Raw genomic sequence first — 72,089 nt, forward strand, 5'->3', positions numbered from 1 at the left:
TTCCCTCTCCCTTAGTTTGCTTTATTTGTGCAGGTCTAGGGCAGAGAGCTATGCCTCATTTATGAAGGATATTCACAATAGCATAATTACTAACTAGAGATATTTCCCAATGATGCAGAAATATTCCTGGGGATTTAGTCTGTACTTCACTAGGGCGTGCAGAAGAGGGGAGTCCCTTCCCCTGCCTGTACCAGACTAGAAACTATCCAAAGAACTGAGAAGGGGGTCTTGCCCTTGGTAGTACTCCTAAGGGGAGGAGGAGGAGGAGTTCCCTGCTTGTGATGGTTTCTAGGTTCTACTTTGCACCTGGGTGGAGATGGTAGGTGTACTGAAGGAACATGTCTGAGAAGGTGGCCTGCTGATTTCTCAGCTTTGCTGCAAACCTCCTAAGCAAGCTGCTCTGGTAGACTTCACAAGAGATGACTGGATTCTGACATCTCAAAATTATTGCTGCGTAATTTTAAGCACACCTGTTCATCACTCAAGTTTGGCCTTGTGTAACTGATTTCATTAACACTTTCTGATAAACCTCATTGGAAGTATTCTGGAATAGCTAGTTGCTAGGATGAGTTGAATAGAGTTACCAAACATGATTCATACATAGGATTTCTGTGCCCAAATGATAAACCTGCAGTTAGTACTGAAAGAGAAACAGCCTTTGCTTGGTTTATTTTGGCTAATGCTGATCAGTAACTCTGGGTAGTTTGATTTTGTTAAATAGTACAATCAAAACACTCCCAAATCTGGGGGGGTCAATGTTATAGATAATACAAGCAATGCAGCTCAGGCCTGACTTCAGCATAATCAGAATTCTTATGGGGAAGAGTTTTGTGCCATAGAATGTGGTGTCATATGTTCTTCATATAGGGAAAGTAACCATAATCCTAAATATTGTTCTGAGTTAATATCCCTAAAAATCATAGGATATGTCTTAAAAAATCTCTGGCTTCAGAAAGGAAAGCTACAGATGAAAAGTCCAGGTTCACTGATAAGGAGAAAATAATTATTTGGAAGGCTGCCAGTAAATTTAAAAGCCTGAATCATACAATATCATTTTGATGAAGAAAGTACCTGTTTCAGTTTTCGAGAAATAGTCCCAGGTTAGCCAGTGCTGAAGCAGAGCTGCATAGACCTGGTCAATTAGTTGTTCCCAAAGAAAAGGGCAACAATCAAATATTCTGCTGTACATTAAGCTGTCCTGCTTGACACATGGTGAACTTTGATGGTAGTTTCTCATGGTACACGATACATCTGGGTATACAATCCTTGTTTCTGAACACTGTTCTGGATATGCTGCTAAAATGTTCATTGAAATGTATTCTTCAAGCAGGAGGAACACAAATAAGGCAATGCCATTCAAGCTCTGAATATTTTTGTATTAAAATTATTCTTCAGAAACCTGATATGCAATCAGGAGGAACATAAATAAGGCAATACCATTCAAGCTCTGAATATTTTTATATTTAGAATTATTCTTCAGATAGCTAATATGCAATCAAATGCTCCAGAAAACATGAAAGTGTCTGCTTAGTTATTCAGGAAAAGGATACTACTAAAGAATATAACTGTATAATTCTTTTTATTTTATTTTTTTGCCTTGAAGCTTCTATGATAATTAAGTATATTTCAGAGCAGTGGGATGTTTTTTCCTACTTTAGTATTTTGCCAATTAATTCTGAAATACAATCAAACTACATGAGAATATTGCTAGTAAAATACCTGCTAGTTGTCATTGTAACTGTAACATTGTCACAGAAGCATAACTCCTTCTTATGGATAAAAAGCCAAAAATATTAATTAGGAAATAAACCTTCAACTTAATCATCAGCTTATTCATTAATGACCTGGATGAGGGGATGGAGTGCCTCCTCAACAAGTTTGCTGATGATACCGAGCTGGGAGGAGTGGCTGATACACCAGAGGGCTGTGCTGCCATTCAGAGAGACCTGGACAGGTGGGAGAGCTGGGCAGAGAAGAACCTCATGAGGTTCAACAAGGGCAAGTGCAGAGGAGTCCTGCACCTAGGGAGGAATAACCCTAGGCACCAGTACAAGCTGGGGGCTGACCTTCTGGAGAGCAGCTCTGCAGAGAAGGACCTGGGAGTGCTGGTGGACAACAAGTTGACCATGAGCCAGCAATGTGCCCTTGTGGCCAAGAAGGCCAATGGTCTCCTGGGGTGCATTAGGAAGAGTGTTGCCAGCAGGTTGAGGGAGGTGATCCTGCCCCTCTACTCAGCCCTGGGGCAGCCTCATCTGGAGTACTTGTGTCCAGTTCTGGGATCCCCAGTACAAGAGAGACATGGATCTACTGGAGAGAGTCCAGCGTAGGGCTACAAAGGTGGTAGAGGACTTGAGCATCTCTCTCATGAGGAAAGACCACGAGAGCTGGGCCTATTTAGCTTGGAGAAGAGAAGACTGAGGGAGGATGTTATCAATGTCTATAAGTACCTGAAGGAAGGGTGTCAAGGGGACAGGGACAAACTCTTTTCAGTTGTCCCATGTGACAGGACAAGAGGCAACACGCAAAAACTGAACCACAGGAAGTTCCGCTTAAATATGAGGAAAAACTTCTTAACTGTGAGAGTGACAGAGCCCTGGAACAGGTTGCCCAGAGAGGTTGTGGAGTCTCCTTCTCTGGAAATATTCAAAACCTGCCTGGATGCAATCCTGTTTAACATGCTGTAGGTGACCCTGCTTGAGCAGGGAGGTTGGACTAGATGATCTCCAGAGGTCCCTTCCAACCTTACTGATTCTGTGATTCTATGAAAACTTTTGTAGAGGGCTGAAGAAATTTTTGATATTTATTGAAGGAACCTTGTTAGTGGTTTGCCACTGACTGAAAAAAATGTTTCCTCTAGACTGTGAACATTCCACACTGGGCAAACACAGTGGTCTCGTTGAAGAGTTAGCAAGGTATCAGTGTTTGCCATATGCTTGACTGCACAGGTCCGTGGCCACAAAATGTAGACCTGGCAATGAAAGAAAAGTTTAAGTAAATATTTTGCAGCACAATGTGACATTTTCATAGCAGCAGCGCCAGATAATAGATAAAAACCTATTTTTATTTCATGTTAGGCCAACGAATGAGTTCTAATAGCCTGAAAATATAAATACGTGTATGTATTATCAAGGAATTTTTTATACTGGTTAGTATATAATTATTCAAACCTATGATACATTTACTGTTATGTACAGACTGCATTAGCATTTTTGTTTGGACAAGAAGTGTGCTTTTGAAGAGTATCTCAGCTCCCACTTACCACACTTTTGTTTACATGACAGAGAGATCTCAGAGCATATGAAGTGGATTCATTTTGGATAAAACTAAACTGAAATATGTGCTCCAACAGTGTATGTAATATACTTCAGATGCTAGTGCATATCCAGTCCATGGGATCAGATTATAGACAATCTAAAGCACCCTGTCAAAACGTGTATAATGTTTCACTGTGCAGAGCTGCTTATAATGTGCTGTGCTACTTACTAAGGTAGACATAGCATGAGCATGTGAAATTGCAGTTCAGGAGACCAGATCAAACTTTTCTTATCAGTGCAGGGCTACCCCCACTCACAATTTCAGATCTGATATGTCCTGTTCTTTGGGAAAGTCCAGCTGCAATATTCAGCTGGCAGGAGTAACTGTAGTCATCCAAACACCCAAGTACTCCCATGAAATGTGGATTAGACTCCTATTTTCATTACTTAAACTCACTTCCTTTTAGGAATGTGTTATCATGCAAAGGTGTTTACCCTTTTTTCTTTTTTTTTTCTTTCCAGAGCCATAGAACAAAACACAATGAGATTGTGTACTCACAGATTTCCATTTTCCCCAGATATTACTGTGACTTCTTCAGCTCCCATACAGCCTTTATGTAAATGACCTGGATATTTTTTCCAGAGAAACTCAACTTCTGAAATATTCCCAGAAATTTCTGTATCAATATAGTTCAAATATGTGTTGCCTGGTTTGAAAGTTCCCCTGCCAAAGGAAAAGCACAAAAGCGGTGCTCTGTGTCCTTTAAAAATGAGGGAAAATGTTGGTACCTAAAACAGTTTAGGCAAAAAGGGATGAGGGGTGGGATGCCATGAGAGTAGAAGTTCTGAACACCATTCTTATAATTTTGTTGCATTATTCAAAATCTCATGTAGATCCAAGTCCTTCTGCTCAGGCAGGACCTTTACAGTACGCTTTAACAGGATCACCTCTTAAATCCAGAAATATCAAGTTCTATCCTCTCTGCTGAATTGTTATTGAAGTCATGTTACAATGTGATAATGCCTTTGGATCTTAAATTTTCCTGTGTAAAATGCATCAAATATTTATTTGGACAATATTGTAATAGGAACAGCTCTCCTGGCTCAGACAAAACATCCCTGTAGTCCAGTTCTTGCTCAGAGCCTGGGTTAAAGAAAAGGTGTGGGAAAACTAAGTCTAGATAATGTTTATAGCAACATTTTCCCCAAATGCTCTTGCTTCCTCCAACAATCTGAGGATCTGGAATGTCATGATCCAGAGATAGTATCTATGTATTTGTCAGTCTTTGATGGATTTCAACTTACTCATCAATGACATGAGTGAAGGGACAGAGTGCCTCCTCAGCAAGTTTTCTGATGGTATCAAAATGGGAGGAGTAGCTGATACACTGGAAGGCTGTGCTGCTATTCAGAGACCCGGACAGGCTGGAGAGTTGGGTGGAGAGGAACCTCACAAAGTTTGACAAAGGCAAGTGCAGGGTCCTGCACCTAGGGAGGAATAAGCCCCCTGCACCAGTACAGGTTGGGGACTGACCTACTGGGAAGCAGCTTTGCAGAGAAGGACCTGGGAGTGCTGGTGGACAACAAGTTGACCATGAGCCAGCAATGTGCCCTTGTGGCCAAGAAGGCCAATGGTCTCCTGGGGTGCATTAGGAAGAGTGTTGCCAGCAGGTTGAGGGAGGTGGTGCTGCCTCTCTACTCAGCCCTTGTGAGGCCTCATCTAGAGTACTTGTGTCCAGTTCTGGGATCCCCAGTACAAGAGAGACATGGATCTACTGGAGAGAGTCCAGCATGGGGCTACAAAGGTGGTAGAGGACTCAAGCACCTCTCTCATGAGGAAAGAGCAGGGCCTGTTCAGCCTGGAGGAGAGAAGACTGAGGGGGATCTTATCAATGTCTACAAAGACCTTCAGGAAGGGTGTCAAAAGGATGGGGCCAGACTCTTTTCAGCTGCCAAGAGATAAAACAAGAGGCAATGGGCACAAATTGAAACACAGGAAATTCTGCCTGAAGGTGAGGAAAAACTTCTTAACTGTGAGAGTGACAGAGCCCTGGAACAGGTTGCCCAGAGAGGTTGTGGAGTCTCCTTCTCTGGAAATACTCAAAACCCACCTGGACTCAATCCTGTGCAAGGTGCTCTAGGTGACCCTGCTTGAGCAGGGGTTTTGGACTAGCTGATCTCTATAGGTCCCTTCCAACCTCAATCATTCTGTGATTCTGTGAGTCTCTGAGTCTCTTCTGTGAACTTGTCCAGTCTCTTCTCAAGCCCATGCAACTTTTAGCAGTTGAAGTTTCCTGGGGTAAGAGGTTCCACAGCTTAGATAGCTGTTGTGTGAAAAAAAAAGCTCTTCTGTGTGCTTTGAAAACACAGGAAGCATTGCTGAAGCACTTGCCAGGCTAATTCCTGAAATCTTAGTGGGCAGTGAAATACATCTTTCTCTTTGAAATTGCAAACTCAGGAACTAGCTGGAGGCTGGATGGAAATGTAGTAGCAGTGTGCAGTAGTAATAACCTGCACTTAACATGATGTAGATCAACCAAAAGTCTTGAAATACTCAACAGACAAGTAATTAAACTTTACAACAGTCCTGTCATGTGGGCAAGTACTGTAATCCTTATGTGAGAGAAAAATAATCTGAGTGAGTGATAAATAGGAAGATCATGCATGCAACATTTGAATATACATAAGAAAGACATTGGACTAAAAGTTGATTGCAATTCTCTCCTTTGACCTCAGTGAGAATAAGTAGGTTATAACACCTTATAGATTTGTAATAATTTCAAATATGAAATGATATACAACTTAAGTGGGCATGGGAGAATTCTAACAGGAGTATAAGAAAAGGAAGCCAGCTGATCTCTTAAGGGTACTGCTAATGGTTTTTAGGTTAGAGAAAGAGCTTATGAATAGTATAATTCCTAGCAAATCAGTGCTGGCTGCTCTGTATTCACACAGCCTTTGCCATGGATTATGCAAGATTTAAACATCTAGAGCATTTTTAGCTGTCTTTTCTCTGGCAAATTTAAGGGAAGATTGAAAAACATACGTATCATGCCTTTTTCCTTAATCATTATGGATTAGGAAGGAATGTCCTGTTGATGTTTTGACTGATTTCTTCCTTCGAATCAGTGTTGCAATCTTCACTGAAGCGATCAAGGTTGTGTTGAGGCTATCACATCTTTCCCAGCATGATTGATCCTGAATACTAGGAAGGAATTCTGAGGAGTAATTGTCATTTTTTCCCCTTTGCTTGAAATCTGTGGGCCAGTTGCCATCTAGGAAAACTGCTTAAAGCAACATAGTGTCTGTAGTAGTCACTACTGAGCAGAGGGAACACTATTCCTGCTATGCAGGAACGTTATTCTGGATACCACTTCAGAAATGAGTTTTCAACCTATCAATCCAAAGACTATGCATGTTAGTATCTAAGAAGCAGATAGTTAATCAGAGGGGATCTACAAAGGCATGCAGATGTGCTAGTTGTTTAACTTTCTGTGCCTTTCAAGATGATAACACTAGATTAGTTAGTACAGTCTTCATCTGTGTTGGCAACAGATTTATTCTAGTTTATATCCCTGCCTTCTGTGGAATCTGTGCTCATTACAGTTGAATGCATATTACAGTATGAAATTAACACATAAATTACCTGTAGTTGTATCACTGTATTTGCAACCAAATGTATTTCTGGTATAGACCGGTGAGAGGGTAATGTCCCAACACAGATAAAGTTGGTTTTACAATACTTAGACTGTACTCTTGACAACAATGAATTTATTAGATGTAAATTCATATTTACTGGGAAAGGCCAGGTTAAGTGGACAGGAATTTCAGATCCCAGTGCAATTCTTAAGCAAGGTGCAACTTTCTTACTTGCTGTTTCATATTCCCTAGAGGAGGGGTGATTTTAAATGATTGTACATCATAGAACTCTTTTCTGTCTTCTCAAGGAAGATCACCAAATGACGTATTTGAACCAAGAAGTAGCCTGTTCTCAGGTCACAAGCCTCTTTGTTCTTGCCCTCTAGGCTATGCTAATTGTCATCCTCAGAAAAGAAAATGCAGAGCAAGAAAATTCAGCAAGCATATTTTAGCTTCAATCTGTAGCATGAGGAACTTTGATCACTTATCAGCTACTTTAACTACCAGGGTAAATCACAGGTAAGGTCAAATAAAATGAGATGTAAAAATAGCATGCATGCATTCAAAATAATAATGTTGTTAGAGTCATTTTTTTCAACTGTCATGTTAAACTTACTTGTCGATTGTGTATTTTCTCCTGATCCCGTTAGTTCCAGTCAAGGCTACATCTATATTTCCCTTCATGGTTTCTGTTGCAGCCACTCTGACGCGTATCTCTTTTCGCCAGCCTTTCAAAACAAAATGAAATAAATTATGGGTGTGCAGAGATTTCTTTCCTAATGGTAAAGTGTTTCATATGTTTCAGTGTTTTTCAGGGGGAGGAGAGGATTGTACAAATGAGCACATGAGCAAACAAAATGTCACTCTCTCTATTAAGGCAAATGTTAGTTCTACAGGGCTTTCTGATAATACCAATTAGCTTGACACTGGTCTAAATCATAGATCCAGCCTTTGCCAGCCTGCTGGCTATGCTGAGAATTAAATCTGCAGAGGTCAATACTATACTTTGCTCTTCCACTTGGCCTCAGTATTAACTTCATAATTTCTTACACTTAAAAGCAATTTGGAGGGCCTCATGGGTAGCATGTTAGCTCTGAATTATGAAGTGATGTCCACGGACCTACTGTGTTGTTAAAGGTGTATTAAACAAAGTTGGCAACATTTCAAGAATGGTCCTGATCTACAGTGTTCAAGGTTTTTTTTAATACCTGTTAACTGCTCAGAAGAGCCTGTCTTGTCTTTCCAAACCAGATGCAGGGCCTAATATGCAGTAGTAAATATTATTTTCAAATAACAGGGTTTGGAAAGATTTTACACTGGCTTTAATTTGGGCTATTAAAGGGAGAGTCTCTTCACCTACTTCAAAAAATTATATTTGGTTTTAGGTTATAGTTTATATAAGCTCAACAGTTTTTAGATATTGAAATCAGTGTATTCATTCAGATTGAGGAAATGGTTAATTTCTCTGCGTTCAAATTCATTTTGTTTTCGTTTTTGATGATGTGATTCATCAAAATGTGATTTTTTTTCTTAATTTTGTTTTCATATTCTAGTATTTAGTGAATAAGGTCCTCAAAGACCCTATCTCATTTATGGCGCTTGAAGTTCCTCATCTATGATGAATAATAGCTTATTTATGAATTTTCTAATTTCCCAGTTCTGTGGCTGCTTCACAATTAAAACGATAGATCCTTATGACTCCCTGTCATTTTGACTTGATGAGCTTTGCAAAAATACCCTGAAATCATCTAGTTTTATACATTTTTTCAATGACAGTAATTAACTTTTTACTTTGAAAGTTTGTGCTTTCAGCATAATCTCTTCCTACCTACAGCATTACTGAATTTTCAAAGTCATTGCCTATTGCATATTAACAAAATTTAGGAGAGCTTTTAACTTAAAAGAGGTCACCATCAGTTGATCTGTTTCTGTAATTATCTTAGCATTTCCTGGATAATGTTGGTAATGCATATTCCTAACATACACGAAACTCCAAATTTTATACTGAGCTCTGCTCACTAACTGTAGTGGATTTCTGTAGCTGAGTGAGATATTTGTTTGTATAGAATTCATTGTTACTTTAGAAATGAGCATTATTTACATCACCCAAAATGAGCACTTACGAGAGTATGGAGGGAGGGGCCCTGTATTTAAAAAAACCTTTTGCTGTTCTTTCTCAGTTTTATGTGAAAACTTATCAGCATAATGACCCATCAGTGGGCATCCTTCCTCGGGACATGGGAAGCAGGCTCCCTGGAGGAATAAAAAGCTGTTACAAAAGGCTATCTATTTTAATACCAATTCTAAAGTATCAAAAATTAGGGTATATTTCAGCTATTTTTCCCAGCTAAAATGTATCTTTTTGAAAAGGTACCTGTTTCTGAGTTCAGGTCATATATTCAATATTTCTTGGCGTAGTGGAAAAAGGAGCTGAGATAGTCAGTCTGTTTAATTCAGGAAGTTGAAAATCAGAAAAATCATGTTGAAAACCTAACTCAGTTCCTTAAACCCTGATGTGTACTGTGCATTACTTCCTATTCTGTAAAATACAGATAGTATATTTCTCTTTCATGGGGCCCATTGAAAGGTTAAGTTTGTTAATTTTTATAGGGTGCGTAACCATGTTAAGTTTAGGAATATTTAAGCTTGTAGCCTCATATTGGAATATGTTTTGTCTCCTATTTAGCCTTTATACCCATGCGGAATTTCAAAGAAATTAATCTAACTGTAGATTGAACATTGGGATCAAGACCTTGATGTCCATTAGAAAAAGAAAAGGAATGTGTAAATCTTCAGAGCAAGTGATTTTTTTTTTCAGTTAAAAAAAACAGCCTTAATTTTCAGATTTTTGAATTTTGATATTTGGGAGGTACTGTTTTAAGAAGTGATATTTGTGGATCTTTGGCTGTTTGGGCACTAGATGAATAAAAGGCTAAATGATCGTCATCACTTATTTATTCTGCAACTGACAAAATCTTTTTCCTCTCAAAAGTAAATTGCACAGAGTTCTGGTTTTAATTCAAGTCCTGAGTTACATCAAACTTTCGAGGTATGTTGCAGCATTGCTGCAAGGAATAACAACATTTCAAAAGTGTTGTAATCATTCCTTTTGAAAGTAGTTGGAAATGAATCTCAAGTATTTCCTCCTTGTCTAGTCTCCAATTGCATTGCCAGAATCTGTCTACTAAAAGCCCAGTTACATCAGGCAAGAAATACCAGGAAGTTGAATTGTCTGCTTTCTTGTGATACCTAGGGGTTTTGTGCATGTAAACACTGCTGTGCTATATAAATATTTGTCTTCCCTCATCTAAATACTGTGGTTTTTTATTGTTTGTACAAATGTTTAAACACTTATGAAATCCAGAGACTGTGCTCTGTGACAGCTCTTGATGTTCCACAAGGGTTATCAGGCACTGGTTTAAATGGTCTTCCTTTAGCCAGGGTGTCCCTTACTGCTGACCTACGCAAAATGTGAGCCCAGCCATTGTCTCATATTCACCTCTTAACTCTTCATCTCCCTCTTTATACCTCCTTTTAGTGTGTATACTTGCTGTCCTCAGGTTCTCCTCGATTTTCTTTTGGTTTTGTTGCATTTCTTTTTTGCCCTGTGCTGGGCTATGATCTGGATAAGGATAGTGAGTGGGTCTGCATAGCCATCGCATGACCTGGAGTGTAGAAACTATCCCAGGATGTTTTAATTGAAAAGTGCTATAACCTTCTTAGAGCCCCTCAGCTAAATATGCACCTGATACTTACTGATACAAAATCTTGGTATGTTTCACACTGATACCCAACAAATCCATTTGGAATGATAATACTTTCAGCATAATACTGGAGACTTCTTTTATGTCCACATCCAAAAGACCTGTATTCTGGGGAACAGCCCAGGCAAGAAAGATTAAAGCTATATGTAGCCATAAAGTCCACCTTAAAAAAAAACATATGAGTCTTTTTTGCTCAAAGCATTTGTTTATACAGTGAAGTCTCAGATTAAAAAAATAGTAAAATTAAAAAGACTTTTAAAGTGCAAACTATTTTTTTTATGGCAAAACGTATCCCTGCAGCTACATACACATTTTAGATGAGAGAAAGCTAGGCTCGGATCTGCCAAGTGTTTCACGGTGCTCATACAGAAGCTCAAAGGGTAGAGATGCAGAACTCATGCAGCTCCCAGTCCTAGTAAGTGTACTTCACTGCTTTTAGTTTAGCATGAGAACAGAGAAGGACTTTGCAGAATTTCCCTTTGATATTTTAAAGACTGGAATAATTCATAGGTACAGCATTTGCAAAGCATATAATAGTTGCCATGAAGTAGTTGTCATTTGCTTAGCATTATTACAACATGGTATTTTGTAAAACCATAATTTCCACTCATTTCTGGAATTCAAGATAATCGTAGTAATTGTTGTAACTTCAGTGGCTTTCACTGTTTTTAAGCTGTAGAAAATCTACAGTCATTTGACATTGGTGATGTTGTGAAATGCTCTAAACAGCAAGATGTTTGGCAGTTTGTCCTTGATTTTGTCAGAATTATTTGAAACAAGTATATTTTCCTTTCAGAGTGAAATTTATAAGCACTCAGTGCTGGGAAGAAGAATGTGCTTTTGAGACTTTATTTACAGGTCCTTTGCTACAGCTATTGTCTTCAGTGTCTCTGAAGACTCTCTTTTATCAAAGCACAATGTACTGAAGTTAGACTGTGTAAAAATAGGCTGTTTTACTTCAGTGTGAAAAAGAAGCCTCATCCAATTAGAGTGAAGTCCTGGAGGCACTGAAGTAATTGTGAGCTGGCAGACTGTAGTGAAATCAGGATTTCATCCACTGTCAATATTTATGCATCTTAAAGTAAGACCTGGGTATACTTAAAGTAAGTGGGTATTGAACGGTTGATATATATTGCTCTTTACATAAGAACAAAAAAAAGTCTTTGAAAGATATTTTTGTCTCTGTTTCTTTAAAGTGATATGGATCGTCCTGGGTATGCTTACTTTATAGTTCCTTCTTCTAATCCAACTGAGAAGGGTCTTTGCTTTTAACTTTAAAAATCTCAGCTTTCATGATTGGCTTACCTTGTACTAGTGCTAAAGTCACTTAACATCTATATAACAGTATCATAATCCTCCTTTTCCTACCATATCAAAAGCCACAGGGAGAAGTTACTAAGTAGTATTTCTAAAGCACTTTATACATAAAAGCATAAATATTATCAGACAGAAGAAATATGCACAAAGTAAGGTTTAAAAGAGAGGCAGGAGTTAAGGTTGTTACTACTTTTAGGAACTGCATGAACACTCCCCTCCATCTGCCCCTGTTCACTAGAGTCTGCTTTGTTATTAAGTTCCCAAATCACTTCTAAAATTAGCAAAGGAAAAGACAGGTCATTTTTGAAAGCTAGCTACTTAACTATAGATAGAAATTTCAAAACATTTAACTATGAATAACAGACATTTCTGTAGGTTAGGACCAGAAGACAGGATTTTGTGGATCTATTGTACTGGATCCCATGAGAATTATAATTAATTGTTTGTCATTCTTTGAAGAATATGAGGAACTATCAGTGCGGTAGTCATTTTATTATATTCTATATTTTTGACCTTGCGCTGTTCTCTTTGAGGACACTAAAGCTGTTGATGGCATGGATGAGTATGTCTAGCCCCAGTAACATTGGGACTGAGGTCTTCCTAGGGAAAAGGGAAATTCAGATTTAAAATTCTAATTTGGAGAATACACTTGAATGAAATTCTACCAGTCCTTCATGCATGGAATTCCCACTGAAATCAGTTAGTTAGCATAGTGGAAGACTCTCAAAAACAGGTTGTGATAAAGAAATCTGTATGTTTTAACTGAAGTTCTCATCTGTATACAAGGAAAGCAGAGGGTCTTTCACAGGCAGTATTTCATATTTGATCATTTCTCCTTACTCCAAATCTGTATATAAGGAAGATTTAGATCCAGCAAGCTTTATCTCCACCTAGTCTGTATTTTAAACTAACTTGTAGGGAGGTGTTATTCCTTTAAAATATATTTACCTCTCATAAGATCATTGATATTCCGAGTTGCAGGAGGTGCACGAAGTTCCTTGCATCCTGGCATTTTCTTCCCACCATTTGGGTAAAAATCCAGGTGACCACAAGGCCGAAGAATCCCTGGAGCTGAAATATGTAAAATGTTTCAAGGCTGATTACTTTCTGAAAGGCCATGGCAAAGTTCAGTGTAGATGTTGTTTCCCTATGCAAAACTTACCAAAGTCGAAAAACAGATGACCAGCATGAGTGTGAATTATATCAACAAATTTTGCATCTGAAGGATCCAGCCTATCCATTGTTGATGTATGCTGGAAAAGAGGTCCAGCTGGATCCAAACCTAAATAAAATGGAGATGCAGCTGATTGTGTAAACAACATGGTATCTGTATCTCATCACATTTGATGTGCATACAGTGTATGTCATTGTATTTTCACTGATACTCCATGTATAAAATTCCATTTAGTGCTCCCAATGTAATGTTGATCTGGATGTATGAAAGACAGCAAAACATGCAGGATTTTAATAGAAGGTGGCTGGAGGCTTTGCAGCATATTAGAACACTGGTGAGAAAATGTTTGGCTTATTTTGGGGGAAAAGTGTCAGAAGAAGTGCAGGAAGGGTTGCACATTAGTGAAAGGTATGAAGCCTAGAATTTTCATTTGGTCAAAAATCTATTTTTAGTTGCAAAAAAGTTTGGTTGAAAATTTTAGTTATTCAGTGTCAGTCGGCTCTTCTTGAGACCAAATCACTAGCATTCAGATCCTGCTTCCCTAAATTATTTATTTCACTACACATAGCTCAGTCAAATGTGTATATAGCTCAAAGTGTATATAGCTCAGTCAAAGCAATGTACATGCAAATAGAAGAACTGACTGTAGGAGAAAGGGAAGTAGAAAATACTGAGACGTTAAAAAAGTGATGCATGGACTTATTGTGATGCTGCATCTCTCTGTATAGCTATGGAGCTAATGACTGTCTTCTTTCTAAGGGTGTCCAGGGCTATTTATTGTCTTATCTTAACATATCAGATATATGTTTTAATTTTTAATTTCAGATTTCCAATCTTCTGAACTGCAGAAAAGTCATGATAGAGTAGATTTTAAAAGAAAAAAAATAGTAATAAGGTGCAAATGTTTATAAATCTTTTACTCCACATATAATACAGTGTTTTGCTCTTGTTCTTTAATATTACTGAAAAGCATAAGTAGTGTGCTCTCTGAGATATATTGTGACCTTCGCAAAGTGACCTATATTTAGCCACAGAAGGGACAATGAAGCTATTCTGACTCTGTTCCAGTCACTATTCATGGCCCTCAGAAAGGCTAAACATGTAAGATGTGTAGCATGTGGTGGGAAGTGGCTTCATTTATGTGTAGTCATTCATACCAGCCATATACTGCTACATAGGGCAACTCCTGCGCAGTGCAGTTTGTATTGTGGGTTTATTAGGCAGAAGTGGTTCTTCAGCTCCTTTACATTGGTTCCTCCTGCTATGAAAGTGTTAAGTTTTATCAGTTGAAATAGCTTCAGTACCTGTTATTCTTCCAATGCCAGGTTTCCTTCTCCCTGCCTCCCCTGCAACATGTGCTCCAAGACTATGGCCAATTAAATGAATCTTGGCAGGAGAGTAGCCATAGTCTTTCTGTGAAGATATATGGAAGGGAGGGGGAAGCATGTTAAATTGGTGATACAAGCCTGAGGCACTGTATCAAGGCCTCATGCTCTACTAGGTCATGACTGCTACCAAGTCCTGTGTATCCTGGTCTGAGCAGGTGAGCAGGTGATGGAGGGGAGAGAAACTTTCCTGACTGGAATGTTAATGCCATGGGAGGGGGGCTCTGTACCTATGTGTGGAAGTGGAGAAGTAGTTCACAGCTCTTCCCTTTCTATCTGATATTTTCCCTCCAGAAGGCAGTAACATCTGTCAAGAGTAGATCCTTATGCCTCAGCAAGATGGAAAAGGAATAAAAGTGAATCCCTGCATGTAGTTCCTCTAAATTGTACTGACCACAGGGCTACCGTAAGACATGGCGGTAGTAGTTTACATCAGTATCATTAAAATAGTATTGTCCCCATCAGAGTGGAAACAGGTGAATTATCCTGCTACCTCTTCATACTGAGCCAATTTCCCTCAGTCCTGAGTCCTGAGCCTGGCTCTCTGGTCTTGACAGTGGTCTATGCCAGAAAAGTTTTCAGATTTTGTCTGTGGTATACCCTCTGTGTAAATAAAGTTTCCATTATGCTAAGGAGAGTTGTTAATCTTTGCCTTCCACCATATAGGTAATGCAAAATGCAGAGGATTGTGAGTGCTGCTCGTGGTGCTGGGCTCAGCTGTGCTTCTGTGGGGGAAGCCTGACACCAGGCGGCCACAGGAGAATCGCTTCCCTCTGCCCTGCTCCAGCTTTAGCAGGAGGACTGTGTGTGAGACCCGCAGAGGGATGTTTTATTTCTACTAGCCCTCTTTGACATTCCTTTATTTGCCTTGCAGATTTTGTTAGATAGTCTCCAATCTGTTTTACCTTGTAAAAGCCCACTATGAGCAAAACTTTCAGAAACTATGACCTGTTAGCTTTTAGCGACCTGCTTATCTGTGGTCTGACACTGAGATAGGCACTTCAGTTCCTGCAGGATTAGGGACCTTTCCTAATGTTATCAGCTGTGTCATCTGACTATTTTGCACCAAGTGTAAAAGTGCCACCTTTGTATGTCCTTTGTCATACGGACTATACACCAGTGTTCGTGTCCCACAGATACTTTTACCTCAAGAAGGTTCACAAAATACGTCAGCTCAGCCCCCACAGTGCGGACGTTGTTAACTGCTTCAGTGTACAAACCACTGGAACCACTTGTCCAGTCAGTCAAGATGCAGTTCACATCTTCGACGTGAAACATGACCTGGTGGGTGTGAAAATGGGAAAAGAGAAGAAAACATGTGTGAATTACAACTGTTCTAGGTCATATACAAATAATTCATTTTGCTAAAATAGAGGGTCTCACTTTAGTTATCACAGGTTTGATTTTTGTATCCCACCTGTGGAACTGACAAACTACTTCTGTCAGAATTCTCTTCTGAGCTCCACTCCTGCTCTCCTGCTCCCATCTCTGGACACAGATAATAGTCAGAAAGTCTGTTGAATAGGCTATTATGGAGTAGTCTATGGAGTAGTTATCTTTGTCAGTGAGGTTGAACCCAAGTGGTGAATAGTGGGGATAAACCGAGGATAGGTGTATATAACATGAACAGGAGTTGGCCAATGATCATTTCTAAAGGAAAATTACCCTGATTCTTTTTTTTAGTAGTGTGTTTTCCTAATAGTCTCCTAGAAACTCAAACCTTGCCATATACAACTGCTTTGTCTGTTTATGTGACTAGTAAAGATACATCTTTACTATATTTATTCCTACTAATACTGTAGAATCAACACAAGAAGGCAGAATGGAGGTAGTGGTTTGGACACTCATATTAAGACACACAATAGCTTGTTTCAGTTGTGTTTTCCAGCCCATATATCTTGGTTGACTTTAGGGAATCAAGTTTTAATCTCAGTACCACAGTTAGAAAAAGAGGATAGTACCTCCAACTTTTATTCGCCAACCTTTGTTCTCCAAAAATAATATGCTTGGGTCATCTGAAAGGATTCACAAATTTGTGTTAATGTGGTTGAATTGTTCAGACCCCAAATACATACTTTCAAAATAAAATATTCCATTTAGCCACTTAGGGCAGGGTATATTTTGATTTTTCATTTTGAAACAATTTCAGTACTTCAATAGAAGTGTAACCAATCACCTAAAAAAAATTGTTTTTATTATATCAAATACCTTATTCAATCTGAAATGTTTAGTTTGACCTTTTCTTGAGTTGGAAAAGTGACTTTTGTCTTTATTTTTGTGAAGGAATTGAAAAAAATCAATTAATTATAGCTTTCACTGTGAAGATGAATTCAGCAAAGGGTAGTTAGCAGAAGGGTGAAGTACACTATACTTGTACCGAAGAACAGGATGGCAGTCATCTGAACTTGCTTCTGAGATTTTTTCCTTCTATATTCCCAGAATTAACAGGAAAACAGAGGTGTAAATTTTAGGTGGGAATTATAAGCTGATTAAGGGAGATGGAAGGAGATCTGAAATTTCAAATGCAATTGGAATGATTGTTAAATTGTCACACCATACCCTGCACATATCTGCTATCCAGGGTAAATCTGCTCCAGCAAGGTAGCCATGTATAATGAAGCGAGTTTTCCTGTGTATTTGAAAATTTGAAGCTTTGATAGTTGAAGGATTTGTAGCAGAAATCTTCTGTGTCAAAAAAAAAAAAAAAAACAAAAACAAAAACAATGTGAATGCTCTGTACTAGTGAATATTTTTATACAGGGACAGAGTATCCCAATAGTGGGAGCATAGTTCTGGACTCTGAAGAAATTTGTCTTGTTCCTGACTCTTAAGCTGTTTGACTGGGTGATATCAGTTAATCATTTCAACACATGATTCACTTCCTCTGTTTATTAATTGAACTGATGATTTTGGCATTCTTGGCACAATGCTTTGAGATTTGCTGATATGACATACCACATAATTATGAGGATTTATCAGAATTAGCCATAGAAATACAAAAATACTATCTACAGATTACTGTGCAGATGACTTTGAATTTTTCTTTTTCTTTTCCATTTTACTTTCTTTTAATTGTAGACAAGATGTTTATCTCTAAGCTTATTTATATTTATTCTTAAAGATAGTTCAAACAGCATGAAAAAACCACTAGACTTATAAGATCAGAGACTCCGGTATTGTTGTTTCTATTGAGAGGGACTTTTGCTTTAAAAAGTTCTGAATACTTTCTTGTTTTAAAACTTAGGCTGTTATTTACTTTTTGTTATGGTTTGCTAAGCATAAAAAATTCAGTATGCCAAAAGGGAATGTAGTGTAATAATTAACACATATCTCACCTACTGTGGAAATTTGATTAAAATTAAAAGACACAACAAACATCACAGGCTGCCTCAGTTAAAGATGTTCAGCTGATTATGACTTTTTCGGAGGTAACTCATAAAAAGGAGAAATCATTTAAAATTGCCACTATTTCTGCCTGCCATTTATATATACAAAAAAACCTTTGAAGCCTTTTACATATATCGTAAGCAAACAACAACAAATCTCAAACCTCTTGTTTTCCTTATCATTACATTACTTTATTTTTCCTTGCTCTTTTTCCAAGTAAAACTCACACTCTCTGATGGGTTATTTCTGTCACCAGAGTAATCCACAATGTTGTGGAATGTGCTATGAATGAGCTCAGTCCAGACACCTCCAGCTTCTCAAGGTCAGGTGTATATTTTGATGCAAACTTTTCCCAGTGCTTGCTGATCTTTAAAGGAAAAGGCTGAGACACTGCTCATGTCTTTTGATATATTCTCATTTATTCCCACCTGCGCGGTGCTGCAAACTCCTTTCATCTACTCCTTTGTGCTCTGTTACAATCCATAGTTTCCTCTCACTACCACTAATTTGCAGGTGTTGCAGATACCCTCTCCCTTTTTCTTTTTCCTTCCATGTAGCTCCAGTCTGCTGTGTCTACACCACTTAAGCAGAGCTGGCTCTAGAGCTACACCCCAGTCGGCTTGCTGTGACTGCCTGATGCATCTCCATGAAGAGCTAGCTTGGCTCTGATCTCTTCAAGAGAAGCCTCCAGGCCCTCTCTATGCTGTACCTTACCATGGCTTTTTCTTTAGTTTCTAGTCTCCATTTTCTTTCAGTCCCACTCTTGAAAAAAAGTATTTAATATTTGTGTCTTTTCTTTCTCTATCCATCCCCCTTTCATTCTCTTTTTGAGTTATTATTTCCTTCCTTTTCCACATATGGTTTCATTCTCTCCTGTGCTTTTTTCCTTAGGATCTGCTTTTCCTTTCTAAGCTTTCTTTAATTTTTCCTCCCATTATCCATTCCTTCTCTGTTGAACATTATTTCTCTTCTAATCTTCCTCCTTACTATCTTTCTGCTGTTAGGGCTAACTGTTTTCAGCACGCAAGCAGAGCTTCTGAGAGCAACGATATGTAGTTCAGAGGACCTAGTGATCGTGTGTGTGAACTACAACCTTAAGTCTTGTGTTTTGGCCTGGAAATGTTTTTTAGGCTGGAGACATAGAAGAATCAAAACTGCTATCTTTCCTATTCAGTGTCTTCCCTGGCTCTAGCACTATAATCGTATAACTGAAATGGAATTTGAGCCATTTGCTTATGGAGAAGTGTATGAAATGTATCCAAAATACCTCAGATGAATTAGAAGGCCATAATTAATATGTTGTAAATATACCTGGTCTGTAAGACAGCTGAAATGAAGAAAAGTGAGATAAAAGAAAATTGGCATGTACTGTTCATTGAGTGTATAAGATAGGCTTGAGGCCTTTTCTGAGACTTGTGAGAAAAAAAATCAAAGAAAAAAAACCAAGCTGTATTATTTCTTGAATGCATAGTGTACTGTCAGTGTTTAAAACAAAGCAGTTTCTTACTTGATATTTCATGATGTTGTCTCTAGTGTATAGCAGGAAATTGGTATTCACAGCTCCTAGAGAGCTAGGCAAGCCTGCCAGTAGTCTTTCTGGAGTCCCAGACCAAGGTGGATTATCTGTAAAGCATCCAAGCCTTTTGTAGCAGACTTGCTTTCCTGGGGAACACAGAGAAAAAAGTTAGTACTTTGGAAATTAATGTAGCTTAGGCTGCCCCAACTTTATAAGGAAATTTTAAATCAGTTGATTCAAATTAGAATGGCGCCTAAGTTCACTTTCTAAAGGGGTTCAGTTGGGCGTTTGTGGCTGCCCCCAATAATCCAAGTCAATGGAAAGGAAATGGAAACCAAACTATGAATGTACAAGGCATGAGGTAGCATCCCACTGAATATAGCAGGGACCTGGAATTAAAGACTGCTGTTCCTGATGAACTGTAGAGGTCTGTTTGGTGAACAGAGCAGAATGCAAGATTTATTTTGTAAAACATATTGTTAATGCAGCTGTTGGAAAAAGACAGTGAAGTCTTGGCCCTGTATGTATCCTGGGAACAAATCAGATTATTGCTGTTGGCTCAGAGAAGTCTTTCAAATTAGAGCTAATGTTTCTGGAGTTATCTAAATTGTTATTTCTCATGCAATAATTCATGAAGGAAAGAAAACACAGCATTAGAATATGTACCTGTGATGTCTCTACATCTTACATTAAACATTTCCCTTATCCTTTTATCATCATAAGATTTTAATAGAAGCAATAAAGTGGAATTTTAGTGGAAGCCTAGAGACTATCGAAGTGTGGTCTGTGACTGACAGACTAGTTTCTCAGTTTCTACTGTGGCTTTAATACAACAGTGATGCAAGTATGGATACTGCCATTAAAATGTCATCTTTACCTACCATTATAGCACTGTAGTTGTGAAACTCCTCATAATTTTTATTGCTATTAAAAAATACTGAAAACAATGAGAAAATGTTGTAATCAAGTGGTCATTTTTAATGCAACTAATCATGGCTTACCTTATTCATAACTCTATAAAAAGGCAGGGGTAGTGTGATATACACTAGAAACACATTTAGGCCAAGGGAGATTTTTAGGCATTATTTTAGGCATATTTTCGGCATTATGGAGCTTTAGTTTAAAACTACACAAGTGATTCAATTATTTTCAAAGGGCATTTCCACTGATGCCAGCGAACTTTGGGATTGTGTTTGTTTCCCTGTGTTGTCTCTGTGTGTCTGTCTCTGTTGATCTCTTCTTTCCTATCTACGAAGCCAGGATCGCTTTCTTATTCTCTGTGTAGCGCTGTGAAGAACAAGTGCCTAGTCTGGCACTACAAAAGTTGTACCTATATTTTTAGTATCAATAGCTAATGTTTAGTAGCAATATTTATTTGGTGGGTAGGGAGAACAGTTCTGGGAGAATTTTACTGCCAATCCCTATATAGCAATACTTTGCTAGTTCCCATTCTGTTCACTATGTACAGAAACCTTTACAGAAATAAAGAGTAGGGGGTTAAATATGACAAACACATTACAGAACTCATTAATCATAATGAAAAAAATCATTTCCAAAGCATGACCATTTTCTAAAATATAGCTATTCTGGCATAAGCTGCACACAACTTTTACTGTTCATTGTCTTTGTCTTTATATGTGTCTTACCTCCGGCTGCATCAAGAAGAGAAAGAGCAGTAATCCATACTGTAAACATCTAAAGCAAAGAAGAACACAATTCCAATTTAATTAAAAATAGAATATGGAATTCAACTAAGAGTTGCCTCAATCCATTAACAAAAATTATATCTTATTGATTGTAGCATAATTCAGACATTTTATGAGTGAAATCCTAAAGAATCAGTATTTCTTTAAAGATTTCAAGGAAATACCTTTGGAATTCTTTTTGTTTGCAATGGAGATTTTGAGTACGTAGGATATCCTCTGAGCATCTCTTAAAGATTGTCTTCCTTGCCTTGACGCACAAAGCTTTTTTTTTATTATTTAGCACTGCAATTTATGGGCAAACAAATGTGATTTTAGTGAATTGCAATAGCATTTTTTTTCAGAATTGAAGTTTCTTTTACTATTTAATAGAAAAGTTACTCAGATTTGCTATTCAGTGATTGTATTTTAAAGAATGAAGGCGCACACTTAGTTTATATTTCTAAATAATATAGATAACCAAGAAAACTCATTTTGATCTTCATGATCAGCCGTGTATGTTTATCAGCCCTGATCTGCTTGATCACTCAATCACCAGCTAATCTGTTAGCATCAGAATTAATGGAATCACTCATGTACTTCGAGGTAAATGTGCTGAGATGTTTCATTAGGTTTGAATCCCAAGCAATAGTTGAGCTTGTTCAGATGCCTGCTGTGATGCAACTTAGTTCTGACCATACTATACAAATTAACAAATGCACTATTCCAAATGCTTTTCCAAGGTAAGTATGTAGGTCAAATTCAAGGCTATTTTACCAGCCTATAGAGATACTGTTTTTAAGATGTTTCATGCATTCTTGAACATACTGAATTTGAGTTATGGATTGATCTAAACCCATAAAATATGGATTTATATCTGCGGATTTGCTGTTATGTTTCAAATTTAGAACAAGGAATTAAGTGAATTTAATCAGCTTTCTAGAACAAAAACTCAATATACACTTTCTTAGTTTTTAAAGTCTTGGTGGGTGAGCCTTGCAATTGGGAGCAAAATATACATTTTCATTAGTTATGCAGTACAATTTTATTATAGAGAGAAATTTTATGTAAATTGTGGGCCAGTCTTTGGCTCTCAGCTGTATACCTTGATTTCACTGACTACAGTAGAACAGGTACACAAACAACAAAGAGGCAAAATTAGTCTTGTATTCCCCAAATCCTGGACAAAAATAGTGTACAGTAATCAAAAATGTTTAGTTTTAATAATTTCAGAAAAAGGCCACTGAGAGATCCTAGGCAGGGAAATAATTTGATTTGAAATGAAGATTAGAAAATGGCAAATTTTACAGGCGATTAGCAGAGAAAGAAGAACAGGTATAATAACACGAAGTCTACCTATGGTCTTCTCATTCGTTTTCTTCTGTGAAAGAAGTAAGGAATGTCTTCTAAGTGTAGTCTTGTTACTAGTAAATTTATTATTAAACTAAAGGAAAGATGAAAAATCAATCAGGTGCCATTAGTCAGTGACATAATATAAATGCAGGCTGGTTTTATGACCTAGTTATCAAACATTATGCTTAGGTAGATGTGCAGAACATAACGTGCAGAAGGGAAAAAAGGACACAGCTGCTCTGCTGTAGGAGCTGATAGAACTTTCTTAGAAAATTCCAATATCCGGTCCTAATTCTCTAATAAGTGCTGCACAGGCACAATCCTGCACTCTCCACCACAATCCTCTGAAGTCCATAATGTGCTATTTGAATGAAAAAGTTCCATGTGGAACTCACTGTAGGTTCAAATACATCCCACGTCCAGCTCATCATCTCAAGCCACTCACTAACACGTTATCATAATGCACCTTATTTGAGTTCCTTAGGTGTTCTTGGCTCCTATGTATCCCACTTTACCTTGGCAAGGCTCAAAGAAGGTCCTCTCAGTCCATCTCTCAGTTGACTGTGGTAGGTCTGAAAGCTTTGCAGAAGCCCAGTCAGGAGTTTGGTATGAAGCAGGAGGACAGTGTACCTGCCCTCTGGATCCAAAAAGACACTCTACTTGCAGCCGCTGCTCAATTAATAGGTTCCCAACAGCATCTGACTCTCTTGGCTAGTGCCAAAAGAGGTCTCATTGTGCTAGGAATGCTTCATCTAAGATTACATAAACCAGTTCAAACCAGTTTTTGTAGGACTCCACCTAATCTTTAATGAAAATTTTCAAATAGGATGTTATTGTCATTCCTCACTAAAAAGTGCTGGGAAGTGTGATGTAAACTCTGAACAAACACACAACCTTTCAGATTTAGGAACAGAGCTCTTATCGGCTGTGTTCTTAAGTATTACACTGATTTTGGATTCAAGGGACTTGGTCAGCATCACACAGGAAGACTAGCAGAGCTCCTACTCCAGAGTCTTAATAGAAAAACCATCCTTCCTGGAGCTGACTCTTATCTCAAATAATTTACAATTTAAAGCAAAATTTTCAAGTATCTATTTGACAACTAAGTCTGTTACTACAATATGAACACACAAATAAGGTACTGTGGGACCAGCTACCATGTACGTTTGCAATATTTGAGCTGTAATCAGCAGTAAATATGAAAGATCTTACTGCTCTCTCATTAATGTGTTTACTGGAATTGTCTCTCATTTAATGCTTGTTAGGAACATGCACATGGGCCACTAAGTTCACAGCCTAGCCTGTTCCGCAGTAGTTCATGGATCCATATCCCTTGTGAGATACACTATAGATCCTTCTGAAGTCACTTGCACTGAGTTGGGATCATTCTATTTGGGACCCAGAACAATGCTGAAAAAGCTTACAATCTTTTTATATGAAGTAATAGAAAAGGCAAAAAGAAACAAAAAGAGAGACAAGAATGAAAAATTGTGAAAAAATTAAATTGCACAATCTGTCATTTGCTACATGTTCATCTTGTAGTTTTTTCTTTGAAAAAATGGCAGAAATACTTTTAAACAGGGAAGAATAATGCCTTGGGCAGATTGTCACTACACATCATTGTCATAGATCATCATAATTAAACTATATTAATTGCAGTAATTTTAGTTTTAAGTGTGTTGATAATAATGCTATTTCACATAGTACTATATTGTTGTCATACTACTATGCAAACACTTCTTATCAGGCTTTACTAGAAATCTTTTTTCCTGTATTTAGACACAAAGTGAGTAACTTGTATCTCAGCATTTTAATGTTAAAACCTTTAAGTGTGTTGGGCACCACCTAAGACAAGGGTGCGCAGAAAGGGGAGACTCCCTTTGGATAATCCCTTCTTGCTTGATGACTCTTTTCTGATATCTAGCACATACAAGTGTTGATTTTAAGTGATTCTTAAGAGTGTGAGATACAAAAAAGTTTCCAGCCTTTTTTGTTTAGCTACTCTAAAAAGATTAATCAGTTCAGGTACAGATTGTAGAAACAAATGGATCCTTTATTCCTGTGCTCTGTAACTCAAGCAAAAAAATGAAAAAGAAGGTTGTTATGTAGCTCTTGTTTTTCATGCCTTTATACCTAAGTTACTTTGGAAAACTGTTGAATTATTCATCTTCAAATTAGTATGAGTTGTCTTTTGCTCATATAACTAGGGGTGTCAATTGGTCAGTTAAAAGTCATCAGCAGAATACAGCAAGCAAAAATCTTGACCAGATTTTTGGAAGGAATGGTTAAAAGAAGTACAAAAATACCTACTTCCAGGTTATCCTAAATCATCTTGGGCAAAACTGGATTCAGTGATAATTAGAGGTGCTTGGGTCTGAGATACAGTACCAGATTCAAAGGGAGTGGATGCCTGTGTGTTTATATCTCTAAGCACTTACAGGCAAACTCAGAAAGGCTCATTCATTAGATTTCTAAGTGCCTCACAGACAGTTAAGATCTAATCTGTATTATGTGTTTTTGATTTGGTTCTGTTGTGTATAGTATTGGACCAAAACCTCATTTCATTCTGTCCTCAAAACTTCTTCCCACTTCAGAAGCAGTGTTTATTGCAGAAGCAGGTCACTCAAACTATTAAATTATTCTGTTTGATTCAATAAATTATTCTCATTCATTCATATTCACAGACTTTACATATAAGCAGAGTATTTGGTGCATAAGCTCTCAGGGAAGCTCAAGAGATCAGAATTATCCATTGCATTGAGAAACCTGGCATTATAGTTCCCAGTCTACATCACGAACCCTACCTCAACCATTTGCTGCAACATGGGCTTCAGCAGCAATCTCTCTGTGAAGATTTTAGATCACTTACAAGATTTGGTGACTTCATCAAGTTAAAATTAGGATAATAAGGTGTTGAAAGGCTTTTGATTTTACCTATTATGAGAGGATCACTGTCTCATATCCTAGATGCAAAAATGTGTATTATACAGTCCTTATAAATAATCATTTCATCTAGTACCAGACGTCAGTCAGAGTTTAACTTCTATTAGTTTTTCTCACAGACCATGAAGTGATTACTTAGAGAAATTCTTCCTGCCTTCTAGCAGTAAGAGAGACACCATGGCTTTTTTCCAGTGCTTAAGACAAGGTTACCAGCAGAGCAGTGTGGCATTTTCATTTTTGTAATGAATTAGTCAGAAGATTTACTCCAGCTGGCAAGCATGAAATAGATTTTCTATGCTAGTTTACTAATACCATAAAAGCTCATAGCTCAGCAACTTTGTTAGAAATCAGCACTTCCGTGTCAGCTTCTTCTAGAGAACTTTTCCCCTTAATTAGATTAACTACTTCAGTGTTATTTGGGACCTGTGCGGGAAGGAGTAAGCCACAAAGTGCTGACTCTCAACACCTTAAAAATTTTGGAGCATTTCTCTTCCATGAACTTGTCCAAGCTTTTCTGGAGCTCATGCACACTGTTAGTGTACACAGGATTCTGTATCAAGCAGTTGTACATTATAATTATGCAACTGTGAGAAGAATCATCTCCCTTTTTTTGTTTTGAACTGTGCAACTGCTATCTTCGTTTCATGTTACCTGCTAGTGGTTTGGAAGAGACAATGAATTTGCTTTCTCCATATCATAGTTTTATAAACCTCATTCATGCCCTCATCTCTTTTCCAGGTTTACTTTTATTTTTCTCTCATATTCCAGAGTAGGTTAGAAATGATTGCTTGTTCCATTATGCAACAGTAGGACCTATTAGCCTTGGCCTTCTAGTACCAAAAAAACTAGTAAAAAAAACTAGTAAAAAAAGTTCCTGCTGTCCTGAAGTCTTACAATGCACATGTGTATTCTTGAGGGAATAAGCGGCCAAAGGTGGAAGAAGATTCTTTTTGCAGCTTAAATACTGCTTTTTGAAGTCCTGCCTAAAAGCTCCCTTCCATAGTAACATCTGCAAGTGGGAAACTGATGTGATGAGATACAGTGCATATAATATATGTTATCATTAAAAAATGAGACTAAGAGGGATGTTTCATTAACCTTTTTGTGAGAGGCAGTTTATGCTGTTTTATCTCTTTGCTCTTTATTTGTAATTGCATTCACTTGTCTTGTGTTGACTTGGATAGTAAACTTCCTGGGCAGGGACCTACCTACCTACCTACCTCTGCGTGATGTGAGGTGTGTAATTTAGTTTTGGATAGTGTCTGAATCATTTTTATTAGTAGTAATAGTAATGTAAAAATCATCTTTTTCAACATGCCCATTTTACGACCCTCCCTAAGTAAGTAAGTAGCACTCCTGAATAAAGCACTTAAATACTAGTGTGTATTTTTTTTTCTTACCAGTCTGTTTGGCTGTTAAAACAGATAAGAAAGGATTGCTATTCTTTTTATCTTCTGTTCCTTCATTGTGACCAGCTTCCAATATCCTTATTGATGTCAATCCGAATGAGATCACTCACAGAATGAAATACTTCTTAGTATGAGAAAAGGCACCAAATGTTAAGTTCCACTTGCTTTGCATTTCAATATCATTTAAAATAACAGCTGTTGTGCGACTTATTTATACTTCTGATAGAAACCTGCACTTTTTCCTTGTGCTTCTTGAGGTGAGCATGGAGATGCCATGAGTTTTGAATCATATTGCTCCTGGCTATATTTTGTCCCAATAATTAAAATAGAGTGAAGAAGTTGTTCAAGAGCATTTGTTCTTATCTGTGCTCTCTATAGCAGTAAATATTTTCAGGCATGTGACTGTGTCCCTAGCCATCCTTTATTCATCACTCAACTTTCTGTTACTAGCTTTCCAGCTTCATTAACTACAACCCTTACTTGCACACCTGAAAAGTTGGGTGAGGAATGATTAGCCTCCACAAGGAATATGCAACATTTCCATCAGTTTTATCTGGCCTTTTACTGTCTAAATCAGGAGGTGCTCTCTAGCCTGGTCTATCCTGGGCTTATCTGGCATATTTGGGTTTGTCTAAAATATCCTGTTACCACACTACAAATTTATTTCATTCCGTGTGACTTTAGAGCTCTTAGAAAACTGAATAGTTGTATCCTGTCAAAGTAAGAGAGTAGAGATAGGCAGTCTCTTTCAGTCCTAGTATTGATTATCTTTCATTTGGCAACATTAAATGATATCAACTTTAGACTAGAAAAAAATGCCATATTTATGCAGAGCTCTCACTGAAACAGGTCGGGGAAGTAAAGAATTCATGAAATAGTGATTTCAGTTTGGAGGCATGTTTATTTTGTTGTTTTCACATACCGGTGGTGCAATGGCTAATTACCTTATGGCTAATGTGATTAGTTATAGATTGTGTTGCATACAGCAATTGCTTGCAATTTGTTAGAGTCCAGGCTACATATTTGAAACAGATATAGTGGGTCTGAGACATTGATTGGGTTGATAGAATTAGACTGATTTATACCAGCTAAGATCAGAAACTTGTGGCTTTATAAATGCAATACATTTATTCCTGCAGTTACGTCTTAGTTTGTGTCAGAGATAGAATTACAATTGAGGTAGGTTTTTATCATTTCTGTGATTAAACACCCTTGTGCTTTATGCACATTTTGAGGACAACTTTGATTTAAAAGTACAAATCAGGGCACTGAAAAATGTAATTAAACCAGGAAGTTTTAAATCTCTGTTTACAAAGTACTTTAAGGCCTAAGGGCACTACATAGGTTAATCTAAATTTCAAGATATAAATTAGCTATCTACAGAGCAAAAGTGGTGAAAAAAACCCTAAACTTTTGGGCTTCCTCCGAAACAAATTGCCATTTTTTCTTTCTGTCAGCAGCCATCCAGCATGAAATTATCTGGTCTATACTTTTCGGAGTTAGAAATTATTTTGAGAATAAATTATTAAATATTGTGTAGTATGAATTTCACAGATTAATGGGAAAGCACCGAATAAAGATTATAAACCAAACTGTCTTGTAATCTGTAGTCCTGTAGAGGGCTATGGTAAATTAATTGTAATTAGTAATGATGGATTTCACTATATGGTTTCAGGGTTACATGGTGTGGTGGGATAGAAGCTCTGTGTGAAGGTCTTTGATGTTATATTGTTAACTTTTAAATTGTGTTAATTGTTGGTAGTTATTAGTAAAATGGGAAGACAGTCTTTGTGAGGTAACTGGGACAAATCTATCTGGTAGCATAATTACTAGAATGCTACCTTTATGATTTTTTTTAAGTATTACTCCTTTTTAAAATTAGAGGTGTTGCATTTTATATTAAAACATCATTCTGCAAGATGGTTGAATTATTTTCTATATCCTGATATCCTTTTCTGGGGGGAAAAATAGACACTAAAGGTGAAGACATAGTCAGTAAATTTATTGTATTCAACACTCTACCAGATTTCATGTGTTTCAATCTTAATCAGGTCTCTTAATAGCCTTGTAGCTCTCTTTTCTTGAACTACTAAATGAGGACTGTAATTGCTGGAGTAGGACCCTCCTTATTTAAAAAAAAGGATGATGAAGTCAACTAAATGGTACTAATTTATGCCAGCTCTTAGCTGCTTTTAAATATCTATACCTAATAAAATAGTTTAGTGATTCCATATCAGTTTTTTATGTTATACACAGCTTGGATTATGTGGGTTTGGTTGTTATTTTGCAGGCACTGATTTTGTTCTATTGCACATCCCTTAACTTCAGTTAAGTACACAAGGTTTACATTAAGGTGCTGTTATGTATATGACACTATCTTTAGTTTCTTAATTATTTGTGGTGTGGCAACGTGTGTAATGATTTTATAATTATATTTTGTTTTGTGAGTATCCTTAATGTATGTGGCCTGCATTGTGAGTTTGTGTATATCACTGTGTCTCCTCTATAATGGAAGTATGAATGTGGAGCTCTTCATTTGAGATGCCTGATATTCTGTGGCTTTCTTCCAGAGAAGGACTCTTGGAGAGGCTTAGCAGACGGAGTTCATGAACCCAAGGACTGTTTTAGTATCTCAGACCTGCATTGCCACTCCCTATAGAACAGGGAGTTCAACAAGAAGGCTTATTTATTTTGGTTTTGATACTATTGTTTCTTCAGTAGTATTTTTTTTTTTTTTTTGAATATTTTGAGAATGCTGTCAGAGAAACTTCAAGGCCTCTCTCAGATCTTAAATAAAGCCTCAATATCATTGCCTTCTGCTATTTTTGGAAGGTGTCTTAGCACTCATTTGAGAAGGGCCAGCAATTAAAGGATAGACTATGAGGAAAAGTAAGTAATTTGTAGTGTCTTCCTAAAAGGGAGCACTAAAACAGCTGCAGGACGACATATACATGCCAGCTGTCAATATCAAGTTCAATATGTCTTCAAGAAAACTGAGCATCATCATTTAAGTTGCAAGCCTTTTGGCTTTGAAGTTACAAATTCACATATTTTTACAAAATTTGTAAGAAACAGGAGGACCAGAGAAAATTCTTTAAATGTAATGCTGAAAAGGGTTATTCTCAATGAGAGTTATAAAGCCTGGTCACAGAGTACAGAGTGAACTGAAGTCAAAACAGTGTGGGAGTGGAGTGTTGCAATCAGGCCAGCATGCAACATATAAAGGCATTTACACACCCATTAAATCTACCAAGTTTAATTGGAATATTTCATAATATGAGTCCAACCTAGCCTCTTACTGAAGTCACTGGAAAATGTTCTCACTGCTTTCAATAAGCAAAGGCAGAAGTCTGCATTTCATTATTGTCTTTAGTATGGTATATTTGTGACTTGTATTTGAGGTGCATAGAAATGTCTGAAAAATTATCAGATTTCAGTAATATTTCAGTGAGCTGTTACTGAGTGAGCTGCATACTAAGCATGAAGAACGGGAGAGTTCTTTAGGACTGGTTTCTATGCAGGCTTCACTCTTCTGAAAACCACTTGTGCTGTTTGTGAACACATTCTTTGTAAATGATTGAGGTATACAGGCCTTAGGTTTTCGTACAGCTCTATTGCAGGATTATCTAATAGTTAAATCTTATTAAAAGAAGTGACTATTTAGGCAGCTTTCTAAACTGCCTTTGAAAAATTACGTGACAGAAGGATAAAATCTTCTAGTGGCAAATAAAGGCTTATAGGCCATTTGCCCTTCCCTGTGTCATGACTGGACTTGATACAGATGCACTGTATAGTCAGGTTGTGTGTGCAGAGCAGGTCCTTGCTTTCTGGAAGTGTTAGTCTTATCAGATATGTTCTACACCATGCATGTGTACATCCTTGTCTGGTCTCAGGAAAGAGGATGCTGAGACTGTGCTACAGACACATTAAGCTTGGAATGAAACTTGAGGAACCCTGGTTTGAACAATGCAGGTACATGCAAGGCAGATATCACTGATTATTTTTGTCATTGTAGTATTACATGATAAGTATACATTAATGGCAGGCTATATAAAACCATTATCTGCTTTCTCTTACTAGCAGTCAGACTACAATTTGAGTTGGTTAAGGTTAATAGAAAACATCTCATGATCAAAGCTAGGATTATCAACAGTCACAAGAAGAAAGAACCAAATGATGCACAGGCGTCAAGTATAGTAAGCCATGGTAACTTAGGAGTTTGCTGCAGACTCCTTTACTACCACTGGCACTGCTGGGACAGATTTGCTCAGTTGCAGTGTTTCACTGCTGGGGTTAGTGTGCCAGGGACATAGTCTCAGAGTACTGTATTATACACAGGCAGAGTAAACCTGCTAAACTGGCTCTGACTCAGTATCCTGGCAAAGGAAAGGTTTGACTTTCTGAAAGTTGAGCAGAATGTTGTTTGGGACCAGAATGTGCTGTCAGCAAGGCAAATCCAGTTTGTGGAGCAAGCAAAGTCATCCTGGCTACCAGTGACATGAACAACGGTCAGAGCATGTGTCAGATCTCATAAAAAATAAGAGGTCTCCAGACAGACCTCTTGGTCTCATCCTTGGCTGCAGGAGAACTGATGCCAGCGGTCTCATTGCCCTCACAGTTTGGCCCTAGAAGATAGAGCATTTAGTCAAGAAATAGAAGGAAGTTCATTGCTGGCAGCTTTGTGAGCTCCAAGTTTTCTTAGAGCTCTTTTGTTTGTTTAAAACTTCCTGCTAGGCTTGCAAAACACACTTCAGAGGGATTATTTTTCATGGCCTTCATATAGGTGTTATCACTTATTAAAATAATAGTTTTCTCTGTGCAATAAAGCAAAAAATTTATCAGGTGGGGTTAATTGACACTTTTAAAAAAATCTGCAATTTTTAACACAAAATGAAGGCAATAAGGATGTTAAAGACCTGCTTAGTATAGCACTGTTGTCATACTAATTACAAGTACATTCCATGGCATGAAACACATAGTAGAGTGGAAATGACACTGTATGAGTTTTTCGTTTTACCTTTATACATTTTATCTGCTGTACCCTGTTTCCAACCAAGATTTAATCTTTGAAACTTTTCTTACATCCTAGAGTAAAACCAAGCTCCTGAACTCCTGAAATTTAATCAGCTGAATTATTTCAATAGCACTATGTAGATGTCTGGCTTTTAACATAATTACTGGATTCTGCCCTGTATACCTTAGCCTTTATGAATAAAAATATTGACTGGGCATGCTTTTCTCTGTCATTGAGACCAAGTTTCCTTTTGGAAAGAAAAGAGAGAAGCACCCTGAGACAATTATGTATTTTCAAGGCTTATGTAACTCCTCTCTCCATTACGTAAATGCTGACTACAGGGTCTTGGTTGCAAAACTAGGCAAGTATAGCAGCCTCAGTTTGTGAGGAGCACATGGAAGACTGTGATTCACAGTACCTAAAAAAGAAAAAAAAAAGCCATGGCATGTGTGAGATGGTTGGTATTGTATTTGTTTTTTTAAGGTATTTTGTATTCTAAGACAAATTTCCCAGAACTGATTTCTTTCCCTGATGAAACATTTCCCACCCCTGTAGTCTACATTATCTCAAAGCTCTGTACTTGGGACACAATGGCAGTCCATGGGGTTCAGTGTTTGTGAAATGTGATTGCCATGGAGGTATCATTTTATAATACTGGCTCTTTCAGAGCAACTCACTAGCTGCCTGAAGGAAAAAAAAATACTTAATACTGTCTATTTAAGAACAATTTGCAAGTAGTTTTATAATCAAAATATATTTTCAAGACAGCTGTTAATCCAGAGAGTCATGAAATTGAGGGTAGCTTTGCTTGCACCTTTCAATTCTATTTTATAGTAGTGTCATTTCCAGCATACTTATTGCCAGTTGCTTGCATCACAGCAGCACCTAGAGGCTAATGCTGTACAGAGATGAAGTGGAAAGATTATGATCTGGATGAAACAAACAGGTGAAATAAACAGGAGAGATAGAGGAGATAGAGAAAAACTGTAATAAAACAGGCAGAGTATGAGACAACTGGCAGCAGTCATTACTGCCTACCCCATTAGCAGTCAGGAGGTAATGGGATTCTGTAGGTAAAACTGTGCTGCAATGCCTCTTAGAAGAAATTAGAGATAACAACTAGCTTGGTATTTTTACTGTCTCATGACAGTTCTCTTGTGAAATTTATTCTGATTTATACCTGTGCTCTTATGTATGAAAAGTTAGAGTGGCTTGAATTTTTCCAGAATTGGAACTAAGCCTTAAATTTGATAAATTATACACTGAAAAACTTACAATGAGAAACTATTTGTGTGTTAACTCACTGCAAAACATACATAAATCCCAGGAAACTACATTTCTAGTAGTGAAGGAAAGCCTGTTTCAGAACAAAACAGTTTGTATGACATTCATATTTTAGTGAAGTACCTTATTTGAAATAAAATAAAATAAAAAGTAGGACTGCTGGCAAGTGGATAGAAATATTTGTACACAATCAGATATATTTAAATGTACAAATGGATGTTGCATGTTGTTATTATAATTTAGGATATAAATATATATCAATACATTTGAGATTTTCAAAATGGCATATACGAGTATATACAAAATTACAGTTTATTTAATTTCAGTCCTCAAAGGTTTTGAAAAGCTCCATTTATGTGTGTATTATTCAACAGGAATAAATTAGACCCACAGTAAAGAAGATTTTCAAATATGTTTGATTTCTTCTTATTTTTGCTTAAAACAATGTTTGCTTACCTATATTTGCTTCGATTTTGAGCATTTTCCAAAAAGCATTAGCATGAACCCATTTGGTTTAAATAATTATATTGACAATGTAGTTGGAGACAACTGTGTTGAAAGGATTTTGACTAATCTTTTGGTTAAGGCAGTTTCTCTGGAAACTTCAGAAAGATCATTCTCACCACAGTTGTTTCTTTTGGTGCTGCTTTATTTGGTAAGTCTGAGTGAGAATGTAATACATATTGGACAAGTATTTATTTTCAGTGGCAACATCTGGCATAGTCATGGCCATGGGCCAGAGTTATAGCTCTGAGTGTGAAAGAGAGATGGATAAGCTGATATTCATAAATATCTTCCAGTGATGGTCTTCAAGTTTTGTATGTTGATAGCTTTCTTTACATCTGGTTACCTAAGTGGGATGTGAATTAACGTAACTCTTTCTCTACCTGCTTTCATAACTTTGTTACAGTCTTTGAGCTGCTCCAGTCACTACTGAGCCAATAATGGTAGGCTTGATTTGTTTGTTCACCGCTTCCACAGTGCGCTGCCTCCTACAAAGCCACTCCTCGTCCTAGAACCCAAATTTTGTATCTGTTGTCATCACTGTCTCCTTCCTACCTGTGTCACCTGCAAAACATTTCTCTCCTTTGCTTCATGTATAAGTATCATAATGCTCAATCCTTCTCTAAGTAACTTCAGCCTCACTGTGGGAACATCACTTGTCCATCTCCCTTCTTCCCCCTTTGTGATGCAGTTACGTTCCCTGCCCGACTGAAATGAGATTTTTAGCTTTTCTGTGATGCCATGGCATCTCTCTGTGCTCTGAGTTATCAGTACACTTCCAGGTGCCATAAACCAATAAATATTGCTGCTCTACACTTATGGCTGATAATTTTTGTATGAAGCTTATTGCTGTGCCTAACAATTTGGAGCTTGTATTGTATCCTAGTGGAGGACTCTAGCTGCCTGTATGCAGAGTGTAGTACACAGAGACCTGCTTTACAGCCACTGAACTCCAAGTGGAAATGTTGCAATGGAGTGGTGGAACTGAGTCATGAGGGAAGTAAATTGAAGCCATTTGGATGAGCATCAGGTTTTTCAAAATCTGGCACATTTTTCTGAACTCGAAGCTGATGATCTGTAGTGGAGGAATTTGGAAGATTCCTAGAGAAACTGGTGCTGAGGTTATAGATAAGTGAAACAAACAATAAAATAGCAAAGGTCCCTAGAATAAGTGGGCAAATTGAGAAAACTCAAAATGGAAAAATCTTTTCAATGGAGGAAAAATAGGATTAAGGGATGGGAAAAAAAGACTACATCACATTTACTTTTGGCCTCTCATTTATTTAGTTTGTTAGTGTTAAGGAAGCATTAAGATATATCTTATATATTTGTTTATAACTTTACAGACACAAATATAAGACACAAGGCTGAGTTGTTTTTTTTTCTTTTTGAGAAGTTAATCTCTGAAAAAGCGCTCAGATTTTCTACACTTTTATGCCCAGCCAAGTAGCTTCTCCTAAGAGAAGTATTTTTGGTTAAAGAAAAAGCAATGCAGATTTTTTAGTGAGAATCACAACTATTAATCCTACCCTGTTTTTCTAATGAGGCACATGTGCAGACTACCATCTAGTGCAATCCATGCAGCAGTGCAGCAGCTTTATGAGATATAGCATATGAAGTCTTTATTATTAATGGATTATTATTAATGGATTCCTCTGAATGATTAATCTAGCTGATGTGCTTGCTGACCACAGTAATAGCTCCCTATTAAAAGAAGAAATGGAAACATAATATAATGGATCTTCCACTGCTAAGCCCCATGTAAGCAGTACACTGCCTTGCATACTTTATCTGCATATTTTTCTCAAGTGTTTAGTAATTTCAAGATAATAATAATTTCACCAGCATATTAATATACACCTACACTCCTGCTGAATTATGCAGCTGTGGGTGTATGTGAATGAACAGTGGTTGGTTTATATGGGCACTCTATTAAAATTTGTAGTGTGATTTGGAAAAGAAGATAGATTGATTGTCTGGATACCATGTGCTATGGTAGGTAAAATCACAGTAAATCTGTAAGATCATAGGTATTAGCATTCTGACCTTAACAGAGAGTAGTAGATATTAAACAGCAATTGTTGTTCATTCCTACTGTGTAACTATTACTGCGGTATCATTCTTCTTCTATAGTAAAACATTTTTTTAAAGGTATGTCCAGTAGGCATCCTGAAATAACATAGAGATTTTTAAAAATAAAATATCTATTTCTTGTGAGTTGGAATTGTGTCAGTGATATATTTGATTCCTTTGCTGGTTTTTAGGCTTTCCTTGCATCTATTTCTAATCTCACAGTTCATATTGGGGGAGACATTATAAATACTACTTTATTTCTTTATACTGTAGTCAGTAGACAGATGGTAGGACATCCAGGATAGATATGGGGCTGTAGGCAGCTGCATCCCTCCTCTTATGACTAGAAGCATATAGGCTAAGCAGTGCTGTTGGGAGAGCTGCAGCCTCCCCCTTTCCTTGGAGAACTCTATCCTTCACTGAAGAGTCTACTGTGATATTTTCTCAAGGTTGCCTGTAGATTTCCTCTAGTATAGGCTTAGCGGGGGCAGAGACCTTGTCTCTGCTGACGCTGCTCACGTTCCTGGTTCAGGGCTGCAATTCCTTTCCAGTTCCCTAGGCTTAGATCTGGAGAGCCAGAAAAAAACTGAAGCTGTTTTATGGGGTTATATCACAGCAGATGTGGGGTTAAACATTCCTCCAGCTGAAACCCAATGCTTTGGGCAAGTGTGTAAGCTGACTCAGATCTTTCTCTCTCATGTAAGAAGAATCTGTTCCTTTCCCCTTTTGGATCGGGACAGTAGCTACCTCCAGATTTTTTCATTCTGCAGTATCAGGCATTGGGACTAGAGATATCTACTCCTTTTCCCCTACCAGCAATGAAAAACTAGCTAGCTGAGAGATTGTTAAACTGTACAAACATATTAATGCAAAAATTGGCCTGTGAGTCCATTTACAAATAAATCATATTTACATAATCTGTTACATATTTCTGCTAGAAACAAGGAAATCCTCTGTGAATTTGGATAGTAGTCTCAGTATTCTGAGTCAGTATTCCAGTCTACTACAATAGAGTTGATTTTCCATAAAATTAGATGCATATCTTTTATGCAAACATTTTTTACTTGTCCATTTCACTGTATTTAACTGTGGGCAAAACATATTTCCATATTTGCACAGGTAACTCATGACAGACCTGAACAAATTATAAATGTGGTTGCCTTGCTAAATTATTTGAAAATCAGACACTTGTTTGGTGGCCTGCACACTTGAAACATATCTTCTGCATATTAATGCTTTGTACATCTTATTTTATAAGTACTCGGGAATACATGATAAAACTGCCATTCAGACAACTGGAGAGATCATCCAAAATTATACGTACTATAATAATCTACTTTCCATATTCACTAGATATGCATTGTCTCACTTCTATATCCAAATATCAGATTGTTCAATTCCTCTTTACCTTTTCCTGTTGAATTTATTATTTGTCTTCAGTTATCCTTACTTCCCTCAATTCTTTCCTCCCATTTCCATCCACTGAGCAATGTATTCTCCAGTTCTTCAAAAAGGGAAACTTTGGGGAAAAAAACTGTATCATTTTCCTCTCCTTGCTTTTCCAGATATCTAGTTTGGAAACATTGAAAATGTGAGAAAAAAGAACAGAAGAACTTTTTTTTTCTCCTCAGAATGAATAGTGAAAGACTGTTTAGGGTAAAGTGTAGAAAGTATTGTTACAATCACATGATAGTTTTTCAGAATGTTTCATACTGCTAGTAAATAATTCAAATGAAATATGTAACATAATGCATTTACAGTTTGTAGATCTTGTAAGCCAAATGTACTCTTGATGCTTAGTATAACGATGGAATAATGAATATACCTAAGAATTTATATTCATTTACAAAGGGCTTGGTTTTTTCTAATATCAGAATCTGCATTTTGTATCTATTTGCAAATTATTTTGGAGTTCCAGGTGGATATGATCATCATCTCTTTTTAAAGAAAGTTAGACAAATTGATGCTTTCTATTAATATGTTTAATCTTCCAGCCCAATTTTAATGCTGTGTAGGTAAGGAAAATATAACTAATTTAATGTGCAGCAGAACTGTCTCTAAAACTATCTATATTTGTCCTTCTTCAAAAGTAAAAGACTTATACTTAATTCAAATATATGACATAATACAAATATATTAATAGCAATTCTTTTTATGGGATAGCTAAATTACACATAATACATTCCTTATTCTCAGCGAAGTAAATACATTTTAGTTTCAAAGAGTAAGTAATATAGAGGATCTGTTTTCTTCTCTAACCATCCTCTTTCTTCTGTCTTCATAACTACCCCTGTGCTTTGCCACTATAAATATACGTATGCTGTTAGATAGACTTCATGCTAGACAGTAGCCTGACAGTGCCAATGACATGATGAGTCATAAAAAAGCAGTATTTTCTTATGATTTTCTCAAGTACCACTGATCTAACACTTAGAAGTTTAATGGTATTTTCGGTGGCAGCATTCCAGTGACATGATTTCCTCTGACGATTCATATTGACCCATGTAGGTGGCACTCTTCTGTAATGAGCGTTATGAAATCTATAATTATTGATATAATAGCCAGATTAATTTAACTTGATGTGCTAGAGTTACAGCTATTACATCTAACCCCAAACTCTACAGCTGATTTCCAAAATAACAGCCTATGTGGCTAATAAAGGAATACTGCCCGTTAATTTCTCCGGGCTTCCCCACGGAGGCGTTTCCCTGGTCTTGCCCTTGTCACAGTGACTCCTCACAGGAGTGCTGGAGTCACTGCCTATGCATCACGACTCTGCCTGCTCATCTTTTACTTCTGGTCCTGTTTTCTGCCAAGCTGCTGCAGTGCATTTTAGCAGAAATCAGCGTTTTCCAGGCCATTATGTGTTTCATTTGGAAGAGCCAGATCGGAGGAGACAGGAAAGATCAAAGAACCTATAAACTTAATAACCAAAGTTTTATTATTTTGGAATTCCAGTGTGATAGCGGCACAGGTATCCTACCTACTGAAAAATCAATATTAAAAGCTTGGGATAGAGACATGGAGGGCCAAATCTGTGGTTGATGGATAATTACAGGGACTACAATGAATGAGATGGCAAAGTGTTTAAATATGAATACAATATAAGTCAGTTAATTTGTTTAATAAATATAGGCTGAAGTATTATAAGCTATACAGTTATCTTTTCTGAAAGATTAAACTCTTTTAAAAGCAAGTATCAAACACGATGTTACAGTTTATCCATCATACCAGCAATGACTGCTTCTATAATGTGGTGTCACTGGTTTTATTTTCACTGTATGTGTATGCATACATGACAGGCAGATATGGCTACAAGTTTACCTTACGAACTTTAAAGGAGTAAAAGATTATGACTGATGGCCTTATAACTGCTTGTGAATTTTCTTTAAGGTTTTGGGCAGTGCTCCTGAATGCATATTTCAATGAAGCCTCTGAATAGGTTAATTCTGAAGATTCTTAGAATGATGTAGAAATGCCAAAGAAATTCAATTTATTGTTTCTGTTTTGTATTTGGAAAGAAGCATGTTAATGTACTCATCCCATTAAATTAATTAATAAACAAGGAATATGTCAGACATCCATTAGGGATAAGCTTTTTAACACGATCAACTCTAGATCAGTTGCACCCAGAAGTCCATAAAGTAAACACAGTTGCCTGACACACTTCAAACACACTAATGATTTTTTAAAAATTAACTTGGGGAAACTGCAGAAGCAGGAAACATTTGAATGGCTTACCAGTATCTGAAAAGGATTCTCAGATAAATGGCCAGTTAGCCTGTCTTGAGGTCCAGTTAAACTAATGGGAAAGAACATAGAATTTCAGTGATAAAGAACTGAATGATAGGAATATAACTAATTCTAGTCAGCATGATTTTATAGAAAAATAGGCCTGATTTAATTCTTTGAGAGATTACAGAGGTAATCATACTGAACAGATACCATATGCTTTAACTGTTTGAAGATATTCAACTAGCACAATATACTACAGTTCATTTTAAAAAGTGGCACTGTACCATATACAGTCCACGTCAATGAATTAAAACATAAAACTGATGGTTCTTAATAATAATTTCGGTGATAAATAATAATCCAGTGGGGCTGTTCACAACTAGGTTCTCTGAAGAACAGTGCTCAAACCAAAGTGATGCTACAGTTTTATATATAATCTGGACATAAATGTAAATTCACTGCTGATAAAAAATGCAGATCACATAGAGGCTGACAGCATGATAGGTAATGATGAAAACATGATGGTCACAGAGCAATATGGACAGGTTGGTAAGCGAAGCCCATGTAATTAGCTAATGTTTTAATACGCTCGCATGCAGAGCTGCACATCTGAAAAAAGAAACGGGCTACAAGTATGATGTGGGGTCTATATCCTTGAAGAAATCAACTTTGAAAACTGCTTAGAAATCATCTTGAAAAACTGATTCAGCATGAACTTCTGATATGACGTTTGAGGCAAAAATGATAACAAGAATCTGTAAATCTATTCAGGAAGGCAATCCATGGGAGTAGGGAGGCAAATCTGTGTTTATGTAAGCATTGATGAAGGCAGTACTAGAATATTGCTTGTAAGTCAGATGTCAGTGTTTCTAACAGTTCAATAAAATGGAGGTGTAAGAAGAAAGCCACAAAGATTATCAGTGCTGTAAAAATGCCTTGCTGTGAAGGACAGAAAGAATGCAAGTTGTTAAGCTTATCAAAAAGGAGACTGAGAGGTAACTTGATTGCAGCACAGAAGTACCAACACAAGGAGAATATACCAGGTATTAAAAAGCTTTTTAATCTCAGAGAAGAAAGCAGAAGAAGAACCAATAGGTAGAAGCTAGAGCCAATGCATTCAAATTAGCAGTTAGACATAGATTACTGTGCCAGTTAGCAGAACAGATCAAGGAAGTGATGCATTTCCCTTCTTGAAATCTTCAAATGAAAGCCATGTTCCTTTCCAAGGCTGTTTTAGCCTGGCTAGATTATTGCACTCAACCTCATGATATGATGCCTTCTGCTTGTTTGTAATACAGCTTAGTATACTCCCACTCTGTATGATACTTTTTTCTATTTTTGCACAGAAATAGCATGCCCTTAGAGCAAATTTAAATACTGTTAAATATCTTCAGCACCATTATGTGTAAAAGTTGAGAAGGAAAAGTAAACATATAGTAATAATAATATGTTTTCTGATTACAATTATTAAATGAAAATTCTTACAATAGAGAGAACAGTTATTATTAATATGAAAAACCCACTAGATGGCACTGAAACATTCCTTTACAAATCCTCTCAGTTTGCATGATAGCCTGATTATCCTTATTTTTTCACTAGATTATTTTAACAAGAATATATGAACTGTAGTATGAAGAATCCAAGCAGTATAAAATTCTGATATTTGACAAGATGCATTTTCTTTGTTTCTGTTTATTGTATACAATATACAGTTCACTTTTTAGTGTTGATTATCTGAAATATTTTTATGCGCTTACATGTTTGGAGACTTTGTTTAAAAGAACTTAATTGGTGTCAAATTATATCAAATGCTTCCTAGAATATGGAATTGCATAGCATTCAAATCCATAGTTTTGTGGTTGCCAGACCCTATTCTTTTCCTGTGTGAGTGAATTCAGTTAAATAAATTACGGTGATATTTGACTGTAAAGTGAAACAGAGTCTATGGTCTCCTTTCCCACTAAGACATGATAACAAGACTGCATAGAAAATGTTTATTAGTACACAGAAAAAGTATTACTGGTTTAGTAAAATCCAGGAAGACTCTTTTCTGGCACTATATCTATTTAATAAATTATTTACATGTAAAAACTTGTCGCTGCTGAAAGCAGTTTCTTCCAGACAAATAGATTTAAAGATGTCTTTAAATACTCAAGACATTAAAGTGGAAGAAAAGAAACAGCTACCACTTCACATTTACACCTAAATTTTTAAGCTTCTCAGGTATCAGGGACTGACTTACTTGTGCTGATGTGAGGGATCATAGGAGTGGTAAAAGCTGATAGTATCTAGGAATTACTGCATAGGTCTGGTTGAAGAACTGCAGACAGTATATAGTTTACTACAACATATCCAATGTTTTGAAAAATGCAGATGATGCTGCATGGTAGTTTCTGATACAATTTTAGCCAGAAAATAAGTGAAACACAAGGTTTCTGCAGATGACAACCTCATCCTGAAAAGGTCATTCAAAACCTACATGTATTAGCAGGGTGAATGGATGTGACAATGAATATTGCTCTTAGGACAATTAGGGCTAGCATATCTCATATTCAGAAATCAAAAATGTGGATTTTCTGACAGTTTGAGCTTTAGGAGGTTTACTTGTAGAAAAGGTGACAATTGTCTTTCTGTAAAAGCAGCTGATACTAAGTATAATTGTTTTTCAGCCTAGACTATCCATGTTTTGCTATACAAAAAGCTATATAGAATATAAAGAAGCCTCTAGAAATTTGAAAAAAATAAGTCCAGAAATCTAACAAATGAGTTATAGAAGTCATTCAGATAAGAAGCTGACAAATTCCAGCAGATATGGTGAAAATGCTGAGAATCTGGATGGTTGGTGCACCACTAGGATATACTACCCCTGCATGTCAGCTCTGATGAGCAAGCAGTTCAAAAGAAGTAGAGCAACTACTTAAATACTCTATTGACAAGCAAGGCATAGATTGTTCGGCATTGAATCTGACCCTTAACTCAGCTAGCATATTGTAGTATTACATCTAATTTCAGAGGAGAGGACTAGAACTATTTTGTTAGCTTTCTTTACCTAATACCTGCATTGCATTGCCATCCATGGAAATGGGCATATAGCATATTTACTAACCCTGTGATCTTTTTCATGGAAATCACATGGAAGTTTTTTCTTACTAAAAGCTTCAGGACAGTCACTAGTAAAACCCTTTTTCATGTTATAAACAGCTATCAAACCAGAGGAGACTGTGGTAAGCCAGATGACTCACTCTCCACTTGAGCTGAGTTAATATGTATTTAAACTTGGGCCAGCATGACAATATAGAGATATACTCATTTTTGCATGCACCCATATTAACTCAGACTAGATGCTGTGGTACCAATTGCTTTTTTGTATGTGGTAATGTTGGAGCATAAAACACCCAGATAGACAGACACACACACACATATACACTGTTTTCAAAATTCTTATTTATTTTACCCAGTTATATAGTATGATGTAGCACTCTATGTTTGGTTATTGAATCTGTAGCAGTGAAATGTGAAGAATGGCATATCAAAAAGTAGTGCTGTAGTGAAGGAGATGGAAGATCTGCTGTGGATAATGGATATAGAACGGAGGATCTGCTGTGGGTATGTTGGTCTGATGCAGCATCCTTAAGCAGAAAGACAGTGCTGGAATATATCTTCTCTTTCTGTTCTTCCTTTCTTATCAATGTAGGACTGTGACTCTGTTACACTTCCTTGTTCTCTCCCATGTGTTCTTATCAAAATGAGATGTTTTGTGTAGGTCCGAAACATTTTCTTTTTTAAGATCCCAAACTATTTTTAAAAGTAATCCATCTCTCTGTGATACTTTCCTTTAGACACCTGCAGTAGACCACTTGTGATCGTTGTTTATCTCCAGAGGCTTCTGGTATCATCCTGTGCTTGTAGTTTTAAGGCCTCTCCTATCATCTCCTGTCTACCACCTGTGCTCTTGGGTTCCCTGCTACATCTTTGTGGCAGGGATTGACTGTGCAGGTATCTTTTCTATCCACTTTTGATCTATATATATATAATTCTGTCAAAGGTGGTAAAAATAAATATTCCCTTCCCTTGCAGTCTAATCTTTTTAGACTAGTCAGCTGCCAAGCTGTCAGACTTTACTTAGGCAATCAGCCCTCTAGCTGGACTCTATCAGAGGATCCCATTAGCTAGCTTAGTTGAACAAGGATCTGTGACCTTAAGTGATGTGTTGCCCCCATGTCATAAATATGAGGCTTTTCTTAGTAGCTCAATGTGTCACTCATTTACAGGTATATGTTTGTGACTTACTGTTTCTTGAATCATCTCTTCAGTTTGTAACAGTAATTTGACACTAAGAAAACACTACTGTAAGCGTGGTTGAACCTTGGAGCAGATTGCCCAGAGAAGTTGTGGAGTCTCCATTCTTGGAGAACTTTAAAATCTGGCTGGACATGGTCCTGGGCAACCTGGTGACCCTGCTTGAGCAGTGGGGTTGGACCAAATGATCTCCAGAAGTCCCTTCCAACCTCAACAATTCTATGATTCTATCATTAGGTCAATCATATTTATGTCAACCGATGAGAGAGAATTTGTGTGGATAATGTTACATTAGCTAACTGTAATTTTATTCTGTGGTCAAATATTGTAGTGGTTTTCATTTATATAGAATCTCTGATTCAGGCTGTTAATAAATGAAGTAAAATGAAAATGTCATAGCTTAACTCCTTTTATAAGAAAGTAAATAAATATATTTTAGTTCCTTTGGACTAAAGTAGAGCATGGACTAACCTTGACTAGTCCATGCTCTACTTCCAAACTCACAAGGGCTGAGAGACCATTTCCTGGTCTGTCCATTCCCCAACACTACTATTGTAGACACAGAGTTTATCATACTTTTGTTCTGGGGGCTGTGTGTTCAGGTCTCTGGCCTGTAAGCTCTTTTTTTCAAGTTCAGTGATTTCACAAGCCTTCTCAAGTCTATACCATGGCTTTATTATTCTCCTATTAGGTTTTCAAATTGATCTCTTAGGTATGGGGTCACAGAATGGAGGAGAGACAGCATGATGCCACTGCCAGTGTGTAAGTCTGAGATAAAATTCCAGTTCATCAAATCTTTTATAAAAGATGCAAGACTTGACACTTGCCAAATCTTGATCTTTTTCAGGTGAGTTTAGTAATCTGAAGTATTTATCTAGATCTTCTCAAAAATGAGGGAGAGTTCCTCTGGTCATGCTAAGAAGCAACTGTTCCCAGACCCAACAGGGAAGACTGGCCAGTTTTCCCTAAATCATGTTTTTTCAGGAGAGTAATTTTTATGGGACCATCTTCCTCTTTCTCATTAACTACATCAAGTTATTTCTATGTTTCTGGTTCTCCTTTTTAGCTATAAGAGATAGAAAACTACTTCTTCTGGACTCTGAGATTCTAGTATGTGTATATATGTGTGTGTGTGTGTGTGTATTAGTAAATATATATATTTAAAGTCAAATTTTAATTTCTGTTATCTGTAAAATAATTGATTTATTATAATAACTCTGTGTGTGTGTATTTTCATAGCAATTTGGCAATGTTCTGTTCTTTAACAAATGAATTAAATATGACAAAAGATTCAGTACTTTTTCATACTCCTTCATTTTTAGTTTAGATCTTTCAAACAGAATACTATATTAGTCCCAAATTATATTAATCAAGAGACAGTGAATGATAAACTTAAATATATTTTATACTTGGGCAAATCAGTTTGTTTTACATTCACCCTGCAAGAGCTGGTTTAGTCTCTTAATTCAGAGCTGTTGAGGGATTTGTTTAGTCCAAGAGGATTTGTATTGATTTCTGTTTCACTTTTTTTGGTGAGCTTTATTCTCATTTTGTTGTTCTATTGATTCTGAGTGCCCTAGTTGTTTGAGTTGTTATTACAAATTTTGCTACATTTATACTGTAATTCTATTAAAATAATCAAGAATTTACACTGTTTCATAGATACTAAAAATCTCAAATTGCAGCTAGTTTCCTGGAATCTAAAATATCTTTGAAAAAGGCTGACCATGTATTTCTTTTTTCAGATTTTTTTTCAGGCCTTTAGGTAAGCTAACATATATTATTTATTGATCCAATTTAGTTATTTGATACTACCAGTCATTTCATTTTTCTGAAATGTGTATGTGGAATGATGGTATAAGTCAATGAATGTGTTTTCATGTCACAGATGAATATTTTTATGTATGAACTGAGCAACTATATAAATATGAGACCACTGAAGAAGAGATAAAAGAGTTTCTTGTAAATAAAAGCAACTGTAATTGTATGAAACTGAAATTCTTTTTCCTAGTTGATTAATCAATTTACACATAATATCAGCAAGGTTACCTAAATGAATAAAATGACCAGCCCTCCTAGGAAATCCCAAATTACACCTTTTTCCAGCCTCTCAACCTGGAAATGGGACTATTTTAGCTGCTTCAGATATACAGCTTTTACTATTTTTCATATACCCTGGATTTGATCAAAGGGCACAAGCAACTGCTTAATTTTAAAGCAGTTAGTCCCATAGAAGTCAGAGGGACTAAGCTATTTAAAATTAAGCTCATCCTAAGAGGATTTCTCTCAGGGTAGAGAGAATAAAATTGATAAGGAAGTTAGCTCCAACAGGACTGGTTATTAGTGATGATAATTTCAGCCTCTTAGGATTATTTTAGTTAACACAGCAGATCAGAATCTTTTTTGATACAAGTGCTACAGATCAAACCTTACCAGATTTCAAATCGCTGCTGTGTCAAAAAAGGGAAAACTTTCTCAGGCAGAACAGGTAAATTTCCAAAAAAGATTGATTTCTATCCTTTTACAGTTTTCTGAGAGACAGATACCACCTGTAGCTTGGAGGGCTCTGGCTGTAGAAAAATTAGTAAAGGAGGTATTAGCCATCCTCCTGAGCAGGAAGTGAAGTGAAAATTATTTGCATGTGCAGTTGCAAATGATCAGATGATGATGGCAGACTGGGCTGAGGTTGAGTTCAGTGAATATTTTTATGTAGCCTTACTGTAAGCACCTGAATTATTAAGTCAGGTGCTAGCAGGGGGCTAGGATCTGATGGAGCAGTTATAGATCATACAGGCACAAATGAAGAAGATTCCTTACTCCATGGAAATTCTTGACCAATTCCCTAGAAATTCAGTCTTTCTATTTAGAATAGGATTTAGCAATTGCTGCCAAGTGCTGAAGCTGGCAGTCAGTATTTTCGGGGTTGTGGGAGAGGAGGAGTTTAGATACAATCAGAAATCAGGTACTAGGTAACAGAGCGGAGTGGCTTTCCTTTACTGGAGTCAGCTACTGATCAGTAGTTTTGGGAATAATTCTAAACTATCATCCAGTATTGCTATAGATGAACTGTCTCAGAGAGTTTGTTAAAGAATTACATTGTCAAGGCATAAATAACGACAGCTCCTTTTAAGCAATTCTTGATGGTAATATCAGTTTTTCTCTCAAATGAGACAACATTATTACCTTGAAAATAGGAGGAGAGTGCTTATTCTAAAAAAAATGGTACATAATGAATGGAGCTTGTAGTACAGGAACTCTGCTGTATGTGTGCTGGATTGTGTATTGTCCGTTCACAGGTAAAACTGAGGAAACTTAGGATGGATATCTGTTGAACTTGAGGATAAGACGGAAAAAAACACCTTTAAAACAATAAAATTTGTTTTTAATGAAAAGTGAAGGGAAACAAACTCTAGTTTAACCAAAAAAAAAAAAAGAGTAATCCTTACAGAAGCTGAATGAAACGTCTTTAAAATATGCAAAGATTAGCTCCTATGACATTCTGTATGATATGTCACATATTATTCAATTGCCCGAAGACTTTTTTTGTGATAGTTTCTGGAAAATAAAAGGAATTGAATTATAGAAAATCAAATCCAGTGAGTTCACTGTGTTTTTTATAGAGAAGTTTCTAAACATTAGGTTAGTCTTTGTTTCTGAAGAGGACAAGCATGATAAAATTAATGAAGTACAAGAAAGTTGTGTTCCCTCCAACAGAAATCTTAAACTGATCATGAAAGTCAGAAACACAAATTTTCCTTGGCTTCTGTTCTGTTATTTATATTTGTGGCAGCTGCATACCACTCAGTCAGGGGCTCTGAAGTGAGCATTTTCAAACCCTTTAATTTCAAAAATGGAACTTCAAAATCTTTTTCTCTTTGTATGGTTACACAGATTGACTATTAAGAAATTTGAAATTAAGATTGATTTTTAGAGAAAAACACGATTTAATAGCTTTTCATGAAGAATTTGTGAGTGGACAAAATACAGTATTTACATAAAAGGATGCGTCTACATTCCCATTTTGTATTTGACTGACTGTTGGAGTTTAATTAATTTAGCTCCTGACTACATAATCTTTTTCAGCTTTGAAGAAACTAATGATTAGTGCTAGTCCCACAAGTAGGCCTTTCTTATGCTAAAATGTATCTTCAAAATGTTTCAGGTTCTTCTCCTTTCCATAAGAAATGGAATTCCCAGACATGTGGACAAAAGAAGTTAAAACAAATGAGAATTGAGGCTGTACATAAATGTGAGGACATTTGGCTATGTACAGAGTATAAAACTGCTTATTTAAAAGCATGGCTAATAATTATAAATTACATCTTTCAAACTAAACATTTAAAATATGTAGTGAAAGTGGCATACCATTTGCAGAATTTCAATTTCTGTTCGAAAAGTCTCGCAGACATTTTCCCAATTATCATCTTTGTAATTTTCCAATTCTTTCTTAAGCCTGTGTCCAAAAATAAATAAATTATGGTTTCAGAGAACTGTTATTTGGGTAATCATTTTGTTCAACTTTGGTCCCAACTATTTGACATATTTGAGAAAACCCTTATTGATATATTTGCATGATCAGGATTTAATTTTGCTAGTTTCATAATTGGCAGTCCAGTATCGTGCTCTCCTGCAATACCATTTTAATTCATTCATTACTGACAGTTGTGTAGCAGTACAGGGAACTTAGAAAATGACAATCTGGGTTTTACAAAATATATCTTGAGTAAGTGCTGTATTAGATTTCTAGACTGTTATGTGGTCATTAGCCTTATTTAAACATATGAATTTGAAAGTTAATGCTCACTAAGTATTATATGATCATCCTATTCTTACTTTCTTTTGGGCATTCACTTGTATCATTGGTGGAGGCAGAATACTGGAGTAGTTGGACCCTCTGCCTGACCCAGTATGGCCATTCTTGTATATCATTGTTCCATATCCCTCTACAGACTTTCTTTGCCTTTGACTTTGTTTCAACTCTTTCTTACTGTTCCTATGATTCTCCATGATCTTGCTGTCTCCTTCCCCATAGTCTCAGCCAGGTATTCTCAAACTTCTCTACAATGACGACTAATTTTAATATACAAATCTTCTCATTATTCTCCTCTCCCATTCAAATGAGCATAGACTTTTCCCATTCTTTCAGGTTTGTTTGACAGTCCCTGTGGAAATAGTGGCTATTACCTGTAAAAAGTATTGTTTACATTTTTGATGCTAAATATTAGTAGCTTCACATTAAAATCTGCTATTTGAAAATCAGAAAGGATGGAGCCAGTACTATACAGGGAGTTACCTCCAGACCTGAAAGAATTGGTCTGCAAAAAAAATTATAATGTGCAATGTGCTTTTCCCTAAGTGTGTGCAGATATTCATAACAACAGTGTTTGCAGGGACAAAGCTTTCTTTTGTCTATCACAGACAAGCTCCTATGCAGCTTTCACAAACATCTCCTTGCTCCAAATGGCATGGAAATGGTTAATAAAACAAATCTTCTCAGCAAAAGGAGTCTCAGGAACAACAGCTCCTGAGACACTGCAGCTCTTCTCCAAATGTTTTCATAGAATGAAAAGAGACGGAGGACTTGACTTACCTAACACTGTCTAACAAACTAGGCTCACAGTTCATTGTAGGATATTAAATAAACTGCTTGTCAAATATCCAGAGTTTGAAAAGCAAAAAAAATGCAGTTGACCTGGGAAAAAAGCCTTTTATAGAAAAAGAGCTCTCAAAAGGAGTATCAGTGTTTATGACACTTGTAAGTCATTAGTCCTGTTAAAAGTAGACATCTGAACTTTACGCATCACCAACTTTTTCTGTTTAGATTAATATTCAATAGGACAAGAGAAATCTAAGCCAGAGCTTTTAGGAGTCCCAAGTATAAAAGGTGATGAAATTATATTGAGTCTTTTCATGGCAGTCAGTTAAAAGAAAAGCATAACAAAGCTAAAGCTGATTACCCTTAATATAGCTTCAAGAATTAAATGTGGCTATTGGGGGCCATATACATTGACTGACAAAAAGGAAGAAAAACATACATTCTGTTTCTTATTAAATAGCTAAACTGATGCATTAAACTGATGCAGAATCCTGTTTCTACTTAAGTTGAGAGAGGAGGTAGCTACCATTTTTTTTTCTTTTAAATACTAGAATAGAGAATAAATTAATTAACCCTATTATATAGATGATGCACATCTTTAGCTATCCTAGTGCACGTGGACTTTGTTTTCTACACAAGAAAATGTGTGTTTGATATCTAAATGGCTTTGATAATTGAAAAAGGTATAGCTTAAGCAGAGATAAATTAGACACAATCTGGCATTAGAATAGTAGCATAAAACTGAACCTTAAGTTTGCTTTGTTGTTTCTTTGGAAAATGTAAACATCATACAATGAATATGGAAACAGTTTGCCCTACATGTATGTGTTTGTGTGTGTGCATGTGTGCGTGTATTAGAAAGGGAGAAATGACTCTTCTTTCAGAAATATTCACCCTGAATTCATAATATATATGTGTTCCAAAAAAAGGAAATTTTAAACTATACTTTAAGAAATGTAGAATGCACCGTACTGTAGTAAATTTTACTGTGCTAGTTTACAGATCCTTTTCATTGAGAGAAGTTCATCTCAAGGTCTAAGATCAGATTCTGATCTGGATTACATAGAGTAAATTAAATTTACTTCATTGCCTTGGCGCCTCATTTTTTATTTTCTGTATGTGTTCTCTTTTCAAGTGGTAGTAGACCCTGAATTTATTTAAGACAAACAAAAGCCCTACTTTGTTTAATTTACTTTAGTAAAAGACATGATCTGTTACTCTTGGAGAAAATTATCCCTTATTGTCTTCCGCACTGTGAAATTGATGCACAGCCTGTTTGCTGATTGTCAGCTAAGAATGATACCAGTCCATGTTAGGTATATGCTAATGATGAAACAACCAAAAGATAAGCAGTAACATTTGCTTATCTGTCTCTTGGGATTGTAAATTAATTACTATTGGTGATGTCCTTTGAAACTGTAAAGTTCTGCAAATAGATTTTTAAGTTTTATTTAAAATACTTCAGAAAGCTTTTAAATGGGGTGGCAGCACAACTTCTTATATAGTATGGGGTGACAGTGGTAAAACTCATTCATTCAAATGTGATGTTTAGTTTTTACATTAATCAATTGATTCTGCTTTCAGGTCTTCCTTCTTTCTTATTTAGAAGCTAAGTAATTACAGTATGTGCCAGGAATATTATACTCACAAAACAAAGGCTGTCTATTAGGTTACAGTCTACACAATTAATGCAGTAGAGAAGCCTGAGTTACTGAATAAATGATGAAGTTTTACCAGAAGGAATGTGAGACAATAGAACTATTCAAAATAGTGCCTAAACTGGAATAGCTTTTTCATTTTAGATCTAAGATAAGGAAAATATTCATCCTCATCCTTTCACTGTCAGAATAGATATGCAAATCAGTTATACATGAAACTATATAGTCTGGATGTAGAGTAGGTTTTCTGACACCTGTAGAAAAGGAAAGAGATGTACATCCTGCCATTACATCCTCCCTATCTCCATGACAAAATGGCAATTTCCTTAAAAGAAAATATTTGAAAAATTAAATTAGAATTTGCCCCCCTCCATGTCCTCTATTTTTGTTTTAGCATTTTAGCCTCTCTGAGGGCAAATATATCTTTCAAAAATGACATTGCACTGGATTAACACTATTTTAGTCAGTTAACAGCATCACAACTAGTGGTCTGTAATAAACAGCTGGGGTTGAAATGACAGATTTGTGAAAGGAGGTTTGACTGCTCCTTTGAAAAATATTATTTAAGATAAATAACAATATCAAAACCTAGTCTTAAATCAAGTAGGAGGGACAACAGCATCAGGTTTATTTTTGGATGCTAGTTTTTCCGAGGCTGCGCTCTGCTATCAATGATCCATTTTCCATTATTTGTGAGTGCCAGGAGTAAGAAATAGATGGAAGTGGAGGAGATCACTGAAGATGATAGATTTTGCAGCTTTGAAATGAGTACAGCCATTAAATGTCATTGTCATTTGTGGTTGATATGCACTCTTTTTTCCAGTTCAGATGTATATGCAGCAGCCAAATAGGAAACATAACTGTGAAATCAATAGATGTTTCTATTATTGAATTGGACTACAATGAAAATAATGTTATTAGTATATAGGTTTCTCTGAAAATCATCCACAGATTCATACTACTGGATCAAGGCTCCAGTAGCCAAAACTTGCATTCCAGGAAAGGTTTTATGTATAGAGGTCTCAGTGAAGAAATAGTTTGTTTTGAAGACAGGGTGAATATGTGGGTTTTTTTCCTAATAAGAGATAAGAAGCCCTACTCAGTTATAGTTGCAGATGCAGAAAACACAGACTATTTCTTTGTTATGTTTTGCTGAGACAAGCAGAACATTTTCTCTTTTTCTCCTTCTTGTCTTTGCCTTGTTTATGCCTACCATTTTATTTTTACCATAAATACAAGGGAAAAAAATTACAACAGGAAAGGAAACATTCAACACTGATTTACAGAAAATAGCACTTATGGTACAAACATGGAAGTTCCCTAAAAAAAGTTAGTTATAAACCTGAAAGCATGTATGTTGCTTTTGCTGATTTTTTTCAGAAAGGTCAGGAAAAACATTTTGCAAGGTTTTAAGACTTTTAACTTAAATTCAACAAAAGTCTAGAATATTTTGGTTTATCATCTTGAGACAAAGAAGAGCTAATGCAGTGAGTCATTGCATTAATGACCTCAATTCAGTACCTTACCTCAATTCAGTATTGGGACTAAATTAATGTGTGATTCTAAAGAGACAGCAAGATTTTGCTGTGTATCTACAATCTGCTGATAATACCAGACAGAGAATGTTATTGCTGAAGAAATCAATAAATTTCAGACTATTATCAATTGGTTGAGAAAGGGAGAAAATGAGTTCTAAATGGAAGCCAGTATCTCAAAATATAAACTCAAGCACTTGAGTTGAAAAAACAAATTATAAAAGTATGTGCTTGGTGGAGCAGAAATGCAAGAAACAAATTAAGAAAGTGATCTACTAGCAATAGTAAATGACAGCGAGAAGATGCAACATAGTAACAAAAACAAACGGGGTACTAGGCTATACAAAAATGGGAGTAAATGAAAAGAAATAGAAATAACTTCGGTAAAATTACAAAACTTCAGCTTCTACAGTTCTAGATCAAATGCTGATTGTAAAACACATAATTATAATTGATTGAAGTTTGTATTTTGTGAATGCTATCAGACTATTATTTATAAAGGCGAATGTCATCCTGGGCTGCATTAGAAACAGCGCTGCCAGTATGTTGAGGGAGGTGATCCTTTACCTCTCCTCAGCACCGCTAAGGCCACGTCTGGAGTGCTGGATCCAGTTCTGGACTCCTCAGTAAAAGACAGACATGGACTTACTGGGGCGAGACCAGAGAAGGGCCACAAAATTGATTAAGGGACTGAGGCATGTGAAATACAAGGAGAAGCTGAAAGAACTGGGACTGTTTGCCCTGGTGAAGGGAAGGCTTGGGGGGATCTTACCAGTGTGTATAAATGCTTCCTAAGAGGTTGTAAAGAAGATGAGGACAGACTCTTCTCAGTGGCATCCACTGAACAGACAAGAGGCAATGGGCACAAACCGAAATACAAGAAATTCAATTTAAGCATAAGAGAAAATTTTTCACAGTGAGGGGAGTCAAACACTGGAGCAGGTTGCTAGAAAGGCAGTGGAGTCTCCAACTTTGAAGATACTCAAAACTCAACCAGGCAATATCCAGAACAACTAGTTCTAGTTAACTTTGCTCTTAGCAACTGGGTAGGACTAGTTGATCTATGGATGTACCCTTCAGCCTCAAATATTATGTAATTCTGTAAAAGGTATTTTTAGGTCTTGGGAAGTGTTTTCTTAATTTATATTCCTCAAATATCTAAAACATTACAAGAGAAAGCTTTAAGGAATATATTATTTTAGATGGAGAAGTGTGGAAAGGTTGAAATACACTGAACTAAACTGCACATTTAGGATTAAATTTGCTTTTGTGTAAACAAAACCAACACCCCTTATCATAGAAACAGACTATGTAAGAAGAGGTTATAAGGAAAAGAAGAAATGTACACGCATAACAGTCATCAAAATAGGAACAGGTATCTAAGAGTCAAGAAGATTCCTATTGAAAGGCAAGGAAAATAATGTATGGGCCAATGATCCTTCTAGTCCAAATGTCTCGATTTTGCTGCTTGCACAGGGAAATGTAGATTTCAATCTGAGTGTATTAGTGCAGCTATCCTATTGCTGTACTAATCAGTATACCATCTTGGTACTGTTCTGCATTGCTTCATGAGGATCATTTTCTCAGAGCTAGAAAGGATGTAGACATGTCCTTGCCTTCTTCTGTAAGATGGGGTCTTCATTCCCCATGCTTCTTGCAGGTTGATTGCATCTGTTTTTCAAAATAGTTGAGCAATTTCTATGCAATATTGCAAATGAAGTGTCTTTGACATTAAATGCTATAGTTTCCTGGTCTCTGTTGGAACTTGCTTTTACCTTTTTCACACTTATATTTACTAGTTTACATATATTTACTAGTTACAATATATTTACTAGTTACAATATCTTTCTTTTGACAAGATAGTGCATTAAGGTCTCTCTTCTTTGCTTCCAGGCACCTGATCCTTAGCTGTACTCAAATACATGAATTTGTACTTCGTATAGTTATATCCCTCATCATTTTAATTACTTTAGTCTCCAAGGACTAGAGTTATTTCATTTTTTCACAGTTTTGTCTTAACATACTTTCTATACCAAGGTCATTATTTAAACTATTAGGCAAGATCAGTTGTGACTATAGTTACTTTCCATCTCAACACTTTATTTTTTAGCTGTATTACTATTGTCATTATTCATTTCCATAGTCAAAATTTCTAATACCAGTCTTCTCCAGGTTAACTAGTAATTTCCCACTATTTCCAGTTGGGATAATATCAAATACTTTACTGACGTCTAGATGGATGACATTTACACTTTCTCTGCCTAACCACTCAGTTGTGTCATCAAAGAAAGATATCATTAATCAGAGTTGATCTACTTTTAATAAATCTATAAGGCAATTTATATGGGAAACCTATTTTAACATAATTCAACCTGAAATGGTTTCACTGGGCACTAATATTAAGAAGAAAAGCTTCAAAAATCAATTAGCAGACTATCATTAAAAAACTCATTTGAATCACATGTATTACTCCACAGATTGATATTTTCTGCTTACAAAGTTTAACATAAAATTAAACTGTAAATATTTTTCTTGAAATCACCAGAATCATGGCCTCAGGAAGTCCACTGTTAGTATGAAACATTTGTTCAGCTCCAATGTATATATTTCTTGTATGATTTATATGAAAGAAAGCATCATTTGTTCCTTCATAATTTTGGCAATGGAATTTCTTTTTCTGTATTATGAAGTATCAGAAGTAATACTATATATTCATGAATTAAGCAAGTAAACAAAGCCTTAAACCATTTATAAAGTAAACTAGTTCCATGCATTTCCCTTCTGCTATTGCATTTCTGAAATAGAACAGAAATTCAGGCTTTAAAGAAACAATTTAACCTTAGTCTGCCCTTAGAACTGTGAAAAATACCAATTTTAGGTAGAAGCTGTCTGCTCTTAGTCTAAATAAACTTTAATTAAAATTATTTCTAGGTTGCTTTATGTAAGCCAACATAAAATATAAAAGTAATGTGTGAAAGAAGATAAATAATTAATATAGTAAGTTATTACAAATAATATAAGAGTCAAATCCATAGCTAGGAATTTACTAGTATCAGTTAAAGGCTCTGCTTGACTCCTGTGTTATACCTCTTAAGTGATGCTATTTGCTATCTGCCAGGGAAGTGGGACTCAAGAGAGCTGACGCCAATGTTCTCTTTTGTTCTGTGTTTGGGGTTGACAAAGCAAATAATTAAAATAAGGCTTTTGATTTTAATGGCAGATCTCTTCTGAAAGGGCTCTCTTTTCTTAAAAGATTTCCCTGGATTATGTATAGATACCATGAGACTATGAAGTCCAGGAGTAGGTTTATCTCATAGACTTACTTGGGACATCATTTGAAAGCAAAGGTCTAGTGTATCGTTTTTGAAAAAAACTGATGAACAGTATTCTATATGAAAATATAAAAGTGGAGAATCTTCTGAAATAATGCAAAATGCAGAATACACTATAGCTTATCATGACTGTGTGAAAATTGTAGTTTTTGAAGAAGGGAGTGAAAATTAGCCAGCTCTGAGCAGTTGTGAAAGAAATATTTTTGTGCAGGTTGATCTTAAACAAAACAAAACAAAAAACAGTTATCAAACCACTGAGGGATTCAGAATACCTGTAGCTGTGCTGGGGGTTATTTTGTGCAGAAGGCAGATTAGTCATTTACAGTATATGATAATTTAATAGAAAAGACAGTAGACATGAAATTTTGAAAGTTCAGGAGACAGTCATAGGCAAATTACAGCAGCAACAATCATGTAATGTGTTTTTTGCCATTAGTGATACTGTTGGTAGTGGTTTTCCCAAACCGATGAGAAGGTAGAGCACTCTCTAACCTCAAGGAACTCTGGCAGTGTTTTGTCAGAAATACTCTTTCTAGGCTTGATGATCCATTCAAGTACTGCGTTTGGAAAAGTGTGTCTTTCGGTGCTATCACAGCTCTTAAAAAGACTACATAAACGATAACTTGTTTTTCTCCAAACTAACCACTTTTTCGAAAAGTACGCACTCAACCCCCCCCCCCCCCAAATTTTATTGAATTTTTATGTTAGCCCTTAATGATCTTGATTGTTAACATTCAAATTTTAGTTATTTTTTCTTGTATCTGATATGTATTAGAACATATCTGTAACTGCAGCACTAATTGCTGTAGGAATTAGCAGTAAACACTTCATAACCTTTCATAATTCTTTGATGGATTTGGGAGAAATTTTACAAATGTGTAGACGTGTTACAGGATATTTTTTTCAGATCAAAGATGAATAGCTGTAATTTGAATTAGCTGGCTATATTCTTCAGCTGAAATGCAATTTACTTGAAGATATATACTTAATTATAATGAGATTCTTGCCTTACCAGCTATTTTTGATATTGATTTTTAAGCTGGGAGTAGGTATGTGATACAATAACAGACTACATATATCAGGTTATTCATGCTAACTGTCACATTTGTTCTAAGGAAGCACTGAAATCATGGGCAATTTTACCTTGGTAGAATGTAGTGTGGTTTCCTGCTCTGTAAAAAGTGAGAAAATCAAATATTGTGCTTATTTCATTGATAAAATACAATTTTTTTGACCTGCATTGCCTATATTGTGTCAAAATATCCTTCTGTGTATAATGTACACTAAATATGATTTTCAGTAAAAACTAAAATGATATTCCTGCAGTAGATTCTGTATGGGAATAAAGTTTGCATTAAAGCAAAGCCTTGTCTAAGCCTAAAAAGGGTCATTTTTCAGAGTATGTCCAATCAAACTGATTTAACATGATCAAAATTGTCTCATGTTAAAAGATACACTAGTATGCTTAAGATTGTATTAGTTGTCACTTTAGCTACAAAGTGTCCTTCATTCACAAGTTCCAAAGGTGTCTGCAGACAGTCAGAAGGGTTTTGTGTTTTACTGCAGGTGCCTGGTACCTTAGTTGTTCTGACTGATACTGCATGAATGCTTCTTTGCTCCCAGGATCCCTGTAAGAGGGTTTCCAGAGCACTGGATGGGATAATTCACTCAGAAATCTGCTCCGGAAGAACTATCAACATGAGGATTGCATCAGAATTTCCTCTGCTGCAAAAAACTTCTGTATTGCAGGACATGCAACAGATGTGCTGGCTATTGTGCTTTAGAAACAGCACCACTGTGTTGTGCTGGACATAATTCGTTCTGGTATTTCAGATATTTTCAATGGAAGGGTTATGTACATACAAAAAAAATGTATCTTAAGATCACAGAGACACCACAAAGAGAAAAGAGGAGATATGATCTGATCAAATGCTATGCACCATGCAGCAAATGCAACCTGTAAGCATTGAGGACACAAGCCAATGCACGTGTTGATCTATGGAACATTTTCTCTGGCTCATGCAAGCCACAATGATAATAGCTTCACCAAGTAACTCAGGTTGAAAGGGACATCAGCAGGTCACCTACTCCATTCTCCTGCTCAAACCAGAGTTGACTATGAGGTCAGACCATGTTACTGGGGTCTTTACGCAGTCAAGTCTGGTAAACATACAAGGATGAAGACTATGCAACCTCTCTGGGCAACCTTTTTAACTGCAAGACTGTCATGCTGATTTTTTTTTGTCCTTAAAGCCACTCTGAATGTCTCTGGTTTCAACTTATGCTTTTTGCTTCTTGTCATCTCATCATGCAACACTGGAGATCCCAGCTCCATCTTCTTGGTGACCTCTTTGTTGGTATTGGAAGGTTATTAGTTCCCTCTCAAGCCTTCTCTGGCTGAACAAGCAGTGTTTTCTCAGCTTCTCCTGAGAAGACTCTATGGGGCTAATGCTCGAGCCCCTGACTGTCTTGGTAGCCCTCACTGAACTCATTCCACTTTCTCTCTCTCTCTTTTTTTTTTTTTTTTTTTTTTTTTTACTAGGGAGGAGGCAGGGCGGTGCAAAACACAATCCACACAGTAGTCTAGATGAGGTCTAATGTGCTCAGTTAAAGGGGAATAATCACTCTTTCAATCTTTTTCTTTTGGTCCTGTTCACAAAGCCCAGAATATCATTGGCCTTTGCTGCCAGGGCACATTGTTTGTCCATGTTCAGTTTGGTGTCTACCAAGATCTGCAGGCTTTCAGCAGAGCTACTCCTTTGCCTGTATCATTGCAATGTGCAGGACTTTACATTTGTCCTGTTGAACTTTATCAGGTTATTGTTGACCCATTCCTCCAGCCTGTTTAGGTTCCTCTGGATGGCAATCACGCTCTGTAGTGTATCAGCTGGTCCTTCCAATTTGGTATAATCTGAAAACTTGATGAACAAGCATTCAGACACCTCCTACAGGTCATTGATAAAGCTGTTAACGCAGGATAGGTCCCAGGCTAGATGCCTGCAGTATTCCACTTGTTACTGGAATCCGGAAGCCTTGCAAGGACATTGCCAAATTCTCTCAGCAAATTTGGGTGCAGCCCATCTGGTCTCACATACTTTTACGGGTCTAGGTCTCTTAAGTAATCCCTGATTCAATCCTCATGCACTGCATAGAGGCCTGGGAGATCTTGCTAGTGAAGATGCAAGTAAAGAAGGCACCGAATACCTTAGCTTTATGTTTGTCTATTGTTACCAAATCACCTGTCTCATTCAGCAAGACTCTTGCTTTTGGACATCCTTATTCAGCCTTTTACAACAAACATACAAATAAGATTGGATGATTTTATTGCTTTGGTCAAACTTGCTTAAGCTGACTTACTTATAAAACACAAACATAATGCCCTTGGCTTTAGTGAAAGCATGGGCAAGCTAATATAACAACATGTTTTTATGAGTCCAGCTTGGATCAGGGCTTAAAATTTTATTTAACCAAGAAACCAAGTATTTAACCTGGTTAATTTATTTAACCAAGAGAACAACTTCTTTTTAAATTATGTCAGTTGAAAAGCATGTGGAAGCAATAGAAGGAAAAAATTGACATTTTGTTTTTCTTGGAAGATAATAATGTTTTCTCAGTATAATAGTAGCCATTAAGACTTAACTTTTAGGCAACATTGAAATATTTCATAAGCAAAATATACTGTTTAAATTGAAGTGAGATGTAGCATTATTTTTGTCATTTGCTTTATTAATGTTTTCTAAGAATTTGTAATAAAATAGTTTTAGAGAAGAAATGTTAATGTACTTTCCTCATTATTTAGATAATAACTGAAATACCTGGCTTTTGTCAAGACACTAATCTGTAGCAAATTTATTTTCCTATCGAGTCAACTCTGAATGAACTGTACTGATGTTACATCTCCTAAATTTAATGTTAAAAGTTGTTTGATGTAAAATAACTTACCATTTTGAAGGTCAAGAAGCCATATTCTTTGTTGAATATGCAGCTTTAGAGCAGAAAGCAAAGCAATCAAAGATAGTTTAATAATTAGTGACTCAGGAATGTTATGATTTAATTTTCACTCCTTTCTTCCTTTTTATTATTTTACAGATGACTAAGTCAGCGGAGAGTTCAAGATAACATAACCTGAGGTGCCACTTGCAGTTACTTACTCAGTTTTCTTTTTCACTCTCGTCTGACACTATATGCTAATAGCACACAATACTTTGAATTCCCTTATTTCTCTTAATTCAGATGTCCAAACCAAGAAGTGATGAGCAGATTATGTGAAAAAATAAATTGGTAGAAGTATATGAGTCTGATGAGATTTGGGATTATTTTACACAGCACAGTGCAATGACATACAGAGTAGGTAAATGAGGATGGTACTGGAAGTATAGTACCTATGATAATGTGATAAACTATATTGGAAAGCCGAATCTATTTGTGCTGGCACGAAAGTGCAATAGCTAAATTTCTTCTGGCATCTAACTTAGTTTGTTGAGAGCTATCTATCTCTATAAATCATTGTGCTTTTGCATGTATACAAGAGATCAAAAGCAAGTGCAAGATAAAAATATGATTTAAGCAACTCCCTTAATTTTTTCCAGTATCTGAAATGAAAAAAATATTAATATAAACAAACTTTCTTCAATATGTTATTGCATATTAATGAGCACTTGCTGTTTCTGATTGTAGTAATAGCAGTAGTAGTACTTTATGTTATGTGCAACTATTAAATAATGTAAGTTTAACCTGACCATAAAATGAAATATTTTATGAATTAAGAAATCTTATCATACTTCCTTTGCCTGTGAATGAAGCTTGCTGGTTTCATGGTTAAGATAATTTAATATATTTTATCCACTTTGTGTCTTCCACCCAGACACAACCAAAGTATAGTTCCACAGATTCGTGAGTTAATAGGGCTAGTTAGAAAGACATACATTCAAAAAATGAATGATTTGCCTATGGTTTTGTGAATCAGTGGCAGAGCAAGGGATCTAAAGTAATCTAATGTTTGCTAAATCTGTATTTTATACACAGGAAACTAGTTTTAGAAAACTAATTATAGCAAGGTGAATGTTAAGTGGCATTATTGCAGTAAACTGCTCTAAGGGAAGTGTCTAATTTAGACAGAAGATGACAGCTTCATATATCAGAAAACCTAATATATCATGATGAAATGAATAACATAAAAAAGTGAATTAAAACAGACTGTCTTACAGAACTACAGCTGCTATTATTATTTACAGTGTCTTCTGTATATATGTTGAATGTAAAGTTTCTGCTATTTTATGCAGAATTGTAAGCTAATCAGTTTTTATATTGAGGAAATTTTGGCCATGTCTCAATAACGATAAGGAATTGAAGAGAGCTATTAATAGGATATTTTCTTTCAAAAATTAGTATTCAGCAAAAAAATGGGCCTTTAAAAAAGCGTCTTTCAGTAAAATACTCTGAGTTCCCTACAAAATTTTATTTTTTAATTGATTTCAGAAAAAAAAAAACCCAATTTTTATTTTAGTCAAGAACTCAGAAATGTATAGGAAAAAATGTAATGTTAACAAATGTTGTGTTTTCCTTGAAAATTTAATAGTTCGTTAAATAGTTTTAAATATTCACACTCATTTTTATAGAGAACACCATAGAACAGAAAAAAAGATGATAACTTTTGAGTATAGTTTTTTGCATTGAAAGAGTTATTGTTGATAAACATTGCATACTTTTGTGTATGGAGAAATTGTAAATGTCACATCTGAGCAAAATAACATCTAATGAATCATTACCAGTCTGTTTCTCTATGTTGTGCACAATAGGTATTCTATGATTCTGTGATTCTATGATTGTCAGTATAACTGATCTATAATTACAGATCTAAAACTTGATTTAGGAACTTACTGAAATGACACCGTTACCTTAAACATTCAGGATCAGTCTGAGGTTTTTCAGTGACTTGGACTTTCTCTGCTTCTAAATCTTTTGTGACTCCTTTAGCCTCCCTGATTACTTTTTCAAGATCTAAACATAAAATAACAATACCTTAGAAATATATTTTAGTCATATATATTCCAAGGCATCCTATATTTTTTAAATTTATCTTTTTAAACATTTTACTGTGAAAACTGTTTGGAGGATAATGGAGACAGAATGAGAGACAGTGTTTTACTATTGTAATTGTGATAAACATTGCAGTCTTTCAGCCACTTTCATATTTTTCTCCAAACAATTTATGAATGTCTCTCTCATAACTCTCTTATTATGACATGTTATTTATACATTTACAGAGGTCTAGCCCTTAGCCAAATCTATATTTATCTGTGCAAACTATGATGCTTCTTAAACATTTGAATACTAGTAATATTCTTTAATTATAGTTTAAATGGGTTTTAAACAATATTTATGCTGGTTTTAAATTCACTTTTAAATACTAAAATCTCCATTTAAATATACATCTTACCAGCAAAGTAGAAGTTGCTTTTTCATATTTACAGATTTTGATTCAGCAGATCTGTATATACTTCAGTATCAATGACACTCGATATGAATATCAGAATTCAATATTTGTTACAGCCCTGTTTTAAAATGATCTGCTACATAATGTAAAAATACACACAAATGTTTTTTTCTATGTCTTACTCTAATTCTCTAAGAAAATAACTTGACAGAAGTATCTTTCAAATGCATTTGTCAAATCAAAAATTATTATCATAACAGACATACAGATGATTATAAGATACAGAAATACCTTTGAGTTTGCTCTGGAGAGCAAATAAATCCTTCTTTAATTCATTCTTCTGCAGCTGGAGTGCATTTAACTGAACATTTTTATGTTCCATTGACTCCATTTCTTAAAAAAAAAAATACATTCTAAATTAAAAGCATTATAGTTTTAGTTTTCATGAAATAATTTTAAATATTCTTAACTACTTCTACCCATGTTCAGCTACTCAAAAAGAAAATTAAATATAAAACTAAAATTACCTGGTTCACAGGAAATTATATATCCTATAATACACTCATTACTCTGAAAGAATTTTTTTTTAATTTTATTAAGATGTTATGACTGAACATAAATATTTTGCTTTAGATTTACTTCAGCTGTAAAGGAAGATGACATATCGTGTAGGTGATGAACAAACACCTTTCAGTTGGACTAAAAAAAAACCCCATGCTTTGTTTAGTGTTATGGGCATTTGAACCAGAATGTTGACAGCATATGGAGTTAATTGTGATTGTTTCTCTCACAAATGGTTGATATCACATACGTTACTTGTTTTTAGTTATTAATCATTTTCTCTTTAGTGCTACTAGTGTGCTCAGGACTGTAGCAAATACAAAAGTAGACAGTCTGTACTCAAAAGAGTTGCAATTTAAAAAGGATGGAATCAAGACAGCAACTGAACTCGAGAAAGTATATTAGTCACCTTTCCTGTCCTACTGATTTAACCTCAGAGAGACTATCTAACTGGTCAGATTTATTTGAATATGTAATCATATGAAAATAAATTAATTGTTAAATATAACATTTGCCACCAAGTACATACATACTGTTTTTTCAGCTGCAGATCAGAATCAGAGTCACATGAATTAGAAATGAAAATACCATTAAGTATAAACTCAAACGGACAGTTGTATTTCTTTGCATCAGCAGCCAAGGAATACAAAGTGCTGGTGTTTGATGGATCATAGAACCATAAGACTGGAAAGGACTTTGAGGGGTCATCTAGTGCATTCCTCCTCCTGAAGGCAAGATCAGCTAAACTCTGTCATTTCTAACAGATGCTTCTGTAACCTATTCTTAAAGACCTGCAGTAATGAAGACTCTACAGTTTCCTAAGGCAATCTGTTCACTGTTCTTACTGTTAGAAACATTTCTCAAATAGCTAGCCTGACACCCCCTTACTGCAGTTTGTGCCTGTTACTTTTCATTCAGTTCACTATGGGTGTGGAGAATATACAGCTTTCCTTTTTACAGAAGCCTTTTAGAGATTTGAAGACTGATATCAATCTTCCATCAGTCCTTTCCACCATAGGTTGAGTAGTCCCAATTCTTTCCATTTTTCCTTGCCATGTCCTCTAGATCTCTGATCATTCTTTCTCCTCTCCAGCTGGTCCACAGCTGTCTTAAAATGCAAAATCCAAAACTAGATGCGCAGTACTCCAGCTAAAAGCTTAACTGCCCTAAAAAGAGTAAAGGATTATTTTGCTTGTCTTAGAGGCTAGAATTATGTTTATACATCTTAGTATGGTGTTAGCTTTCAGACATCATTGACTCATGCTCAGCTTGTTATCCATGACAACTATTTCCTTGCTGTAGGACTGCTTTTCAGCCTGATTCTCTGTTCTGAGAAATCTGATATTCTGTATCTTGACTCAAAGATAATGTTATCCTGTCACTGTAAAAGACCAATCAGTCCTCTAAGACATCTGTGCATATAATTCATATTGAAGAAACTTCTGTAGGTCAAACATAGGTAAGTCTAATCATCGCAAACCTAACATGGTACATTATGTATGGCAGTGTATCTCTGTGCTGGCTACAATATCAGACACTGGAAACAACTTTTGCAGGTTTGCTTCTTCTCATAATGCTCATTGTTAGAAAGCACTGAAAAGGATGGGGTATATACAAGGCTAATTATGTCAGTGTAATATGGTAGGTCAGATTACTCTTCCAGTTTAAAGATTGAGATTTCCAGACAAAAAGACAACAGGTTTCAAAATAATGTTTTGCAGAGCTATATTTTACTGATTTGTATATGCTAGTAATCTAAGTTAAAATCATTCAGTGTAAGACTTACCACTTTTTAATAGAGTTGCCTCATTCTCTAAATCATTTATTTCAGTCTTGACCTTTTTTTTAATCAGAAGATCTCTATTACTTGTTAGTCCATATTCATTGTTAAACTCTGTTACTTCCCTAATAAAATTATCTTCTTCTTCAGTCATTTTTTTCTTTGCATCTGTCTGAAAAAAAGGGAGGAAGATTGAATGTTCCCGTTAAAAAAGAGAGGCAGGCTGAAACACAGTCATTGTTTACCTTTACACTTTATAAAAATAATATATTTACTTTTTCTGACATACAAGACCAAGAAAATGGTCTACAACTATCATTTTGTCTGTTGTTTTAACCTTGCTTTTCTAACAAAGTAAATGGGTATATTCTTTATATGCAAGCATTTAAAAAAATGCTAAATTATGTTATAGACCCTATGCCAGATATTTTTACATTCAAGTCTGTATTGAAATTAGTAGAAAGTTCTGTTTCAAATCAGTAGCATGATATGGCACTCTTTTTTAGAGTACTTTTAAATTAAACACATTATTTAGTGTTGTTTATTCTTCTGCAGAACACAGATGCAGTATACTCTCTTGAAAACTCCGAAGAAAGCTGTTTTATTTTCTAGGAAAAATAATATGCTAAAGACAAGGACAATGTTACACTCTTTTAAAAAATGTTAATTGATTGTTGAATTAAATAAAAAGAAATGACCCTATATACAAGAAGAAAGAAATTATAACCTACTCATGAAACCTGTTTATAATTAGAAGAAAATTTATATTTCATCGGCTAACAGCAATTTTGCTGTTAGAACTAAATAAAGTTTTTATGATACAGATACTATTTCTTCTTCTATCTTCTTATATTTACGATTGAGAACACTTTGGATGCTGAAGGAATATTACTTAACTATAAAGATATCTTCATAAATATTTAGCGGTAATCCAGGTAAAACATACTAAATGTGTAAAATTCAGCTCTGCTGATTTAAAGTACTAAAAAATAGGCAGTGAAGACAGCTCATCTGTGGCCTTACTTAGTATCTAAAGATCCAAAGTTCCACAATGAAGGAAAAGGGAGGCAATATTCAGGTACAGGTTAGCATAACAGTGAACTAGCAAGCCTGTTGTCTGCGTATGTTGTGAGGAGCTCCCTTTTAAGTGGCCTAGGCAATTCTGGATAGGTATGGTTAGCATTAAAAGGTTTCGCGAAATCTCAGGATTCCTAAAATGTGGTGCTGGCCTCCATGAGATCTTCTTTGGATCCTTCTCAATTTGTTTTATTGTGGGTAATGCACTCCAATTTAAGGTTACTTTTCTTACTTTTACAAGTAAATAATATATGAAAATTGGAGTTCAGCCATTTAACAACAGACATGAGAAATTAAAGTTAAGAATATTAAAACAGCTCTGAAAGTAATCTGGATTACACATTATGTAAAATCACAGATTAAATTAAAAGTGAGAATTTATTTACATTTATTTATTAAATATGCTAGAGCCAAAAAATGATTTTTGAGATTTATAACATTGATTCTTCCATATTTCAAAATTTTAAAGCTGACTACATTCATGCAGTTTGGTAAAGATGAACTGTCTAAATACTATCACTGGAAACATACAAAGATTTTAAGAAGAGTGCTCTTTTGATTAATAAGTTCAACTTTCTGTTTTTCTAAGCTGTCTTCACGTTTCTTCAGAAGTTCTAAGTAGAAAAGTTTTTCATAAAGATGCTGAACCTTCCAAGAGAGAGAGAGAAAATAAAAGTTATAAAATGAAAATATTGGTTTTTTGGTTCATGTATTTTGATATGGGACAACAAGATTTTTGTCCAGTTAGAACACAGATAATGTAGCTGCTGGACTGCAGCAAAAACATAATAGCCCCTTTTTTAATCATCTCATTAATTTCCAATTTTCCATAAAAATTTGGAGAAGTATCCTCTCTTTAAAGGCCAGATTTAGTGGTGGTCACTCTATCTGAAAGGGCATTCTAAGCTTTCTCCAGTTGAGAAGAAATATTTTCAGGTTAAAATTAGGAGAAAAAGTGATCACATTGAATCTTATACCCAACATAATACAGTGTCCTCCATCCCATGGTCCTGCTCATCACTTACCAAACCAGACAATTATATAAGAGGGGCAGAGATCCAAGGTCACTGTTGTGACTGAGATTATCTGAATGGCTGTACATGTCATCAACTCTGCAATGCTAGTATTGTGTAGCTGAAGGAGACAGACAGATGCTTATATTTTTCTGAGCACAATTTCTGGAATTCTCAGCCAAGGAAGTATGGAAAGACTGCTCATGGGCTCAAGACAGTTTGGTCATAAACCACAAATAAACCCAAGCTGCTATTTTGCATATATTTTTATTTCTTAGTTTTAATTATTTTAAAGAATAGTTTATGCTGTTCAACCAATGCATTTTCAAAATTTTCTGAAAAATACCTTTTAGTTTTCCATCATACTTACTGTATCATTATTTAACCTAAGTTAAAATGTATGGTGGGGTAAATTACAACTGCAAATAAATAGGAAACAGCTAAGTGTTGAAGAATCTTAAAGGATGAGAAGCATTCATCTGATGTAGCAGAAAAGAGGAGGTCAAGAGAATAATTCAGCCTGTAATAATCAGAATAATGAGTAGGGAAACCAAAATTAGCAGCAGAATTGTCCACAATTCATAAAGACACAGAGTAGGTATCAAGAAATAAATTGAACAGTCAGGGCTTAACATGACTGTTCATGTTTAGAGGAGAAAAGACCAATTAGTAATAATATTACAGAGGCAAAAAAACCCAAAAGATTTATAAATAATATAGATGACTTTGGAGAGGGTACATTTGATCAAAAAGGAGGAGGATAGAGGAATCAGATGTAATGTAAATAGAATAAGATTTGGAAAGGTAAGGACCAGATATTTTCTTTGTCCCTCATATTTCTGACAGGCAGAGTGCCAAGGAGGTTCTTGCCTCAAAAACATGTATTCTACATATTAATTCAGGGAGAGTAGATAGTCTTATTCTACTGTATTTGTATTACTGAATATAACTAGCCACAGTGTAGTTTCTTCTTCTGTATAGTGCCTATGTAATCTATGCATTCTCAACAGATTTTCTTGAAGAAATCATTTATCCATGAAAGGTAAAATGCTATAATTCAGATTCTAATTACATGCTACTTGATTTTACAGAACACAGGGAAAAAATAGCATTTCTTGGGAACCTTTGATTGACCACAGGCAGTCTCTGTGAAATAGATGTCAAAACACTTTTGAACTAAGTCTCATCTGCTTGCATGGGAATAAGCTCCTCTGCATGTATATGCTTGAGTATGTATGCTTAGAGAGATGTGCAGTTATTTGGTAGAGGAATTTTGTTGAACAGCCTTATTTAGTGTTATTTGAATTATATTAATTACTGATCATATGTTTAAAGTGTAAATAATAAACTTAACTCCAGTAGTGAAAAATAAATTACTGTAAATAATTTAATTTCAGTAACTATCTTGAAGCTTTCAGTCTAGTCTAGCTGAAGTGCATTTTTACATTCTTTTTATTTTTGTATCATTTTCTTTTTAAAAATCAATCAATGTCAGACTAAATAGGCAAGTAAAATATATTTCTGTGGAATAATCAGTAAGATTATTATTAATTCTGGTGGAAAGAGCACACAAGATTTAATTAGGAATGGTTCTTCAGTTCTTCCCATTAGTCATTTACAATAATGGCTCTACTCTTGGGACCAGCTAAACCTATCACATAAACCTTGATTATAAATCATAGTGAATCAATAACAAATTAGCAGTATACAAATAAAATTGTGATGTTCATAAAATAATTTATGAGCAGATACAAAGGACTTTACCTAACAAATACCATCCAATTTGTGTTGGCTAAATAACAGTTACTATTCTAAAGCTCTGCTGGCCCTGTGATCATGGCATGCATAAATGTAAGCATGCAAATAACTGCTTACAAGATTATAGAACGAACATGCAACTAGAAAATATTGTAAATGTCTTCTGTCTTTTCTCCTGACCCCATCACAGTGATACTGATGTGTATTATACACTGTATAACAAAAGACAAAATAGCCTGTTTGTGGAAGAATGATATTCATTTCCCAAACATTTATTTTCATAATTCACTGAGGGAATTCCCCAAGTGTTCCTGGAGATGTTTGTTCAAGTAATAAGACAAAACAGTCCGAACTTCAGAGGAGACTCCATATGCTTTCCTATTGTGCATACACATTTTGCCAATGAAGATACTTAAGAGCACAAGTCTTCATTTAGACTTCATTTTCAGGCACAAGCAAATGGGTTTTTTAAATCATTTGTATTAACAGGTATTAATGCTGAAAAAGCTTGCAAAATTGGAAGCTTAGTCTAATAATTGGATTGCAGTTGGTTAAAGGGAAAGCATAATAACATCTTAAAAACATTAAATAGATTTAGAAGCTTTCTTCTATCTTTATCATCACTAACAAAGCTCTTACGCTTGGCATAAGTGTGAACATAGGCTTACAGGAAGATCTTAGTGTATGACTCAAGATCCAGTAAACTAAACCTAGGAAATGTTTTCATGTATTTTCTGTGAAATTAATAAAGCTTTTAATGAATTGGAGTGGGCAATGAAGGAATGATTTCCAGCCCTCTGAATGAATGCACGTGTCAAAAAAAAGAAGGTGCTGCAACAAGCTCCAAGACCGTTAAGTCCAGGCTGCTCAACCTGTACCAATGCAGCTAATTTGTCCTGCAGCTGACTTCTGGTGTCTGTTTCTTGCAGACGGAGTGACCTGACCTGATAGTGGTGGTCTGCTGCCTACTGAGCTCTTTCTGGGGAGCAGGTGTGACCTTCCTATGAGGATGTGCTGTGTTCAGTGATCACAGACTTTGGAGATGATGTTTGGAAATGTTCCTACCACTGAGGTGCGTAAGTCCTTGCACATGTCCAGGGCTCAGCTTGGAGCGAGATCTGTGACAGAGAATAGTCACCGACAGACTTTTTTTTCATGTGAAGCACGTGGATGTGCTGATAATGATCACTACAGAAATATATGTTGTAAAATTGTTAAATGCTGAGCTACTCAATAGATGAATACTTCTTGAAAGTGTTTTACAAACTTATTCATAAAAAGTATAGAGCATGTACTTGTAAAAATGTTGTATGTCATTATTGTATATACTATAAACATTGACAGCTTACCTTAGTTTCTAATTTTATTTTTGCATTGCTCAGCTCTTCTTTTATTTGGTTAATTTTTTCGTAACTTCTGTTTATGTCGAATTTAACTGCAACACAACAAGAGCCTGTAAGCATGTGTGACCGGCTTGCAAGAGTTAGGTTCTGATAGAAAAGTGCCGCTGGCAGGACGCTGCCAGCCTGACGCCCTCCTAGCTTTCGCCGACCACGCACCCTACACGATACCACTCCAAGCAGGAGCGCGGTGGGCGGCCTCGCTCCCCCTTAGGATCCTCCGAGGCACCGCCACCGGGCGCACAAGATGGCGGCCAGGGGCTGACCTTGGTGTATGAGACGCCTCTTCTCCTCGGCCTGCTTCTCCGTGCGCTCTATTTGTTGGAACAGAGCATCTAGGTTCATTTCTGCCTTCTCTTGGGCAGCTCCAAGGGCGCATGGGGTGTCCAGCGCTTGCAGCCTTCTTGGAGGGCTGGTTAGCGAAAGCCCGGGGAGCCGCAGGGCAGGGGAGGCCTGCGCCAGGCTGCAGCCTGCCCTCAGGGCTCTGCCCTCCGCAGCGCTTGGGCCTCTGCTCTGCCCTGGCCTGGGAGGGCCCGGAAAGAAATGGCAGGCCAGGAAGGAGGTGAGCAGTTCCCAAAAAACAGGAGGGGAGGGGAGAGGCCAGAGGCAGGTGCTGCTCCTTGGCGGCAGGAAGGGTGGGATGAAGAGAGCAGGGGACCACGGGCTGGGGGTCTGGACAGAGCGAAACTGGAAGTGAAGGAAAGGTGGGGGAGAGCGGGCAGCCAGCAAGCCACCGCCGCGGCAGCCATGTTGGAAATAAGGGGAAGTGCAAACTAGCAAAACAGAAACAGAGCAGGAGCAGGGAGGAGGGTACTACAGCTGACAGAAGGCCTCTCACTGCCTCAATCTTGTTACACTTGTGTGCATTTGTGAAAATCTGATTCTTACGCGAGGTCTAGGGAGTTTTGATCAAACACTTTTAACTCGTTTATTTCTCTGGGGCCAAATACTTTATACCGGTTTTGTGTTGTTCAAAAGCTGGGACAGGTTCTTCCTTTTACTACAAAGTGTTCACCGTGTTTTTGATAAGTTTAGTATAGCTGCACAGTTGTTTTATTTATCTTTTGAAGACTGATACATAACCTTAGCAGTTATGGCTAAAATCTGCTATTTTCCTACAATAACCAGCTGATAAAGCTGACTGCATAAAAACTAAGTAACAGTTAGTACCAAGCTCAACTCAGCAGCATCATTGTTATATGAAATGACAGCGTTTCCATTCCACATAGGCTCTGCAAACAGAGATCAGAATCTAGCCCACTATAAACTATACTTGCATATAGCTTAACTATGCAGTGAGCTTCTGCAACTTTTTAGTTTGTACATTATTGCCTGGAATACTTGAAAATGCAAATAACTAATCTAAAATAAAATATGTATTACAGGACTTGTTCCTGCATCTTGAAAAGGTCCAACTGCGAGAACTACCTGTGTGAAGTTGACCTATTTGCTTTGAGAAGGAAAAAGCCTAGAGGAATGCAACTTTATACCCGTCTAGCCTTTTTAACAATGAAAAAGATTAGGAGTATTGACAGTCCTGTGCTAGAGTTTTCCTCAGAGGAGGTACTTTCTTGGAATAGAATGTAGTAAGAATATTTAGAAATTAGAAAGAGAAAATCCTTGACCACAAAATAAAGCAATATACATGAAAGGAGAGTACAAATGACTCTCCTTTCTAAGTTAGTGGAATGATACTGAGAATTCTGGGAAAATATTTTATCATGGTTATAACATTGTACTGCCTAAAAAGTACCATGTTGTAGCTGCTATAAAATGTTACTTTTTAAAGAGAAGACAACATTCTGTTTAAGAAAGAAAATGTGGGTTCTGATGAAATTTAAACCTGAAATTAGCACATTATGTTGCAGAAAATGTAGTTGTTCTTTAAAGTGGAAGAAAGTGTAGCTGAGAGAGGAGTTTGTTCTTTAAAGTGGAAGAAAGTGTAGCTGAGAGAGGAGTTCACAAAAGCAAATTTAGAAAATGTTTCAGAAGTGAAGCTTCCTACCCAAAGGCCAAAGGAAAAGCAGATGAGTCAAATGGTAAAATTTGGCAATTGAGAGAGTGATTTGTTACACAGGTCTGCTAAGTGAAAAAGTCATTTTACTAACAAAGTAAATGAACTGCACTATCAGTGGATCAAGGAGAAAATAAAATGAAAAGCCTTCTTTGAAGTTTTTGAGACTTGAAAGCTTTTGTGTTTCAGAGAAAGCT

General features: G+C 36.2%; 2 protein-coding genes across 2 annotated transcripts; both read right to left on the reverse strand.

The window, feature by feature from the left end:
* Nucleotides 1-2,800: 2,800 nt before the first annotated feature.
* LOC134142839 (pancreatic lipase-related protein 2-like) lies at nt 2,801-21,131 on the reverse strand. The gene is made up of 12 exons (XM_062580386.1): nt 21,083-21,131; nt 19,428-19,582; nt 17,093-17,218; nt 15,680-15,814; nt 14,453-14,561; nt 13,137-13,256; nt 12,923-13,045; nt 10,650-10,765; nt 9,017-9,146; nt 7,510-7,621; nt 3,811-3,978; nt 2,801-2,963 (listed from the first exon to the last, which is right to left on the reverse strand). Exons 1-12 carry the CDS (start codon nt 21,129-21,131, stop codon nt 2,801-2,803), a joined length of 1,506 nt encoding a protein of 501 aa, XP_062436370.1.
* A 26,123-nt stretch (nt 21,132-47,254) lies between these two features.
* On the reverse strand, nt 47,255-70,223 carry CCDC172 (coiled-coil domain containing 172). The gene is made up of 8 exons (XM_062580387.1): nt 70,145-70,223; nt 69,828-69,913; nt 66,239-66,355; nt 64,637-64,802; nt 62,581-62,682; nt 61,751-61,853; nt 48,098-48,185; nt 47,255-47,287 (listed from the first exon to the last, which is right to left on the reverse strand). Exons 1-8 carry the CDS (start codon nt 70,221-70,223, stop codon nt 47,255-47,257), a joined length of 774 nt encoding a protein of 257 aa, XP_062436371.1.
* Nucleotides 70,224-72,089: the final 1,866 nt, after the last annotated feature.

Source organism: Rhea pennata, chromosome 7 (assembly GCF_028389875.1).
Source record: "Rhea pennata isolate bPtePen1 chromosome 7, bPtePen1.pri, whole genome shotgun sequence".
NCBI lineage: Eukaryota > Metazoa > Chordata > Aves > Rheiformes > Rheidae > Rhea > Rhea pennata.

Coding starts and splice junctions, on each gene's coding strand:
- LOC134142839 (XM_062580386.1), bottom strand. CDS start 21,131: ATGTTTACAGTATGGATTACTGCTCTTTCTCTTCTTGATGCAGCCGGA. Junction 15,815..17,092: donor GGATAGCAGATATGTGCAGG/GTATGGTGTGAC, acceptor CACACCCACCAG/GTCATGTTTCACGTCGAAGA. Junction 2,964..3,810: donor GGGGAAAATGGAAATCTGTG/AGTACACAATCT, acceptor TTGCCAGGTCTA/CATTTTGTGGCCACGGACCT.
- CCDC172 (XM_062580387.1), bottom strand. CDS start 70,223: ATGAACCTAGATGCTCTGTTCCAACAAATAGAGCGCACGGAGAAGCAG. Junction 64,803..66,238: donor GCACTCTTCTTAAAATCTTT/GTATGTTTCCAG, acceptor CCTTTTTTTCAG/ACAGATGCAAAGAAAAAAAT. Junction 62,683..64,636: donor GGCAACTCTATTAAAAAGTG/GTAAGTCTTACA, acceptor TTTTTTTTTAAG/AAATGGAGTCAATGGAACAT.